This window comes from Nelusetta ayraudi, unplaced genomic scaffold, assembly GCF_046127955.1.
Source record: "Nelusetta ayraudi isolate G7.1 ecotype Tasmania unplaced genomic scaffold, CSIRO-AGI_Nayr_v1 ptg000039l, whole genome shotgun sequence".
Taxonomy (NCBI): Eukaryota; Metazoa; Chordata; class Actinopteri; order Tetraodontiformes; family Monacanthidae; genus Nelusetta; species Nelusetta ayraudi.
In genome coordinates, this window is record NW_027466089.1 from 1120172 (window position 1) to 1189927 (window position 69756).

Genomic DNA, 69756 nt, shown 5'->3' on the forward strand with positions numbered 1-69756 from the left:
CCCCTCGTGTGTGTTTGTTTGTGCTCCTCTGCGCTCACCGGCTTGGCGCGGTGGGAAACAAATGGGTACTGCTCGGCTGCCGCGGAGGTCTGGCCCGGCAAGGTCGAGCGGGTGTCGCTCACACGCGCTCGCTGGGGTTCAAACCTCGTGCAAGCGGCAGCGGCGTGACCCCGGGCACCGACTGTCTGCGGGGGAATTGTGGAAATTGTTTTTAAAAAACAAGAAGATGATTATTGTTTATATAATAAGAATAATAATAAGAAGAAGAAGAATAAATATCAACATTCAGAAATGTTTTCTGACATTAATGTGTCTCCAGCCTGTCAGTGAAACCCACCAAAAAAATCAGGAAACCTAAAAACACTTTTACGTTTTGCTTGGTTTTAGAAAGCGTGTGCCAAAAGTTCCGGCTGTGTTGCCTCAAAGGGCATCAACAGGCCTCCTCCCGCGTCCCCCCCACCACCTCCATCTCAGACCCTCCGACCCGTCTTGTCCTCTTGATCGCACCGCTTTGTCCCCTTCCGAAACACGCGGAAGGTGCTGCAAACACACCTCTTCCAGCAGGAAGAAGTAACCAAAGCAAGCGCTGCAAACAGACTAGAACAACTGTGTCGCGCTGCACCGCTGGAGATGAAAGAGAGAAATCTGAGGACGGGTTAAAATAAGGCCATTGTTGGACATATTTGTAAGCTGTAGTTGTTGTGTTGATACTAAAATCTCTACGGGGGTAATTTGCATTCTTTTGTTCAGCAAAGATGAAGGTTCCGGTGAAGCTATTTTTTTTAATTTTTTTTTTATAACCACTACCAGTGAGTGGAGCGCTATACAGTCATGGAAGCAAGAAGAAATGAACGACTAAATAGCAGTTCTGTCGCTTTAGAGGAGGCAAACTGTCTCATCTCAACTGTTGCTGTGAAACGCTTCCAGAGATTCAGTCTGAGCCGAGTCGTACACTCGCACTTTGTGCCAAGTTTATCCGAAATCTTTCAGTAGGTAGTCGTCAAGTTCTCTCCCTCTCTCTCTCTCTCTCTCTCCCTCTGTCAAATGTTTAGATCCATAGCATATCAAAAGTGGGCTGCTGTTTCTCGGCTGTATTTAAAGACCGCTCGCAGCGTGAGGAAGAAATGGGAACCTCAGCGTGGCCCCTCATTAAACCTCCCCCTGTGAACACCACTCAGCAGCTTGTCTGCACACACGCGCACACACACACACACACACACACACACACACACACACACACACACACACACACACACACACACACACACCAGATCCCCCTAACCATGGCCAATCTGCCCGACCACCCACCGCCGCCAACAACCAAAAAAGAAAAAGAAGGAGAAAAAAAAATAGGAAATCTGTGTCAGTTATGTAAAATGCAGGGTGAGGAGTATGGGAAAGGTCCCCGGAGAGCGACGTTGTCATCATACATTAAACAGCACCCCAGGTCTGACTAAACACCCACTTATTAATAAAAAATGAGGCGAGCGGTTAAATATAGAGCCCACCGCCGGCCCCTCCCTCCCCCCCCCCACCCCCTCCCCTGGACTCCCCCCTCTGGCAGGAATCTCTCCATTAGGAGGCCTCCCCCGATCTGCGCCACCACGCAGCATTCCTTCATGTCGGGTTCAGCACCATGGAGAGCAGCACGGTGACAGCTGCTCGCCGTGCGTCTGCGTGTGTGTGTGTGTGTGTGTGTGTGTGTGTGTGTGTGTGTGTGTGCGCAGCACGCCAGGTGTGCTCGCAGTATGACTTCCTCCATAAACAGGAGCTGAGCGGTAAACACGAGCCCCGCTGGTGGTAGCCGACGCCTCACCTTGTTTCCCCTCTCCGTGCTCCCTGGCCGCTCCCTCCGTCCACCCTCCTCCTCCACTAGTTTAAGCTCCCCCACCCCTCATTTTTTTTTTTCCTCCACACTCTGCCCTCTGCTCCGACCGCCTCCGTCTCCCTCCCCTGACCTCTCTTTCACCGCACTTTTGACTTTCAGCCGTCTCCTCCGTCAGAGCCCGAACGGAACGTCAACAGTTTACTCTTTTTTTCCTCTCCCGCGCCAGAGAGAGATTCATCACGGGGCTCCCTCACCTCGGCGCTCCGTCGGGCACTTTGGTTTCCTCTGCCCACCCTTTTCATGTTTCCTCAAGACCCCTATCCATTTTTCTGTCTGATTTAGGCTGCAGGAATACTTTTTACTCTTTCCTGCTAAAGGGCAGATGGATTTCTTTTCATGAGCCAGGGGAGTAAGAAGGATGAGCAGAATGTGAAAACCCCAAGGAGTGATAAAGGAGATCACAGGGGGGGGAGGAAAAAAAAGAACTGGGAGATGTGTAGAAAGTGGCGGGGAAACTTGGGCGCTGGCCAGGAAGGAGAGACATGGTAGGGGAGTCGCACAGGCCGAGAAAAGGAAGCTTTGACAGGATTAAATCACTGTCAACCGGTGCCAAAGGAGAGATACTAAGTCGCTCCAACCAGTGGATACATGACTCAGTTGTTCAAACTGTCCTGAACTCACCTGAGAGGCTCTGCATCTAATTAAACCACAGACACGACAGAGTCCAGAATGATGTATTACTAAAGACTCAAGCTCACATAATAAAAAACACATGCCAAATATTATATTGTGATATTCTATCATCAACATACAAACACTAAAATCTATATCAGGTAATTAATACTGACAGTGTGAAGACCTGAGCGAGTCAAAATCTTAAAAATGCACGCTCTAAAGATTAAAAAAAAAAAAAACAAACACATTACATTAACACCACATGCAAAATGTGATGCAAATACCCAAACTTTAATTTCACTCTTTGGCTCATTAGATCTGTTTTTGATGTTTCGCTCCTTGCTCAGTGTTCCATTTCTCCACGTTTCAAAAATAAAGATTTCCTTCCGCATTGCGGCAAACTTAAGTGCACATCCCTGAAAGTGTTGATGACAAAGAACATTGCGTACTTGCTAACTTTAACTCACTTGCTGGCAGCGTTTTGACAAGTTGCGACGGCAGCGTCCACAACTGTCACCTTTTCCGACGCTGTGATCTTGACAGAGGAAAGTTGCTCGTGGAATCGCCCAATATATATTCATTCATTCTCTACTGGTTCTGGCTTCATTTTCAACCCACAGCTGAGGGGAATATAAGCTGCTGCAGCCGCGCCACCAAATTCTCCTGCATCGGTCAGTTTAAAGACCCAATTTAACATTTTCAGAACTTCTTCACATTCTCTTTTTTTTTTTCAAAAAGCACAGCAACAATTTTAAAACTAATGATTTTTAAAGGGCAGTTATAAATAACTAAAGAAGGACTAAAACACACGTACTATTAACATGAAGCCAGTTTGGGAGAAGTTACATTTTTCATGTTTAACAGTACAAACACTTTGTAGTTGTTTATTACTGCCACCAACAAAAAACCTGTGTGTCCGCAGAAACATTCCCAGGCACGCTAATGAAATGCTGCTGTGGACTCCTGGTGGCGGTGAAGGTCATAAGCTCCACCTCTGCCTTGGCAGCCAGCTGTCCATCTGCTCAATGAATGGGTGGGTGGCGGCCACTTTTTAGGGATCAGCCAGCCAAAAAGGTGATAATGCTCCCATCCCAAAACAACAACAACAACAATATTGAGAGAGAGGGAAGCTGCATAAGGATGGCAGAGGCGGCCGCCCCCCCCAGTGGGATTAGTATGAGACTGCGAGGGGGGGGGGGGGGGGGGGGGGGGCAGGAAAGACAGGAAAAAGTGAAAAGGGCAAAAGAGAGGAGGGAACGAGGAGGGGAGGACGGCCCGGGCGAGACTCACAGGTGAAGGTGGAGACGCCAAGTTGTCAGCGGCGGCGCAGCCGAGGGAGGGATGGCGGATGATGCGGGAAGGTGAGCCAATCGTCCCGCTCACTTGACCCGTCCAATTACCACAGCGACGGTTAATTAGCGCCGAGGTAAGCTCCGGTAATTACCACATTGTGCCTCGGACAAGAGGCTGGGCGCGCGGACCAACGCACGCACACACGCACACAAATGTGAACTCTGGCAAACATGTTGCTATGGATACGTGCGATCCTTTTCCACAACTGCGCTGGGGGGGGAAGAGGTGGAGGGAGAAAAAACACGCACAGAAAAGAAGGATGGAAATAGATGAAAGAGATGAGAGGGAAATAACAAGAGTAGATACAAGAAGCCGAGAGAAAAAGCAAACAAGGGCTTTACAAGGCGGCGGAAGTAGAAGTAGTGTTTAGTTCAGAGGGGTTGATGTGTGTGTGTGTGTGTGTGAGTGTGTGTGTGTGTGTGTGTGTGAGAGAGAGAGAGAGGGAGAGAGAGAGAGCGAGCGCGACGGCCACAGTCTCTCGCTATAACAATAAACTCTGTCGAGGAATGACAGTTGAAAAGAACTGCTGCAAATTGTTGGATTAGCATTGAAGCCGCGTCTGAAGTACAGAATGTTGGGGGGTTTTTTTAACGGTCTAAATTGAGCGCAAGAAAACACAGTGCATGGCTCGTGGTAGCGGCACGCAAAGTGTTGTTGTAGCCGTCAGGCAGCCTGCAAGACGAGTCGGTCGCCTCTGGAGCTGCAACACTCTGAGCTCACAGGTTGTAACAGCAACCCCCCACTTTTTGTAGGTTGTGACATACTGACCCCAGCTACACCTAAACACACACACACACACACACACACACACACACACACACACACACACACACACACGTGCACTGTCACAGCGCTGCCCTTACAGTACATCTGTGAACGCGTTTCACACATGCGTCCGTCCACCTGCACCGGCGTCGTCGTGTGGACCAATAACACACATAGGACATGCACGACAGATAGGTCCTGACACCGTCACCCTGCCAGCACCTCGCAGACCTCTGAAAAACACTGATATTGTGAGTCCTCAAACACACACACACACACACACACAGACGCACACACGAGCGCACACACACGTCTCTCCAGTTTAGCTGAAGTCTTACGTAAGCTGTCCAAAGCTGTGCTTCTCAGAGGTACAGTGTGGAGGGGAGTTGGAGAGGAGGGGGGAGGGGAGGGGAGGGAGGTCGGGGGAGGGGGGACAGTCGCCTCCTTACACCTCAAGTCTTGATGTGACCAGGCTGCCTCTGACAGGCCAGTTTACGGGGCCACCGCTGGGTTAAGAAACGTGGCCTCAACCCTCACACCCCTGTGGGGAGGAAGGGGGCCAAAAACATGTGATTTTTTTGGGAACAATAAACTCCGAAACCTACTTGATGTGGAAATGAATTCATCTGCATCTGTTACAATGTGAAAACCATCCTCGTGCGTTTCCCGACCAACCTGTTCTCTTCCCTCACACTTTTTTTTTTTTTTTCTTCTTCAGCTGTGGAGAGGTGTGATGCGTCGAGAGGAGCCGCAGAGTGACACTGCCACCTTCAGCTGAGAGCAGTCTCTCAATTTTTACGCCAACGTGAGCGTGTGACAAGTTATCGCCTCGGCCCGCTGTCTTCGCCGGTTCATTGGCTCCACCAAGTGTTTCATTCTAGTACTACAGCCAGGGCCGTTTCTAGCTTCGTGGGGGCCTTAGGCAAGTCAAACTGATTGAAAAACACTATAATACAAGGAAAAGAATCCTCTATATGTCAATAGATAGAACAGATTGAGTATTTTTTTTTAAATGTTTACTTTAAATAAGAAAATTCAAAAAAACAACAAGTGCAACAATAAAAACAAACCAACACTTAAAATAATGTTTAATTACCTTACACTTATCAGCACAATACCTAATAATAACACACATCATTCGCCTGGACAGAAGGCGGTTCTGAGGAACGTGTTGGTCCTGGAGCTTCCTGGTCAGGATGTTCGGGAGATCCCTCTGGCTGGAGCTCCAAAACATTTTAGAATTGCTCCTGCAAAGACAAAAGCTCATTAGATCATCAAGCAAAATAGATCATGAGTGCATATTCCTATTTTATTATTACAGTGATGTTGCAGTGGGCGACACGATGGCGCAGTGGTTAGCGCTGTTTGGTTAGGTCGTGGGTTCGATTCCAGGCACTGGGACCTTTCTGTGTGGAGTTTGCATGTTCTCCCTGTGTCTGCATGGGTTCTCTCCAGGTTCTCCTGCTTCCTCCCACACTCCAAAAACATGCATGTGAGGTCAATTGAACACTCTAAATTGTCCGTAGGTGTGAATGGTTGTTTTTTTTTTTGTCTTTTTGCCCGGTTTTCTTCATCAGTTTTCTTTTTCTTCCATTTTTCATTTGGGATAACTCCTTTTTGATGCCATTTTGGTGTTTGGTTTTTTTGTTTAACTCTCTTGCTGACGGGAACATGGTAGCTGTCAATCATTCCCATCATACCTGTCGGCGTCGCCGGCCCGCTACGTCACTAATTGTTAGACAGTGCTGTCCAACGACCTAATAATGCCAAAAAATTTAAAATTTAAAATAAAAAAAATAAAATAAAAAATAAAAAAATAAAAAATAAAAAATAAAAAATACCAGCCAGTTTATTATTGCAGTTTATTTTATTTATAGCCAACGTTTAAAAAAAAAAAACATAACATGCAGCTCAACATGCAGCTTTGCGGCTTGGGGGTCCTAGGCATTCGTCTAGTTCGCCTAAGCAAGAAACGGCTCTGGTGGTGGTGGTGGCTGGTCAGTTGTTCAATTCCACGCCTGGAGTCTTTCTGTGTGGCGTTTGCATGTTCTCTTCATGTATCTGCTGTAGTGTGGCTAGATAGCAGGTAGGGACAGTGGGAATCTCGTTCATCCATCCAAGTGCGTCACTAATTTGATGACTAATTGGATGTTCTTTCTCTCATAGTCCAAAAACATGCATGTGAGGCGATTGAGCGGAGGTGTGAGTGTGAATGGGTGTATCTGGTTGTTTGCCTTTCTATGTGGCCCTGCGATGATCTGGTGACTTGTCCACGGTGTACCCTGGCTGTGCCCCATGGCTCCAGGTGACACGATGAAGATAGATGGATGAATTCTTCAACAATTGGTTGAATAATGATGCACAGATGTGTTGTGTATTTTCTCTTAAAGTGCTATGGAGATATTCTTGTTTCCATATTGGCAAGCAAAATAAAAATGTATTTTTGTTTGTATTTTGTTAAAATAATGAAACACATTTGGAATTTGTCCCCTCTCTAAAACATCTTAACATTCATCTTATTGCTTAATGTTAACATTCTTCTTGTTTATTTGAAAATATAAAACAAGTCAACAACAATTATGGTGTCATTCTTCTTTTTATTAAGGAACCTCAAAAGTGTGTTACAGTATCTTGGTCACTCTGGGTTGCTTTGCCCTGCACTAGGCTTTATCTCCAGGACGGTGTTACTCCTCCTGCACGATGGTGATCACCTTGGTCCTGGTGGTTTTGGTGGTGGTGGATGTTCTGAAAAATCCAAGAAGGGAGAGGGAGAGAAGTTACTTTTACCCTTTTTACGTGTGGATTCTTTTCTTTTGGTTGAAGCTGTTTTTATAAACAGCAAAGTTGATATATAGATAGATAGACATTGGAAGGATTGTGTTCAGCCACTCACAAGCTATATTCATCATCCAGCAGCCTTCTGTACTCGGCGATCTCCAACTCCAGCATGGTCTTGATGTCCAGGAGTTCAGAGTACGACGTCCTCTGATTCTCCAGGTCACCCCTCAGCTGGGACAGCTGTTCCTCCAGGACGGACACCTGGTTTTGGTAGCCGGCCAGCATGTTGGCGTAGCGGCTGTTGGTCTCAGCCAGACTTCCATGCAGCGCTTCTTTCTGTTCAGGGGGAAATCAAAATGGCCAGTGTGAGTCTGCTGCCAAACAATGTGATGGCCTTTTCAATCGAATAATCATTGTCTGACAATCATTTTGTTACCTTGCTCAGCTGAGCCTGCAGTTTGATCTCCAGGGTCTGAAGAGTCCTCCTGATTTCTCCGATCTCCGACTTGGATGTAACCAGAGTCTCAGAGTGGAGTGCCACCTCCTTGTTCAACTCAGCTGACTGTGGATTACAAGGTTCATTACAGCATTGGCACAACTGTTCAGTTTTATAAGGTAAAACAGGTAAAACTTTGAAGAAGAAAAAAAAAATCAAAGACAAAAAAAGACACTCATTTACTGTGTGAGTTCATTTCAGACTGTAGGGGGCAGTATTTGTCACATTCAGAGCAGAAAACAGGTCTCACCTTATTGAGGTACCAGGTGTCGAGGTCTTTGCGGTTCTTCTCTGCGACGGTTTCGTAGTGCTGTCTGATGTCGCTCATGACAGTGCTCAGGTCCTGCTGAGGAGCAGCGTCCACCTCTACGTTCACCTGACCACCGATCTGGGACCGCATGGCCAGCATGTCCTGCAAACACACACACGACAGAGTCAGACCTTCATCTTTCTGTTATAAAGCTTGTTTTCTGCTGCCCCGGCTTTGCTGGTCTTACCTCCTCATGGTTTCTCTTGAGGAGCATCAACTCCTCCTTCAGGCTTTCCAGCCGCATCTCCAGGTCCCTGCGCTGCATAGTCAGATCGTCCACGACCCTCTTCAGCCCGGAGATGTCGGCCTCCACAGATAAACGCATGGCCAGTTCGTTCTCGTATCTGTAGGGGAAGGAGTAAGCAGACAATGTTTGTCTTTGCACAATTCGATATGGAGAGGAAAAACAATCTCACACTTACTTGACTTTGAAGTCATCGGCGGCCAGTTTGGCGTTATCGATGGCCAGGATGAGAGCGGCGTTTCCACGGGAGGCACTGCCAATCTGAGGGAGCAGAGCGGACAATGTTAAAGGTTTAGCAGCGCATTTTCTTGGTTAGATGCCAAAAAAAAAAAAATCTGCTGCGAGTCGACATCCTCTCACCTGAGCATGCATGTCCTGGATGCGGACGTTGAAGGCTGCGTAGTCCCGAACCAGTGGTCCAGTCCTGCTCTCCAGGAACTGTTTGATCTTGAGCTCCAGGTCGGCATTGGCCTTCTCCAGGCTGCGCACCTTGCTCAGGTAGGTGGCCAGACGGTCGTTCAGGTTCTGCATGGTGAACTTCTCGTTGGCGGAGATGTCCACGGCATCGCTCAGGTTGAAACCGCCAGCTCCAGCTGCAGAGGAGAGCGCGGAGGAGGCCTGGGAGACACGAACCCCGGAGCCTCCGGCTCCTCCGTACACGCTGCCCACTCCCCGCCCACTGCTGTAGGAGCGGGAGGAGAAGGAGGCCGTGGCGGGGCCGGACATGTAGTTGCTGCGGCTGGAGAAGCTAGTCATGGCTAAGGTGAGCTCAGGGCTGGTGATCTGCGCTAAGTGCAGGGTGACGCTGCTGGGACGCACTCCTCCTTTTTATGCAGCAGACTGAGGCTGAGGGAGGGGGAGTGGGAGTGGCTCTGACTGGCAGACCAGGTTGGGATACCACAAATGCCGCAACAGGTGTGATGTGACCTGGAGGGCCCCGGGGGGACACTTTCAATTCTCGGGACCCAGTCCAGCAAACAAAGCCAGTCCAGCAGACTTGCTGGACTGGCTTTTGACAATGACAGGTGCAACTTCCTCTGCCCCATGTCTTGACAGACAGCGGCCCGGGGCAATACCCCAGGGTGCCTGCACACGTTTGAGGGGCCTCCCACAACCTGATGGCCAAGTCCTGTCAGTCGTAATGCCTCTCTTGACGAGTAGGCAATTCATCATGTTGACAACGGATAGTTAAAATTTTAATTACAAGTAAGACTTTATGTAACCAGTTTAACTGAAATTACATGTGATTTTCTGTCAACAGAACAGTTAGTTGGGTAGTTAGACAGCAAGTCTTATGAGATACATCTTTTTCAATGGATACACAGAAATTCATTATTACTGTTCATCCATCTAATTTCTAAATTAACTACAGTTAAATCGCAGATTTTTTGTGACAGCTCTCAGATGGGACTTTCTCTCTGAGCTCCTCGCTGTCAACACCCCGTCACATTCCAACCGTCTATAACACACAATCCTCCCAACTAACAAACAGCACTTTGGCCATTGCTTGAATACTTTCACTGGTCTTTTGAGTGTGATTGTCTTGATAAGAATAAAGCATAGTATCTCTGTTAAAAATCAAGATTCCAAAGATTATACAGACCATAATTCAGGTTATGCAAGCTTTCTTACCTTTCCTTACCTGTGACTTTGTAAGAATGAATACACATTTAACTTTTGAAACTCTGAATCCCTACTAAAGGCAGTACAGTGGTCATGTAATTTGCCATAACTGAAGTTTAATTTTTCCATTTGTTCCAAATTTCACATTAAAACATTTGCATACTTCTATTACAGCACATCAGTTTTTTTACTATCATTACATTTCCCTATCAATTAATAATGAGATCAATTTGGGACAGTCACAGGAGCATTTGAACTGCAGGGTTTCCTATCTTACATGCGGTGCTCTTAAGTCTCTTAGAGATATTTATTGGTGGATTGAACATCTTAGAAAATTAGGTTGTTTTGGTTTTAATTGAGCATAGTGGTGCAAGATAGCCAGCTTTTTTCTGATTTGATCGTTTGTGTATGTATGAACTTTTTGTACCAGTTTGGTCTGCAATAAAGTTTAACTGAGTAAAGCGGACATCATTTAAGTTTCAAACATAATTACTAAAAGCACTTTCTTTCTTTTCATAAGTCTAGCATAAATACAGCTGCAAGATTCATTCATTCCAGCTAAAAGCCACTTCACTGGGTTGCAGAATAAAGTGGCCATAAAGAGTTAATTTCAAGCTTTTAAATGTACAGTGCATAGGTACATGTACAGCAACACACACTACATTTGCTTTATTAGTCATTTTATTTCAGCTTAACAACCTTGTTTAATACCACTGCCCCAGCAGACACACACACTGCAATCCGTTGAACTCGGAGAATTGGCACAAACCGTATACAGACCAACACCCCGGTGTAAAATACTGATTTTAAACAAGGATTATGGATAAATACTGAAAAAAAATGGGATGAACATACGATAGAGCTGCAGGTTCTATCCTGATAAGACAAATGACTGTGTTCATGTGCATCTCCCACCATCTTTGCAGTCAGAGCAAACTTAAAATCAAGTAAAACAGAAAAATAATCCTCTCTTCTTTTTTTTTTCCTTTTAAATTCAGGCCCTAAATGCCACCCGACCAGTTTGAGCACATAGCAGGTTTTGAGTGAAAAGCACCTGTTTGGACTCAGCCTGAAGCCTTTCTCTCTGTGTGATGGAAGAGATACAATGTCTCAATGACACAGGGAAAGGAAAAGTAAACATGTTGAAAGAAAACACACACTTATTCACTTTTAAAACCAGAAGTCCGCAGTGGGGAAGCTGGAAGGTCTTTCTGATCTTCTCACGTCGCTTGTCAAGTATTAAAACAAAGAAATCCGAAAAAGAAACAAAATCAGAAAAAAACTCCAACAGTTGGATGCATTTAAGCCCATAACAGTGAATAAGGCAAGCAAGCTCATTCTGTATATACAGTCAAGGTTACTATTTACACCGTTTATACACATTAGTAGGTTTACCAATAGCTGAGGTGGGGTTTGTCTCCCCCTACTGGTTAACACCAGCGCTGCAGACGTATAGCAGTAATGAACGCAGGAGTCTCATGCTTTAATCTCCTCATGACAGGAGAAACCAGGACCGAAGCCCCTCACAGCCCGACCTGCCCGCTCCCCCAATACCGAGTAGACACCACCTCCCACAGAGTCTCTGGGCGTTGAATTCACTTGCAGGCTGCCCAACAGTACGAGTGAGAGCGAGGCAGGGCGACTGCCACTTCCAGGTGGAGCAGCAAGCAGACGCAACTAACGCAGCGACGGCAAGATGCGTTACCTGCCCAAGACAGTGGCAACACTCGTTCGATCACCTTATCAATGAGGCCGGCGGAAGACCCGGGGATGCCCGGCTGAGCCGAGTCGTGACTGACACAACTGGCCAAAGGGAACAGATGCTGAGTGATAAATAGTCCTGCGTGAGAAGCGGTCGGCGTTAGCGAAGGGTAACCAAGCTGACCTACGGGAAGCACACCAATCAGCGGTTCTCGAGTCTTAAGAGATCAAAACGTTAACGATGAAAAGGTGAGACCACGACGACTGAGGTGTCGTGAGTGGACGCCTTGAGCTCCGCCACAGAACATGACACTGGAATACACCAAAACATTTTTATTTATGTAAACTTTTGAGATAAAAACAAAGCAAATTTGATGACAGTGAAACAAAGCGGCGTCCTCGGAGGGACGCGGTGACGGCAGACGAGAATAGCTAGAATAGCTAGGACAGCTCCGCCATCTTCTTACTGTCTAGAGGAAAAAGACCGCACGGGGACTCGGTGCGAAGCCTGGCACCAATCCAGCGTGGGAGGCTTTAAAATGTATCACGGAAGTTACAGATAGGATGACACGTTCCTACAGGAAGAAACTAAACTAAAAACATCCACAACCGAGACTGACTAATTGTCAGCAGTAGAACAAAGCGAGGCCGGCGAACGGCTGAAAAGCTGCACGTGACCAGGTTCAATTCTCCACCTTTTGAGGGGCTGGGTGTCTGGGGCGTTTTTAAATAAATAAGAAATTATCATAAGATTTTAAGACAATGGAAATGCTGGACAAACATCCCAGACTGTCCAATCAGGGATGAGTTGAATCTTAAGACACAGGCTGTGTGAAAAATTAAGAAGTGTCGGCGACCTAATGGAGGCCGCGCACTGATAAAAAATAAATCTTCACTTTTCTCTAAAAGCCGGCAGAGGTGACACACTTTCGGTGCTCGATATATACAATGTGTGTTTCCTTGTGCAAGGGTGTGTGTACGTGTGGGTGTGTTGAGAGGAGGAATGGCCTGCAGGCTGCGGGAGGAGCCGGGAGGGGGAGGAGGGAGTGTGAACAGCAGGCCTTCATGGTGGCGTCTCAGCATTGTTGGCCGCCGTCGTCGTCGTCGTCGTCGTCGTCTTCTTCTTCGCCGGCTTCTTCACCGTCTTGGTTTGAGTCTTGCAGAGAGGAAGAGTGGAGAGGAGGAGGTGAAGGAGCAGTTGGCAGTCAGAGGACCACGCTGATAGAGAGACACCAGTAAGGGCTGATTTTGGGGTACTGGCCAAAACGGAGACGGGCAATGAACGAGGCTAACATTCATTTTATGCGGTAGTTTGGCTGTCAGTCATTTTCACTCACTTCATTAAAGATAAAATAGGTGAGATGTAAAAGCACAACATGACGGGGATAAAAAGGAGCAGAGAGCTTAGCTGAGTGCATAGTGCAAATAAATTATGAATAAAGGACTTGATTTAATGTAGTTCACACTTCATGACCTGATTGACGTGCACATCCACTGGTCGTGTTTAAGGCCAAGTGGTTGAAATAACAACTGCTAGAACTGTGCATAGTTTCAGTGCTTACAGCAACTAATTGTTCATTCCCAGACCACTCAAACATTCAGATGGTCGGTGACTCTCTGATGGACCTTTTTTGTTATTATGTTGTTATTAAAGATAAAGAATATTCCAGTATGGTTTCATAGCATCTTTGTTCAACTTTTTCATAAACTGTTTAAAAGTGCTTTGAATATGTTCAATCAAATGAAAGTCTTTCACACTGGTTACCATCCGCACCTCTGTCTTGGCCGCAACGGTTTTTTTGGTCGTCTTCACACTGGCGCTTCGCTTGGGGGCTTTGTCTCCCATGTCATCGTCAGAATGTTCAGTCCTTGTGTCTGATTGGTCAGAGCTGTGTTGAGATGATGTGTCGTCAGCGAGGGACGCGGCCGCTAGTGAGCGGGCTGCAAGGGGAAAAAACAGAGACGGCGGTCACTCATTCATTCATTCATTCAGTCAGTCAGTCAGTCAGTCAGTCAGTCAGTCACAGCAAAGGTCAGTGTTTCCATGAAACTCATTGAAAAATGAAAAGACAGGAATGATGGAGAGGACGGCTGATGGACTGAGACAACAGGGGCCGAACCAGCAGCCGCTGAGCCACCGACACTAGAAAATGAGTGGACTGGACTCCTTTTCCAACTGTTCTCTCTACTACCCCCTAGTGGTCACATCTCATGACAGGGTTGGTGGCTGCAAGTTTTGGAGTTCAGCAAAGACAACACAACAAAGGAAGCTTCCAGTTCAAATGTTCAGTTTGTTGCAGACAGAGAAGCATTTTGTCATTAAAAGCATTTCCACAAACAGTTTCACAAGTGAACCATCGAGGATCATCAAAATTAGACGCACAGAAAAAAAGCTTCTTCCGTCTCACAAAAGCTCTCTCTCTCTCTCTCTCTCTCTCTCTCTCTCTCTCTCTCTCTCTCTCTCTCTCTCTCTCTCTCTCTCTCTCTCTCTCTCTCTCTCTCTCTCTCTCTCTCTCTCTCTCTCTCTCTCTCTCTCTCTCTCTCTCTCTCTCTCTCTCTCTCTCTCTCTCCCCTTCACAGATCGCCCCCCTCTCTCAGCCAGCTGGCAGAGGACGAGGACACAAAGAGTTCTCCTTACGCTCCTCTCCTCCCACTGCAATCACATGCCTTCGCCGCCAACTCAACACTTCTTCCCCTCCTCCCTCTCCTGCCATCCTGCGCGGCTTTAAATCACATGGCTCCACTCGCTCGCTCGCCCAACCCCCCCCCCCCAGCCAGCCTGGTTTCGACCCGTGAATAAAAGGGAGCTCGACGGGGCAGCGCTCCAGTCCGACTGCCCACAGTGGACATGCATGAGTGCGAAGCGGCAGCGTGGGGCTAGCGTGTGGCGTCCTGCCGCCTTACTCTGCCGTGCGGCCGAGCTCCTGGCCCTGGGCAGCGTGCTGGCCCCCGAGCTCATGTCGTCCATGGGCTCGCGTCGCGACCGGGGGTCCGAAGTGTGCAGGGCCAGGTCGTCGTCTGCGTTGATCAGAGTCAGGTCCTGCATGCTGAAGCTCCGCAGCTTGTCGGACAGCACGCCCTGCCCCTGGGCACAAACGGCAAAACGTCACACGTTTTATAGCTGGCATTTATAAAATGCTTTGTAGGGAAGTTGCATAGCAGGGTGGGAGTGGGTTATGAATAAAAGATTTTGAAATAAACTACTGCAATAAAAACTTCCTTAGAACGTTTAGAAATTATGGAGGCGCATCGTTGCCACACAAGGAAAAAACAGTGATTAGTATCATGTTACAACGTGAAAACTATCACGTTTTTACGTGATAATTTTCACGTTTTTAAGTGAGACTTTTCACGTTATTTTGTGAAAGTTTCACGTTGTTTTTGTGAAAGTTTCACGTTTTTAAGTGAGACTTTTCACGAAATAACGGAATAGTTTCAACTTGAAACTGTTGCATTATTTCCTGAAAGTTTCAAATTTTTCTGTGTGTTAATTTTCACATTATAATGTGAAATTGTCACGTAATTTCTTGATCATTTTGACATAACGTGAAACTATTGCGTTTTTTCGTGATAACATTCACATTAAAACGCGAAACTAATTAGAAATAACGTGATAATTTTCACGTTATATCTATAATTCTGTAAGAAATGTTTTTTTGATGCATTTCAATTTGATCACCAAGGCGACAACTAAGAGTCTGTATTTACGAAATGAGACAAGACTTCTTTGACCACACTGCAGGCCCTTCGGTGCATTTGAGCGTTTAGAATTTGATTTTCTGAGCAACTGACTTTTCAATCTGTTCCCCGCAGCAAAACTTCCATCCGACTGAAGAGAAACATTTTAATCTGCGGTAAAATGTGAGGAATCACATGCGAGCAGAAAGAAGAACGTGATCTCCGGGCTCCAGGCCAGGAGGGTCGCCAACATACAGTGCTTAAGTGTTACTGGACCTGATTTGAGTTTGGATCCTATACCTCAGGGTCTGAACGCAGAAGCAAGTTAAAACATTGAGAACACATGTTTATAAACGTGTAAACTCTAATATCGTCACCCAGACATTCATAGCCAGAGCACATTTTCATTCTGGTTCGCCAATCTTGCACGTTCCTTCAGGTGGTCACATGCAAAATGTGCCATGTTAATTTGAAGTGATGTCATCCGACTTTGCTCGCACTCAGTGCTCACCTTGGTGGCTGCAGTGACGGCAGCATTGGCAGCCAGATTGAGACTCCTCTTTCCAAACCTCATCATGGTCTCATAGCTCCTGTCTTTGGCCTGAGCAATGTACTCATCAATCTCCTGCAGCAGAGCAAAGGCAACGGTCAGACGATGGCAAACAGACAGTTTCGCATGAACGATGGAACGCAGAATGTCTTCAATGGGGCTCTCACTCTCTCTTTGTTGGACAGGGTCGGATGGACAAACTTGCGGTAGAGCACGCTGGAGCCCTTTGTGTACGGGGACAGGAGCCAGATCACGAAGGCGATCTTCAGCTCAAAGTAAAATGGAAACCTGAGTCATAAAGGAGAGAGTTGGATCATTTTCCAAAGACGGGAAGGAAATCGTGACCTCATGAGTCAGTAAGAGGAGAGGAACAATTAGAGGACGGCGTGGAGAGTGGCCAGACCGAAAAATAGATTCAACAATTTACATTTCAAGTCCGTTAGGTTATTACTATTGCTTTACCAGGTAGACGTTAGATTAAAAGTAGCTATATTACATCAATTTAAGACGCCATAATACTCTCGCCTTGTTTAAGCTTCCTGCTAAACCTGTTTGTTTGGGTTTTTTTTTTTTTGTTGGACTTTGAATGTGTTTGAAACGCCTCACGGAGGTGTGGTCACCAAACATGAGGCAGGTACATGTGCAATTGATGACATCAAAAAGGGATGGTTGTCATACTTCAAACTTTTAGATAAGTGGAGCAAGCAAAAAAGTAAATGGAAGGGGTTCACCGATTGGCTGGAGACATTAAAAAAAACAAACATGGGAAACATTGGAAAAGTACTTTTCGAATTAAAAATACAAACTTTTATATATATAATAGATATATAACACACACTTGGTATTGTTTTTAAAATATTCTTCCAAAAATAAGAATCAGAATATAATTTATCAGTTTACATTCTAAATATGGCTGCAAAACATGTAATCTATGTTGGAAAGGGGAAAACTGGGTTTAAAGATAGAAAATGTATGTGCCGATAATTGAACTAAAAATACCATCAGTAGATGCACACATGAACGCACCCCATATAAGTTATGTAAGTAGCTCATTAGTAGGTGAGAGTTCCAGCGAGGAGCAGCTCCTGACTCACCATGATAGGAACAAGTCCGTGGCCGTCTCCACCGTGGTGAACAAGGCAAACACTATCCAGTACATCATCCACTTCACCTGGACACACACACATACACACACACACACACACGGACACACACACGGACACACAGCGGAGCGGCAAGATCATAAAAATAGCAATGCAAACACCTCACAGCGTCCAGCTGGCACGTGCTGGGACACGTGGGGCTGCAGCAGGCAGACGTGTGACATATGTTGTGGTGCCGCCGCATCACGTCAGCGTGCATGACCGATCAGCTGGAGACAAAGGAAATGTAGGCCATCGTCTCTCAACTGAGGGAAATGCCCTCAAACAAAGTAGCCCAAGAACTGGGAGCAACAAAATGTTAGCGTACTGGATGGTTTGCCAGATGTTGGTGGCAGCCAGGTGATGATGAGTCACTGGGCTGATTAAAACGAAGGAACCGTAACCACAGCGCTCTCCCTCCACTGCTCTGTGTTGCTGTCTGGTTGAGCATCAGTGCGGAGGGGGTTGGTTTCCATAGCAACCATCCAGGGGGAGACTGTTCTCTGGTGTAAACGGGCCATTTCCTCGTGGAAGCGCTCTGCTTCTGAGCCCAGCGAGGAGGTCGCTGACAGATCAAAACCTCCCGACTGCCCAAACTGGCTGTTTATTCCAATTCAAACCATCCGCTCACACTTTACCGGTTGCGTTTGTTGTCTCAGATTTATTCTGCAACACCACTAGATGCCATATTGCTTAGTTTAAATACTTTTTAAAAAAAAAAGACAACACATGATTTGACCGAACAAAAATGCTATTTGAAATAATCAACTGCCGTGCCGGTAAACTGAAGATACCTGCAGAACACACCTCTGCAGGCTGCATGTCGATAGCACTGCTACAGATCAATGTCGGCGCACCACGCGTGAATTTTGGTGACTGCACAAGTATCTGTTGTGCAGCCTTCTCACAAAGTGTCTTAGCCGTTTTCAAAATATTAACAAGCAAAATCTGGGATGAAATCTCTGGTGGTTAACAGAGCAAGTCAGAGGACGCACGAAGGAGAAACGCAGTGAGGTGATGCAATCTTACACCTTCTCCTCTAATATTAGCACAAGCCATTGAATATCCATGAAGCACAAACAAGCCCGTGCGGATTTTCCTAAGATCAACACTAGACAAAGAAATAACCTGAGGAGAAACCCGGGGAGTGACAGGCGTCCCTCTTTCTTCTTGGCCATGAATAATTTTTGCGTCAAGGTACTGGGCCACTTTAATGGTGGGAGGGTACCGAGGAAAGCACAGTATTTTTAATGCTTTCCTCCCCAATTAGTTGTGACAACAGTCACGGGTCAGTGACTTTAACGACTTAACACGCTAATCTTAGGGTATTTGCATATGCATCTGTTTAAGCCGCAGCGTCATCATTGCCGTTGCACTAGATAGCCACTCCTTGATGGCCTACATAAACATTGCACTTGGTTTTTGTTGAGCGTCAGTATTAGCCTGAATAATATGGACTTTGCCTAACACCTATTTACTATAATGTTATTTGTTTTATATGACAATATTCTTAAAAAAAAAAACAACAACAACAACAACATGTGATTAAGAGCTTTTACTCACATATTCCTTCACGTTCTTCGTTTTAACAGCTTTGTAAGATGCGTACGCTGGGTAGAGCGTCCCAAAGGCGAGGCTGCAAGAAAGCAGAGGATCTTAGATGAGAAGAAGGCCACTGTACAATAAATATTTGGAGAAGAGGCCCTTTGGTCGTTGACTTCCACTAAATGCGACGTAAAAAAAAAAAAAAAAGTAGGTTAGCAGTATTTGCTCTGAGCTAATGCAAACATGAACCATTTCTCACAAATGGCCCCTGTATGAGCACAGGCGGTATATTTGCGAATAATGAGGCTCAACTGGAAAGTTAATGGGTGTCAAAACACACCGGCCAGATAGTGTGTGTGTGTGTGTGTGTGTGTGTGTGTGTGTGTGTGTGTGTGTGTGTGTGTGTGTGTGTGAGATGGCGGAGTGAGGAAAAAGTGACAGGAGACAATGTGGAAAAACAGAGAGAAGTCAGGGGGTGAATCATCATGTGTTGGTCGGGGCAGATGGGGACACTGTGCACACGGTGTCTGTGATGGTGGCATCCGGAGGGGATTTCTGCTGATGTGACAGAAGCTCAACGCCGAGGGAGGGGCCGGGGGGGGGGGGCAGTTCAGACCCACAAAATAACACAGTGATTTTTGCATTACTCGCATTAATAAAGTGAGGTCGCTTCACTGTGTTCCTTTTGGATTAATCTGAACCAAGACCCAAGCAGACGCCACAACTACAGTTCTTTTTATTAAAGATTACTCTGATCGCAGATTAAAAATGATGAGGCCTGTGCTGCCCGCTGTTTGCAGCCCGGGTATATATCATTACCCCCTCCCCCAAGCCTTTAAATTGCTCTTGTGTCCTGCGATGCTCCTGAAGTGCTCAGTCATGTGCACGGCGCCTCTCGGCGCTCCCCAGAACAATCCGAGACGACTCGCACCAGGCCTCCGGGCCAGCAGACTCCTTCAGCAGATGACCCGTGCCTCTCTTTGTCCCAATCTCTGCTTGGTTACCCTCTCAGACCCATCGCCCTGTATGGTCGGATTGCTTATTTCTTTGCTCATTTTTAACAGGGTGAAATGATCAGCGGGTGCCCTTGGCTGGGAGAGCACGATAGACATCAAGTCACATGGTTTCCTCTCTCTCATTCTTCAGCACATGACTACCTGAGGTGCAGCGAAGCAGCACAGCCGCTCTGGGAGCTGCTTAATCTAACAGCCAATGTGTTGATCAACTACTTATGTAATCCAGGCAAGAAGGAGATGTGGGTGAAATATCAAGTAACATCTCCACTTTACTGATTGTGGGATTTTATTTTTTATTTATTTATATATTTTAAAAAAATATATGTTTGCCAGGGTCAGACACCAGGGAAACACTAACAGGATGAAGATGTTGTGATCAGTCAAACAGCAGCGAGGTTAGGACAGATGCTGGCTTTGGTTGAGTCATCCATCCACCCATCCGTCCGTCCGTCCATCTGCACGGCCTGGATGGTTAGAATGCAGGTGGAAAACGCGGGCCCGCTTCAGGAAACACAGCTGATAACATTACACAGATTATCGACACTGGTTCCTGGACGGTGAGGGCCGTCGTGGTGTGTGACAGGTTGGGCTCGTCACGTTTTGCCACCTCATGACGGTACCATATGCTGCTGGGATGCCCAGTTTACACAGGGGCGTGTTTTTTTTTTTATTATCATTATTATTATTATCATTATTATTCTATGGTGGGAAAGGTCCCAGTTACAGCGTCAAGCAAAAAAAAAGAAGAAGAAAAAAAAAAAACCTGGACAAAACACAAGTCATCGTTGCCGCCGACACGCTCTCCGCCAGGTGCTTTCACTTTACCCTGATTAGCTCCTAGCCAGCGCTAGCAAGCGGCGGCTAGCGCCTGGGAATTTCAATACATCACTGTGTGGAATTAAAAGGGGAGAGAAGCTGGAGGCTCTCTCCTAGGCGACCGCCTCGGCCACCAGCTGAATGCCCGTTTACCCGGAGCACCTTGGCGTTGTCATGCCGTGCGTGTGGACGGATGTCGGGGAGCGGGGAGCCGTTCGATGGATGAATGAGGGCGCCGAGTGGCAAGCCAACGGTTTAAACACACGCACGCACGCACAAACAACAGACAACACACAGCGGGGCCCTACTCACACGACTATCCTCGAAATGATCCACGATACCATCTTGCCGCTGGACCCGCCGGCCTGCTCTCACTTGTGTTCGATGTGGTTCGGGAGCTGGCGGGCTAGGTGCCCCCCATTCCACTCCTGGCTGGATGCGGGGTTGTTGTGGTTGGAGAAGCGGGAGGTGTTACAGCTCAGTGGCGTCTGTCCGTCCTGCCGTGCTCCTTCAGGCGGGCTGATAGCATCCGAGGATGCGTTGCTGCTGCAGTGTAGGGCTCCGGGCTCCGCAGCACAGAGGCGAGAGCTCCGTCAGACTGCGGCTCTGCTGTCTGGCAGCACACACCAGCCGCTCTGGGATTCACCTTGCACGTTTATTAGCACCGTTGTGGTAATATAAAAACCCAGACACAACAGCATCCTGACTTGTAGGTTCGCCTCATTTATTTTTATTTTATTTTTATTTATTTATTTTTAAACAACTTGAATGGCACTATTATCGATTTTAATTCAAAGCAGAGCTAAGATGTCCATCGATCTGTTAAAGAGCCTTGTCTGGTGTGTTATTCACAAGGAACACAAAACGGAAATGGTTTCCAGTTTCCGTTTTTCAAAATAAGTATTTAAAGTCGCCATAAACTATTGCTATTTAATGTGCAAGTACTACAAATAATGTAATAATCTTTTTAAACAAAAACAAACAAACAAATATGAAAATTTCCCTTTTTAGGAGGAAGGCATTTAAATAGAAAACTACAGATACAAATTATCTTTAATCCAGGATTAAAGCATAATGCCCATGGTCAAAATTAATAATTGGATAATTCCATTCCACCTCCTACAAAATATGGAATATACTTCATAAACGCGTGTGGAGCAGTACTCTGACAACACGCCAGAGAAACCGAATCCACCAGTATTAGGAACTTGTAAGGGAACAGATGACGGAATGTTTTTTTATTCCCCCCTTCAAATTATTCGAAAATTCTGCGACATACATGCGGTTGGTAAATTCCTGCTATAATTCACCGTTTGTGGAAAACCATGTGGGCCGATGGTGGTTGCTCTCTCTCTCTATACAGAACCTCACTACGGAAATCAACAATAGTTGCCATTCAAATCGCCGCGTCTTAAAACAACTTTGTCATCTCCGTTAATTTACCGCAATGCCACGAATAAGCGTGCACTCGAGCGCGCAACCCACGGGCCGCTTAACCGCAGCAGTCCTTCACTGCTGGCCGCAAGATGTGCTGCAAAATTTGCTCAGACATTTTCGAGCCGTGGGCCTAATTTCACAGCTGCATCCGCTGAGGCGACTCATGAAAAGATTTTAACACAGCGTGTGCAAGTTTGTAATAAATGTTATATGTAAACATTGTTTTTTAAGAATTATAAATGTAAAAAGTCCTGCTGACACAGAAAAAAGCAGCTTCCACATTTCATCCCCGTCCTTGGTGCATCCACTCTTACTAGATGTCCCATTTTCTGTGATCTACTTATTAATTCAGTCAGGAGCTGAGAAAGCCAGGCTATGCGGAGAAGTAACAGTAAATCACACATTTATATTTGTCACATTGAGACAACTTAAAATACAATTCATGGAAAATATTACATGGAAATATTCTTGAAGTACCTTTTTCATGAAATAGATGAATGATATGGAAAACAGGAATTCGTGTCATAAATACCGTTTTATCACATTCAGCATCTCAGTTTCAATTGAAGCACACAGTGTTGTTTCCTCTTTTATGAATTAAGTTTAATAACAAAGAGAAAGAATTAACTGAAAAACTGCAGCTTGCATTTCATTGCCTTATAAGCATTCTGGTTGTACAAAGAGGTAGACAAACAAACCTTTGTATTTTTTTTTTTTTCTTCAACTTTATTGTGAATGGCCAGTAGTTGTGTCCAGCTGTAATTCGGATTCTGGAACGTTGCTGAAAGTCTGCAGTTCGTTATGTTCATTAGACAAAGATAAGAAATGAAAAAAAAAAATCAGCTCGCTCTGAAGTCCTTCTGATCATAACATAGTGATGTATAAAAAGAAAAGACTTTTTACTCTAAAAATGAAACAAAAATACAAAACTTTGGTCTGCTTCCACTCACTGGCTGTTCAGCAAATTCATAATTAGCCCAAGAAGTCAGAAGCGATCAGCTGTTAAAAAACTGCAACAACAACGGAACCTACAAAAAACAGGTTAACTTTGCTATTGAAGAAAAATAAAATCATCAAAATAGGAACGTTAGCCTAGTCCTCACATTGTTTTACTGTCTTTTATGCGGTAGCTGAACCTCTGCTCCGAAGGCACCTCAGCTTTTTCCTCCCTCACTCACATTTTACAAATACAATGAAAACAACAGAACACACTGACCTTAAATACAGAGTTAATCAAAAGAAAAAAAAGAGATAGAACACAACTAGACAAGTCTTGAGCGTACTGAGCGACAGCAACGAGGGGGAGTCCTTCATCCAAGCGCCAACTAGCTCCTCCCCGTCTAATCCCTCCCTTAATTCAAATTCATAAGTTCGTTTTCTCTCAAAATATGAATCACATTCCTCGAAAAAAGAATCCCTACACTCTATCGTTGTACTCTGCGGTCCGCAGCTTGTACTCGTGTATGTAGGTGTGTAATGCATACGGTGTGTGTGTGTGTGCGTAGTGGAGTGGTAAGTCGGAGGCAGGTCGTCTCGAAAAACGGCGTCGCGCGAGGAGGAACTACGGGCGTGCCAGTTTAGGTTCGTGTGCCTTCAGTGTCCCGACGGCGTCCTTCACTGCGTGATAGATGATGTTCTTCACCTGCAGGTGAAAACAGGCAGGTTAACTTGAATGGATTTGGAGAATTTTCAGAGAGGATAAACGACTCTGGGCGGTGGTCACGCTGCACTTTGTCAGCTGGCTGCCTCGAAAACCTCAAGGTGAAAGAAGGAGCGGGAATGAAACCAACCTGTAGCTTGTCTTCGTGGTTTGTGTGGGTGGTTGACAGATGCCTGAACTCCTGGGTCAGTCTGAAACAGTGTCTCACGTGTTCGGGAGACACAAAGTCCTCGGCCACCTTGATGCAGCTGTAGAGGTTGTGCACCTGGTCGGGGGTCAGACGTTCATCAAAAAGAGCCACAAATACGGACGATGAATCAAACGGTGTCAAGAGAAACGAAACGCTGCTAAACGGACGACGCTGCCGACCTGGTGCGGCGCCCCGGCGGGGATAAACACAGCGTCTCCCAGGAACTGCACGATGGCCCAACCCTGGACGCCGTACTCTTCGTAGAGCCTGCGGCGCAGCACCTGGTCCAGGTACCAGCTCTGGTCGTGGATGGGGTCGTGGTCTAGAGGATTCTCCTGTCCTTGCTCCTCTCCAACCTGTCACAGAAACAATGGCAACATGTATGTATTGCAACTCGGATTTCAGATGCCAGAGAAGTCTTCAACCAGGGGTCGGCAACCTTGCCCCATCTGCCATCAAATAACATTCACCTGGAGCCGGAGGGCGTTACACTGCCTCTTTAAGAGGGTGACCGAGACCCGAAGCTGTGGGGGTTTTTGGAACCGCCTCTTTCTTGGCGTGAGTTCGGGGAGAAAGCCAATGCACATCTTATTTGACGGCAATAAAAACAAAGTATTCCGTTGGAAATGAAACGTCCGGTGATTGACGTTTGCACCAACGTTACAATATCTGACGAGCTGGCTCGCAAAATGCGGCAGGGTTACTGGTGCGCAATTTGCTCTTCCGACTCATCGGGTGCGGCATTTCTGGGCGTTTTTTTGCACCGGCATATCATTAGCGCAAAAAGCCTTTGTGGATACGACGCAAGTAAGTAAGTAAGTGACTCGACGCAGAAGTTCAACTTTGTCGTCTATGTTGACGTTAGCGAGCTGCTATTTCTGTAAATACACCGAACTCCAGGTCTTCTTGTTCTTCCGCCTTCAGGGAGTGAAACCACAGCGCCACATAAGGGCTGGCGTAAATACTTCCCAGCGTTTCCGTGGACATGCGACGGCTTCTGTAATCTTTTTTCTCTCAAATGCTTCTCTTAAAACACTCGGTTTAAAAAAAATGTCTTCTCCATGTAAACAGGGCCATAAAAATGGCTAACATGTATTTCCATGTTATGAGGTTGTTGTTGTTGTTTTTCAACAATAAAAGGAGCCACTGCAGAGGCGCAGAAGAGCCGCAGGTTGCTGACCGCCGTCTTAAAACCATGCTGCACTGTCTGCAGAGTGCACTGTAAAATGCCAGTCCTTGGTTCATTTCAGTCAACAGTCTCTTCTCCGAAGCCTGCTCCCATATTGTATCTTAGGACCTTTCACAGCGTTTTAGAAAGAACTCTTCTAGCGTCTCACCTTTCGGAGCAGCTCTCTGATCTTCTCGGCGTCCTTGGCGGCGTAGATGTGCCAGAGAGCTCCCGGCTTCTCCTTGGCGTCGTACACTCTCCTTTTTGTCATTTCATCCACATCGCCTTCTTCTATGGTGGTCATGACCTCTGCAGGGCCAAAGATGGAAAAAAAAAAGAAAAAAAAAAGGGGCACACACACATACAGAACGCCAACGGGTCATCATCAGCAGTGCATCCAAGACAAAAAGGTTCAGATCTAGAGAGATTAACTCTGAGTCTGTCAATCAACACAATCTTTGTTGGGAAGGTGAGTAGGTTTCAATGTAGTTCTCAACTGGAGCCAGTGGCTGTGTTCAGGTCCATTAGTGTAAAGCAGGCTTGTTGTGCTATATCATAAATGTATCCAGAATGAGAGAACAGCAGACCTGTGAGGTCATGGTAAATTCTCACAGACATGCAGAAATTTGCGAGCAGAAATACCCAATAAGACTAAAAGAAAAACGCATAGCATAGTGTAGTAGTGCAGACTAAAGAGCACAATGGCTCAAACTGTTACTGTCTTGAGAATCTGGAGAAACGACCAGTTGAAAACCACTGGGATAAAGAACCGATCGCGTTACAGACCACACAATGACAGAAACAATGTCACATACACACTCCTAGAAAGCTGCACAGAGGGACTGAAAATACACCTTGAAAATATCAGAGAACATCTTTTAAAGGTCATTGAAAAGAAAAATATCACTTGTATTACTCTTCTGTTTCTGCTCTTTCATCCATAAGCATACAGACAAATTTAGGAGTGGACAGTGTGCATTTATTGTTATGCCCACTTCAAACTGCCCGTAGTGACAAACACAAGGTCAACACGTCTGAGCTCATACTGCCGTCTGTCTGTCAGAGTCACTGGAGAGAGTGACGAGTCTTCGGTGTGCAATCAAGGAAGTGCTCTTGATCACAGCTCGCCAAAGCCTGGAGGAACTCGCAGACCTCACCCCATTATCCTATTAAGTGCCTGGTACTTTCTAGAGCTACATGTAGCTATATGCTGCATGGACACTGCTATTAACTGGCTCCCTGCACTTCCTCAGCAGCCACTCTGCTCCAGCAAGCGCTGAACCTCGTGATGGAAAACAATCACTTTGAGGAGGGCTATGGGGTTGCAATTAGAGGTTCCTTTATTCGCAATTGTGACCTCAAAATTCCTTTGTGCACTCATGCGACTTCACATTCTTGGACAACTGTTGGGGGATTAGCCAGTGATGCAATTTCTGTAATTCTCAATCCGTGGCCTGCGGCAAACCTTTGACCCTGTGCGTCTTCCTCATCTTATCTACTTGCATCCTGCACGCATGTGTCCGTGTTAAGAGAGCAGGATGAGGGGTCGGGGGGGTCCACCCGGTAACCATAAACGTGCTGCAGACCAGAGAGAGGCAGACCTCGGCCAAACAGACACATAATGGATACAACTCCACCATCACCACCCTGTCGGTAATATCAAGGGAATGACGCAAAAAAAACTAACGGATCCTTGCAAGCAAGAGGACATCGCGCTGGGTATTCCTGAATCCATGACAGTTTGTTTGTATAAGAAATTTGCTGATGCTATCGCCAGGGTGAAGGAGTGAAAGGGGCAAAGGATTCTAAGCCAGGGAGGAAGAGGAGAGTCACATGCATTTACGTGACTGCGTGGCCAAGCCCAACCACTAGGGCTGTGAATTTAAATTGAAATCAAATTTATTAGTGAAGACTATGTTAAAAAAAAAAGAAAAGGAAAATCTTAAAATCAATTTTCCTCTCGCATGCTTCCAGGCTGTGAAGTTTTGCACTTTATTCATTCATCGTTGTTCAAGATGATAGAAACATCCTTTTATTTTTAACGTCATGTTTGGTGAAAGTCAGTTCAGGTTGTCGCGTTATCCACAGGGGCATTCATTTGTGTTTGGTCCTTAAGTTTTCACTTTATTCCCAAACAAGGGAACTTCATCATTGTTTGTGAAGAACCTGTTCATTTTCAAGTGAAGTTTGGTGAAAGTGAGGTTCTCGCTTCATCTTTGTTTGGTCAAGAAGACTGTAAATGTTGTCACTTTACTGAACCCAAGGAGGATTTACAATATCTTTTATTTGCACTTCATTCCCAATAGGGACATATGTTTGCTATTTTTCTTTAAAAATAAAGATAAAATATTTGAAATAATTTATTCCATTGTCTTTTGTAGTTTTACCCAAAAAATTGAAATGGAAAATCAGGGCATGTGATGTCACTTCCTGCTCTAGATGTCATTAACAACCTCACTCCACCTTCTTCCAATAGGCAGAATATCACAGACGGCTTCCTTTAAGCGAGCAAAAGGAGGAAGGTCCACAGAGATGTGAAGAAGCATGCTACCACTAACGCTAACAACACGTGGCTCAGTGCTGCGGCCACTGGCGGTAGCACACAGGGAATGGCGATGGCCGGGGGGGAGGGGAGTGAAGAAGGGGAGTTAGTCAAGAGGAAGGGCATGCTACTGAGGTGATACAATTGAAAAATCTACAGACCTTGTCGTCCAGACATATCTCCTTCTGTGAATGAGAGATTTTGCCACATTGTAAACATGCAAGACCCACTGGAGGGCATTTTCATGGTGCAATCCAAGTAGCCAATCAGCCTCACGATGCTCGATGTTCAGAGAACATCAAAGAAGTTGTTCTCACAGATTAGGGGGGGTTGGATGAGTGCTACGTTTTTAAATCTGCAGAGTTTTTTTTTTTTTTAAAAAGTCCTAATCTGGCCATGTGGCCAAGATCAATCTTGTTCCACTTTTAAGAACCAATTACTGTTACTTAAAGTCCCATGTTATTCTAAATTTCCGTTACATTTCCATGATGTCAACAAACTCCTCCGTTTTGACAAAGGACGGTCCTTGACTTTTTTTGCTCGGCTCCCTTAACAGCAAAAGAAATCGGGCCCTTGTGGCACCATTAGGGGCACTGGTGGTACAGCACTGACAGCTCCCCTGTTTGGTAACCAGACACCCAACCAAGTGTCGATTCTGCCCCCTGAGAGTCTGTCGTTTGGTCCCCGTCCAGATTATGAGTAGGGCAAACATAGTTTTATTAGAGAGCTAAAACAGCAGTTTAATGGGAGGAAAGACCAGAAAAGGCTTTTTTGGAAATCACTAGAGGGCATTTCATACGTTTGTTTGTTTGATGTAATAATACATGAATAGAAAATACAATGTAATGAATGAAACACACGAAGGGGAACGTGGTTAAAATTTGAACAGGACTGCGTTTCAAGTCCACTGACCTTGCTCCTGGTCTCCCTCTCCTTGTGGGATGCCAACGTAGACCATGACGTTGACGGCGTCGGAGACGTCCAAGTGGAGGTTAGTGGTTCCCACCTTCCTGTCTTCAGATGAAGTAAGTCCTGAGAGACGGAAACACCAGTTAGGCAGGTGTGACAGACCGAATGAGGAGAGGAAAAGAAACTTTGCGACGCTTCTCACCGTAGGCGTTGTACATCTTGGGGCCGAGGTCAGGACGCACGAAAAAGTTGGGCAGGCGGGCAGCGAGATTTAGACGACCGTCTCTTTTAGTGTACTCGGGCAGGGGGAGGTTGTCCATCAGATCATCGAACCTGGGGAAGAGGAATGACGCAGGAGAGATCAGCCAACGGTTTTGAACGAAACACTTCAGGAAATTAATACCAAAGGTCAACTGTAGTATCTTCGGTAAGATTCTAATCTTCACGAATAAGTGATATTTCTTTGGTTTGTTATGTTATTTGGCTGTTATATGTTATCTTTCTTCAACATTTTTTAGTATAGGCATGGATGTCATCAACCAAGCAATCTGATCTGGTTAAAGTAGAGAACCTAGTTCACTAGTTTATGTACTTCTAGTCCCACGAAATACACTATTTTACACCAGGTATTGCAGACACGTAAATACAATAAGAAACTGCTGGTAAACAGTGGATGCAACGTATTTCTGGCTTCCTCACCGTGTGGGCATCATGTCTCTGAAGTCTTCACCCGGCGGCCAGTCCTTCAGCTTTAACACCATCGGATTCCCGTCCGCATCCTGAAGCCGCTCTGCAGTCAAGGAGCAGCACAACATCATCAGCCATTTTTTAAAAATGTATGACGAGTGAAAATGGCAAACGACTCGGTTATTTCTGCTACTGAAAAGAGAGTTGGGGCTACTCACTGGAAATGACCTGGAAGCCGTCCCAGAAGTCTCGCACCTTCACATCTGAGATGATTGCACAGTTTCTGCAGTTGACCAGATCTACATCCTGGTCACCAAACTCTTTACTGAAGGCATCGGGCTGCCACAAGTGACCCTTGAGGTGTTTGTCTATTCTGGACACCAACACAGGCTGAACACAGAGCAAAAGAGAAGACGGAGACGTCAGTGGCGAGACTGCGGCTCAAATCACAACCATCAGTGAGTAATGTCGCGCGGATCTTACCTGTCCCTGTTTCCAGCATTCTCTGAAGATCTTCCAGTTGTTGCTGTTGCCCGGATCCTGCAGGCAGAGGAGTCGTCCGTCGCACAGCCAGGAGTGTGACGTGTGCGGCTCCAGAACACTAAGGCCCATGACTCCGTCCTTGCGGCCGCCTAACATTCCGAGCTCGCTGCCCTCGGAGGCCCCGGTCCGACGGCCTTCCGCCTTCTTGGTCTCCACCACCGAGGCGATGATGTGATCCAGGAAGTTCGGCAGGCTGCTCTTCATTTTGTCACCCTGACCAGCGGAAAGGTAAAGGTGGTCAGACCGTGAAGATTTGTTGGCGTTATCGAATGTAAAAATGGACACAATATTTTCTCACATTAAAGCTTACTCCTGGAAAGTAAAAGTTAAGTAAATGATCATCAACTTTGTATCACAGAGTGAATAATTAACCACAAAAAGTATCTTTGGAAAGCCAACCAAACATTTGCAAAATAAATACAAAATTTCTTTCAGGTCTTCATAGAAATCATAATAAAAGCTGCTTACGCTTGCAGAGGTGAAGACAGAGGGGAACGGAACTCCACTCTCTCCAGGGCCCTGAGGAAGCCTGCCGGGCCCAGAGTTTAGGAGGTCCCGCAGACTGGACCCCTCAGGTTTGGATTGGCCCATGCTGGAGCCCAGTAGCAGGCTGTTGAAGAGCTTGGGGCTGGAGGCCGAGGGCTTGGACAGGGCACTGAGTGAGTCCAGGCCGAAGGGAGGCCGAGTGTCCCGACTCATCATTGAGCGAAGCGACCCGGACTCTGTGGAAAGACGGCGACAAGCTGTGAGATGGCTTCAGATTTTCTGCCGATTCGGACTGGTTGATGCTTTCTAGGGCTTCTTGTTACCCTTGTTGTCGTCCTTGGCTTTCTGTGTGGCCAGGTCGGCCAGCCAGTGCAGTGCAGAGCTGTTGCCCTCTCCCGCTGACCGCGGCTCCTTGGCAGAGGACTGACCGAGGTTGCTGGGGGAAGCCGTGCCGCTGGTGCTGCCTACAGTTTCTCCCCCGCCGCTGTCTGACGGCGCGGCCGCTTGTGTGGTTTCAGTTTTGATCGGCGTGGTGTCTCCCTCCGACTTTGGAGCCGAGCTGATGCCAGATGCGGCGGCGGTGGCCAGGACACCTCCGCCAGCGGCGGCGGGCTGTGGGCACAGGCAAGACCGCAACGTTACAACTTGTAGCCTACAAGTTGTAACACTTTTCAAATAGTATAAAAGGTTGAATTAGGAAGGGAAAAAAAAGATGGGTCAGGCACAAGGGATGACCTGTGAAATCCCATTGGGGGCAATATGGCGCACAAGCGGCTTTGTGTGTCGACTGGCACAGGGACAGTTGGCTTTGATTCCCCACTTTCCTCTCGCTGAGTGCACCATGTCTCCTATGTTGTACAGAGCTACACAAGAAAAAGGCAAAAAAACAAAAACAAAAAAGACATACATTTTTAAATACGAAGATCCTCTGAAGAGTCCATTGAAAAACTTTTTTTCCAAGTGTTTACCTGTGCCAGGTATAATCTGTGTAGGCATGAGGTTCTGTGGCTCGTGAGGTTGGCCCTTGGCACACTTCAACCAAGAGAAAACATCGTCCTCTGGACCTTCCACTATATCTGAGAGGGGGCAAACAAAAATGAAAAAAATGTATTATTTGACTGCAAGAAAAACTAGGCTCCAAAATAAAAGTGGTGGCACAGGTGTTCAGAATGACCTCACCTTCCCTCAGCCTGTTCTTGCGCAGCCGGTAGCAGTCTAGGCAAACGCCGAAGCCGCACTTGCGACACACCCAGTGGATGTTGAACAAGGTGGTCTCGCACACGTCGCACATTTCCCGCACGCCTCGCACAGCACGTTTCCACGCCACTTTTTCTGCAAAACAAATCCAAAACAGAAAAACAAAAATCACGTCTACCGCCGCCTCCGAGACAAATGCAAACAACGCGACTGAAGATGAGACTTTGCACTCACGGTGAGGCTCCACCATCATCATGGCTTCTTTCTCAGACATGACCAGCTGACAGAACTGGTCTCCCACATTTGCCAGGATGTACTTGGACGTGTCGAGGTCGAGGCCCTCTTGGACCGCCGGGGCAGGCAGCCACAGACCCATGGCCATGGCGTCGCTCTGCTGAGGACTTAAGAACCCTTCCACGCGCAGAACTCCCTTGCGAGTAAAAGCCAATCTGCTCAGAGGGAGAAAAGAAATTAAATAAAGTGTCGGCAACGAGTGCTTCTCCTGCTACGCGACGTGAGAAAGACGCCTGCGCTCACCTTCTGAAGTGGAAGAAGCGACAGGCCACGTTGGGGTCGTCCTCGTCGTCGCTGTCGTCTTCCGTGGTTCGATATTTACGGTAGCGCTCCAGGCGGCACTCCCGGCACTTGTGCAGGTGAGGGGCCACGTTGATGCAGGAGCCGTCCTGCAGGAAGGATTCGCCCGACTGCTTCAGGCGACGCACCTTGCTCTGGTCTTTCAGGACCGACTGGCCAACTGGTGGAGGCAACACGGTGTTAAAACGACGAGACGAATCGCCACAAACAATTCAGAAGCATCTTAAAGACAACGAGTTACCTTTGAAAGGTTTGTTGCGGGGCCGGCCCTTGGCGGCCCCCGGGACTTTGGATTTCTGCGCCATGATCCCGTCCTTGGAGTTCTGCGGCCCTCCCGGCCCCTGGCTCTTCTCCGGGCCCTCCTCGTTCTCGCTCAAGTCCGACAGGTCGCTGTTGCTGCTGGAGTCGGAGTCCCGTTTGGAAGACTGCCCCCTCTCCTCCAGGCTGAACTTCTGGGACTGGCTCTGGTCAAAGGAGGCGGGAACCTCCTCCATTCCGTCGGCGCCGGCGTCTCCGAACATAGGGGAGCCGGAGGTGGACGACGGCATCTCGCCGGCCTCGCACTCCTCCTTGGGCACGGCACCTTCGCCCTGCGACGAGGTCGGCGCAGGAGAGGAGGAAGAGCTCGGCGAGGTGGACGCCGAGAGCGCAGGGACAGGGGTCGGCAGAATCCCTTTGGGCGGCTCTGCCATCGTGAAGAGGTTCGGCTTCCGGTCAGGGGCAGACGTGTGGGCCTGGGGCTCAGACCCGGAGAGGCCAGCGAAGGAGGTGTGGGTGGTTTTCTCCCCGTATGCCAAAAACGGATTGGCAGGCTCTTTAGAGGCCTGCAGGAAAAGGTTCTGGTGGCTGTTTGAGGTGTTAAAACCTGACTGCAGACCCAGGCCCCCTACACAGGTCCCATTGTTTCCTGCCTTCATGGGGGTATTTTGAGATACAGGGGCTGCAGCCAGGCCACCAATAGCAGTGGTGCCACGGCCAGCTGCAGAGCCGCCCATGCCCTGGAAGGCCGGTGGAGATTTATTAAGCACCCCATTTCCTGTCGGATGGGTCTCAGGCACTTTGGGCTGCTCGGGTTTTTTCAGCCCCTCCAAAGGAGTTAAAGGTTTAAAAAGGCTAGGGATCTCTTTACCGAGGCTCTCAGACACTGCGGTAAAGTAATTGGTGTCCTTGGACTGGGTCGGACCGGCAGTCAGGCTCGGGCTGGAGCCAGAATTCTGGTTCATGCACTGAAAAAACAAGTTCTGGTCCTGCCGGGGTTGATTCTCGGCTTTTGTCCCGCCGAAGCCGAAGCCAAACTGCCTCGGAGCGTCCGTGGAGGTCGTCACCGCGCTGCCGTTGGTTGTGCTGACGTCTCCAAAGACCGGCGGAGCGGGCGTGGCCTGGGGCAAACCAAAACCAGGGGCCGCTTTGGATCCCTGAAAAAGAAAAAAACAAATGTTAGCAATTTTACACTTCTTGCAAAAAAAAACCCAAAGTGTAACAACTGAGAGGGCAATGTCAGATCCGTGCGTGGGTCAGAGTTTTACCTCAGTCTGTCTTCCCCAGGTGGGGGCTTTAGGACTAAAACCCGCAGAGAGTGCCACGCTAGGACCGCTGTCATGGGACCAAGATATTGTGACAGGACCAGGGGAAACAAGAGCTGCTGTTTTGGAATAAGTGGACTGGGAGGCCTCTTCTCGGTCGGGCTGGGGCGACGGGGAGGCCTTGGGGGCCGGAGCCCCGGGCACGAGGCTCGGCATCTGGCCCAGCGAGGGAAAGGACGTGGTGGAGAAGAGAGAGGGTGCTGGTTTGAGAGGGGGTGGGGTCGGGGTGTGAGCCACGGAGGTGGTCGAATCCGGCGCCCCTTGCGCCGAGAGCACCCGGCCGTTCTCCTTGACGTGGCCGGTGTAGCGAGGCGGAGTGCCGGACTGGTCCGTCTGGAGTGAGGCGGTGCTGAGGGACGACACCCGGCCCGGCGGAATCACTCCGTCGGACGTGCTTCCGTTCCGCGTGGTCGTGCTGCTCACGCGTTCACCTGAGTCTCCGCCCCAGATGCCCATGACTTCGGCTGGTGATTTGTTGGAGTCGCCGCAGTTTTTCCCGTCCACCTCGGAACTTCCGGCTCCCTTAAAGCGCTTTAGGTTGAGGTCATCTTCGCTCTCAGACGCAGTCCTTCGCCTGCGACCGCTGTCCCCCTTCATTATTTCACCATCTTTCCTTTGCCGCCCGTTCTTGCCCAGCTGGAACAGACGGAGCAACAACGTAAAGCTACTGAGGTGACATGAGTAACGTTATTTTTCAGTATTTCAAGCAGTTTATCCAAATAAAGTATGTATAGTGAAGCAGCGCTACCTCCTCCTCCGCCAGCATGACATGAATGACGCGAGGATCTACCAACTGGTTTTCATCTCCCTGTAATACAAAAGGTGTTTTTACATTGACACTGAGACAAAGGGTAGGAAAGCAAATGTACTATGAAATATCTATCTATAATAATATATCTATAATAATAATAATACATTATATTATTTACCTTATCCATGGCAATTTCCATGATGTGTGACCTGGGGTCGTGCTGTGAGACCAGTCCTAAAGCCCAGCAGTCCTCGAACTCTGGCTGGTACACACGAACCCGGCGCCCCTGAATAGTGTATGATCCTGTGCAAAAGAAATGAAGGAAGCTCGACTTACATTACGCTAATATGTTGATCTAGTTAATAATAGACTCTGGATGCAGATTGAATACCATAAATACGCAGATGGGAGATTTAAAAACGTCAGGAGAAGCAAATCAAGGTCAGTAAGAGCCTCCATGCATATTTCAAATGTGATTTAAAGCCCGTATCAATACATTTTAAAGCTACAACATGTTATAATAAAGCAGAGGGGGAAATTGCTGAAGCCAAAACATGACCTGTCCCAGCTCATTATTTCTTTCAATATCCCAAACTTTCACACGGCAAACAAATACAACAACCCAAAGTGACGTCACATCCGTTACCAACATCAACGACACAAGCTGATGGGTGAACTCTCTGCACCAACCACTGATTGACCACCAAGACACAAATTAAACAGTTCCTGAAGCATTTGACGGTGCCCAATTCACCATGTCTGCAAATATGTCCAGAAATGACAATAAAATATCTCAGCTCTTTCATGAGCTGGTGAATCTCCCTGTCATTATAAATCAAGATTTTTAATTTTAGCGTCATTCATTTGTTCCACATACACAGAGTTTAAAAAAAAAAACACTAAGGCATCACTTACCCTTCCTAAAGATCTCCTGTAGCTCAAAGTCAGTGTGCCAGCTGGTGATGGCAGCATGCAGGGAGGGCTGTTCCAACAGCAGAGAGTGCCTTATGTCTTTATCAAGCTGCATAAGGACAGAAACACGTAGTAAATGTAATCAATGTACAACAGCATTTCTTAGAAACATTGCTTCAATTTACATAGAGAGCAGTTATGCAAATAACCGTTGTTGTTATTACTGTTTACCAGTTAGCTGTCAAATAAATGGAAAGATAAACAGAGCAAAATCCAATTACTGATTTTTAAAAGTGTAAATTGTACACATTATGGAAACTAAAATAGCATTACAGTTTAATATAAATAACCCATGATAACTACTCCATTAGAAGGCTCATAATTTTACAACACTGTTATGAACTGTTTTAGCAAGTTTAGCAGGATGAATTAACGCTATTAACACTAATGGACTTACTTCAAACCTCCGAATTGTCTTATTATCCGACAGGAAGTCCAAGTTCTTGTTTCCAAAATACTCCACAGGAACCACTGATCCTAAACCCACTCTGTCCACCAGGGGTTGGAACACCTGAGGAGACGCAATAGAGAAAAAAAATGGTGAAATGATGCGATTGTGCTGAAACTTTTCAGTCACCATAGTTTGGTTGAAGGACCACAGGCGATCATTGAGAATGTATGGGAGACCCGTCTCTTTGGTTACAGAGCAGACTTGGTTATGTTTAGCAAGAGGCTATTAAAAAAAAAACACAACCACAAAAGTCATGAGGTTCTAGTGAATATGTCAAGTTCCGGTACGTGAACTAACTAATTAACTGAGTTTAATCAATGAATGTGTTATAACCTCCTCAAGTCACTGAAGAAAAACCCAAGAAGTCATAAATTGCATGAACGTCAGAGACGACAGCCTCAGGCCTGCTTTGAATACATGACAGTCATGATTCTCCCACTTTTCAACCGAGCACTCACCAGAGCAGGCCAGGATGAGGCTGAGGAACCAGTAGTGGCAGTACTATCGCTCCGACTGGCCCACACAATGGAATCCTCCACTAACACGGCTTTGACACCTTCGCCATAGACCTCCACCCAAGAGTACTTTTGCGATGCGTTTTCCAACTCCACAAACACCTGCAATTAGAAAAGAGAAAACCAAAACATGAGCCAAAGGAAGGGCGACAAACCTGTATTAACGAATGAGACTGGAAACCTGAAGATCAAGTGCATGAAAAAACAAACAGTTCACATACATTATAGGGGTTACTTTAGATATTAAAAATGAGCTTCGAGAAAATGTTTGAAATTCACATCAGTGGACGTCTCCAACTTGCTGCTTTCCATAAGCATGGGTGCGAAATTAGAATCAATAACACAGAGTCTACTGCGCAGTGTAGGGGGATGAAAACAAGAGGAACTGATTACCACAGTAGTCGATTAATGCTATATAATAGTCACCAGAACACAGAAAAGAAACCCCAGACTGACAACACCAAGGATAAAGGTACAAGTACAGCCACACCCCTTGATTTGTCAAGAGAAGACATTGATTTTAAGTGTTACCATCATAGGTTCCTTCGCCATACATACTAGTGAGTATTAATGTACTCGTCCATTGTGACGGATACTTTTACAATGTTCTTCAACTTTTGATAACTACCTTTGTACGTTTGCTTGCAAAGAAAGATACCAAAAATACACGAAACCTGAGGAAACCAATGTAGAAATGTAGCACTTGCTTGACAGGTGCCGCTGTAAAAGTTTAGTTTCGCATTCGCCACAAAAAATAACTTGTTACATTATAATCTAGGGAACTTTTCTGTTGCTTTAATGTAGGTCACTCACCGCCACCCCAATATCTCCGGATGTTACTTGTGTAAATATCGGCGATTTGGTAGCCTTGAGCAAAGTGGATTACACAAAGCCCCCCAAAAAACCAACAAACCTGCGTTTAAGAATGTAGTCGACGAGTGCTCAATAGTTGTTTATATTAGTCTTGATCACTGAACGGTTAAATCGAAAGAATTCCTCGGTTCACCCCTCTGTGAACTTGCGAGGCCTCAAGTTATCTTGCCTCCCTTTGGTCAGCGAAGAGAACTGACAGTTTTCTTTTCGCCTTTGAATTGCCGACCAACAGCTTCAATCGAAAAAGCCTAACATGTCAAGTTGATCGAAAGCGTCCACTTTGCAACGAATGATTTCTGGTTTGTCGGTTCTTACTGCTGGGGGGGAACTGCAAATTGTTTTTATAAACGCTTTTGAAGCGAACAAAGCAAAGGCCGGAAAATCCCCGGCCTCGAGTTTGGCTCTGCCAACACGGGCTGCGGTTAAAGAGCTCGCTAATAAACGGGTAAATGAGCTCAGTTCAACTGCCATTAGCTGCAACCTTCAAGGCGGTTAAAACACGCCGAGGCTTAATAGGGAGCAAAATGAACGCAATGCTAGAAAAAACAAGTCAAAAGTGGCTAAACGGCAGCGCTGTACTTGAATGTAAACACTGACCGTGAGCCCTCCGGCACTGGATGTTGATGTAGCATCTCCGCCGCTAACCTCCGGGGCTGACAGGCCGATGACGCTAACCGCCTGCACCGTCCCCCGGAGCCAGTCCCTCGCCCAGACAGCTTTCTCCGGTTCGGAGTCATTCGCGGACCTGCCGTCGTCGATAAGCAAAAGCATACGCTTCCCTACCAATTCGAGAGGGTCCCCCATGGTTGGCTCGCAAGCTAGCTCCGTTCACCGAGCCACCATGAAGAGTATTAACTTCTCCGTTTGGGATGGGAACTCGAGAAGACTAGCGGGGGAAAATAGCTGCCGAGGCTTTAAATTCCAGGGTCAGTGCGCAGGAGAGCCGGTTTCAACAGTTGCGCCCGGACGTGGGCCAGGAACTCACTTAGTCCAAGTGTTATTGTCCTCGGTGCTAGAGCGACTGTGCAGCTCTGTCCGCCATTGGGTCCTGCAACAATCGAACGCACTCCTCGTACACGAACGGCACTGCGGAGACAGCGAGCGAGTCTGGGGAAACAGCGACACCAGGCGGTGGCTTTACGTAGTACACCATGTTCGTTCGATTCTTTTTTTTCTTTTTTTTTTTTACCCCCGCAGTGACAAAGCGAGCCTTGTTTACCTCAACCCCAAATAAAGACATCGTTAATACATGTTGATGTATTTTCTATTTTTGATTAATATCGACTTCAAATTTTATTACACTTTATTCGTTTGTCCACAGTCCTTCCTCGTCTTCACGAGTATCGTTTTTGTCAACGTGACCACAAGAGGGCGATGTGTTGCCACAAACTTTTCATTGCAGTGCAGCCTGAGGCAGAATTGATCCATCTATATAAAAAGCGTTTATATTGCCAATTATGTTTTTTCTTTTGAATTTCACAAAGAGGGCATCCAGAATTCAAAGCAATCAAAAAAGAAAAAAGTGTGATGTTTGTGAGTGTAGTTAGACAGAATATAATCAATATAATGTACAGTCATAGCCACAAAATTCATTGCTTTGCAGTTGAAAATCGAATAAAAGCTACTTTTTTAACGACGTGGCCAAAAAGTAAAGACGTAATGAGGTTTTTGATTTGGTTTTGTTTTGTTAAACCTCGGAAGGGCCAACACATTCAGGGCTGAAATTGCCTCTTGTCAATATGACTCTAATTATCATTTGGAATAAACAAATGAATCGACTGCAGTTTGTTACTAGAAGGTACAAATCGTGAAATTGTCTTGCTCCCAAACATTTTTGGGGGGAGATGAACAATGAAATTGACAACACATTCACAAATTAACACTTTGTTGAGAGGAAATTCATGCAGAGGCACGCAGACATTTTCTTTTTGAAAAACTCACCTCTATGTTTATTTGTTACTTGTACAAGAAGAGATATATCATACAGTATATACAAAAAAAATAAAAATATCAAAAAGATTATGATACAAATATATTTTCTTTCTCCTTAGAAAAAAAAACAGCATCTTCTTATAAGGTAGGCCATCGACGTATGAATATCCTCATGTCAGCTATCACGTGTTCCTTACAGGTGGCTATATCAGGGTGTGAGGTTATTTTGAAAGATCTGCATGTGCCAAGCATTAAGGTTGCCTAAGTAAGGGGACGCTCCCCTTGCCTAGAAGTTACACATTAAAGTCACAACATTAAAACAACACACAGCTGAAGCAAAATGAAGCATCTTGCCAAAGCGACGTGTCCAATGGGAGAACACTGCACTGTGTCATTCATAGCTTCATTTCACCTAGAATAGTTTGACCTAGATATGTTTGCTCTGGATGTCCATTCCCTGTTCTTGTCACAAACAACACTTGGTTTTAATTGATCATATGGCAAACTAGGATCTACAAGCTGTTCTCATTCAGTTCATCAGTTGTCTCAACTACTATGGCTGTTCAGTGCATGCAGTATGTTTCACGATCTTTCTGTGCACATTCAGTATTTAGTGATATTTTACTGTAACAGGTTTTGGTTTGCTGCTACCAAAACAGAGTAAACGGTTAATTTACAACATTGACAGGAAGCACGTCTGGTGTGCCTCTTCCTTGTTCTAAACACTCATCCAGGATGTTATTTCACACATTAACGATTGCACAATGCTTCTTTCTCGAATTCCCTTATAATGCATCCAGAGGGAGTATCTACTTCAGAACTCGTGGCCTGCGGAGGACTTGCAGCAAGAGTGAAATTCAACCTGCGTGACTGCAACGTAGACACAAATCGTTTGCATAATCAACAAAAGATGCGCTGACATTTCTTTCTTTCTTTTTTTTCTTTTTTGAAGTCCAGCAGTAATAACATCAAAGTCCCAGTGTTAAATACTGGCAGTATATGTGCTTGTGCCCTTCGTGTGTTACTGCAGTTTCATACAGCTGTGGGGCACACATTCAGTCTGTTCCTCCAGCTCAGGGCATGGGGTGCCAGAGTTGGCTGGCCGCAAGAGGATGTAACGGGTGCGATGGCGAACGCCACCCCTGGAGCAGGGACCCAGGCACAAACCCCAGGACGACCAGAGGGACACTTCGCAGTCTAGCGGCGTGGCTGGATGGAGAAGACAGACACATGTGAGAGAATAGTACACATCAATCAATCAATCAACATGCGATTAAACACTACGTTGAAATGCGTGAATCCTCAGTGAGCACCTGTTATTAATGTAGGAGAACTGGAACCATACTGCAAACTCAAAACCGCAGGTAGCTAAAAACAAAACAAAACTCCAAGCTTATAACTATAAATGGTGCGGACGATTCTGACCTGCCAAGCTCTTTTAATTCTTTCATTTCTGTCCTGATTTCTCAGGTAATATTTCCATGTTGAGAAAATCTCTTAAGCCTAAATTCAACATTGTGATTTCTCAGGAACAGATTACTCGGTTTAAGAGAGTGAATATCCGCTGACCCAGATGCTCTCTATGGCAGCTCAACTTTTTTTAGCCTTATCAGTTTTTGGTTTATTTGTATTAAGTATTTTTTCTTGGAAGTACTTTTTAACATGACCCTTGAAAGATTGCTTTCATCGGTTGTCAGTGACAGTCTTGGCATTGCCAAGGTCTGCCCCAACATTATAGCAGTCCATTTAGTTGTAAGTTCCCTTCAAAAGAAACATGTAGCTCACAGAGCACCGTATGCTTGTATTGTATTGGCCAGGCTTGGTCATATTCTGTCAGGTGAATTCACTGTGATGACCTCAGAGTGGCGCTATGTTGCACCTTTGATGAAGACCAACACCAGCTCCAACTCGTACACAATTGCATGGTGGAATATTGCTGCTGTATGCTGTGATGTATGTCTGGTTATTCATTGAATGTATTGTTTTATGCAATAGGTCTAAGAACAGTCAAAAAAAAGTCGCCTCGTCCTCTTTTGCAAAACGTTTGGCCAGTTTCTTTTCTCACCTGAGAAACGCTGATTGATCGTGTTGGGCATAATGTGGTTGGACATCACGGTCTGACGGTCTGCGGATCTGCTCTGTCGAGTGATCTTTATGCTGGCGATGGGTGGAAGCTCCTTCAGCCGCGGATAGTAGAAGGAGTTGGCCGGATGGTTTGGCATCTGAGATGTGATCTGCAGAGAGCAGTCATAAGTTATCAGAAGAGACAGCAGACTTGCAATAAAACTTCGAAAGAACAATACGCTACTTCGAAACACATGCCGGCGAAGTATTCAAGGTCTATTATGTAACGTAGGGATTTTTTTTTATTTTTATGCATCTAATACCAGTTGTTTCTGTAAAGATTCATTGATAACCTTATCTTTGTTGGAGATGAAGACAACACATTATTTATTGTTCCTCATAATAACAAACAACTGACTGACTTAGTAACTGTCCACATGATAGGTTTGGAGAACAATGGAGGGTCCAACCTTTGTGACTGTCTCCTGGGGGCTGGTGGGGAAGTTTGGTGAGGAGAAAGTAAAGCCGCTATCTGTCCCTGCGTCATAAGGATGGAGGTCAAGGGTCACTTCCTGTTTCCACTGGCCACCCTCACAAAGGTTCAGCCTATCAATGCCCACAAACCAGTCTGGGCTTGGAATCATTTTCACCATCACGGACAGCTATTGAAAAGAGAGAGGAAGAGACAGAGTGCAGTGTTAGCAGCAATGTTACCATATGGACATTAGCATTTAACCCAAAGCACAGCTGTGGCAATTACAGCTGAACTGAGCTACTAACAGACAGAATTGTACTGTTGGTTCGTGCTTGTCGCTCTTTTGTTTGGGACGAACTGTGAACATAAACAGTAGTACAAAAATAGAAGCATCTAGAGACTAGACTTGGCAAGACCTAAGACCTACCTAGCCTTGGAATTTTATCGGAGCACAGCTGTTTATTTATCGCTCTACTCAAAAGCCTGTCTGGTTCACGTACTACAAAAATTCCTCTATGGAAAGTTAAATTGCACTTTTAAAAAAAGGGCTAATAGTCAGTATTCTGATCTGGGGGCTGGGAACGACCTGAGTGCACTCGCATGCACCCTAACAGTTTCCTGTGCATGGCCGGACCATTTCTCCTGTGTGATGGATGCTTCCTGAGATGAAGTGACCTCATACAGGAAGTGGATTTGGGGTCAGTTCACACTGAGGTGGCAGGCAACCAAAAAATAAATAAATAAAGCACACACACATTTTGAATCTAGCCTGCGGGTCTAGTTCTCAAGGCCGTGGAGTGAGTGTGTCCTCTGACGGTGAGTAACGGGAAGAGATGGCTTGTATCTGATAGCGTGCTGCTGGTGAATGGTGGGTTTGCTGGAACACACATCAAACCAAGTGCACTTGGGACAGGAGGCACGTATCGACAGCGTGGGGTCTGTTTTTGAGCCAGTGACGCACAGCAAGACACACAGAGGCCAAACCAGAAGCAGCTAGGTTGCTTTTCAGAACCCTCCAATGGTCTGCTCCTTTTTTCATCCACAGTTTCCACCATTCTGTGAAAACTATCCATCAGTCCTCTCATGCCTTTTAAATTCTCAAATAGCAGCATTTCCTAAAAGGCCCTGTCCCGCTCGCTGCATCTGGTCACTCAGCCAAGACGCGGGGTTAACCAAGTGTGATTAGGCTGCGGTGGTATGCAAAAAAGGCAGGTTTAATGTGTCTTTTGAGTACAGACAACCCTGATTCCTTCCACTTTTTCCTCCTTCAAAGCAAATACTTTGCAGAGCCCTGGAGAGAGAGAGTAGCCCCAGAAAGCATGCGACCCTGGTCCAGTAACACTAGCACCTTAATACTCCGTTGTTATTCATCTGTTCTTGCGGTGCCACTGATCTTAGAAAATACTGAATCTATAAAACGCCATGCCAGTTGGACCCCAAATGGTTCTCACTTGGACTCATCCGTCTGATTTGAATTACACCTTTAACAGCAAAAGCAGAAGGTCTCATGAATAAAGGGGATGGAAATCACGAGTAAGAGATTTTCTTTTTCTTTTTTTGTGGGCACGGCACAAATGAGTGCTTCGGTTCGTTGGGAGGAGAGTAAGGTATGGGATTTATACGTGAGTGGGCAAGATATTAGGCTGTCAGAAGGTTCTGATCACTCAATCTGTTCAGGTCATAGTACAATGGCTGCACTGTGCGTCGTCTTGATGGATTTGGTCTTTCCTGATGAACAGATGGGGGCATTTAAAAAGTCACCGCAGACCACATCATGTACGTGGACCACAGGCTGTTAAGCTACACTCCATGACAAGGACTTATGAAAGATGCCCTCCGACAGGCTTGTTTATGATTTGTAAGGGCCCTCGGGTTCATGCTGTGGAATAACCAATAAACAAATGTAGGTCACCAGACTGTTAGACAGGCGCACACTTATTTTCTAAAACCCCAGTAAATGTCCGCCCTTCCTGTTCACCTCCTTTTCTCATTCATCAGCTGGACCTGTATATATGCCCTACACATGAAGGAATATTTCAAACTGTGTAAATACGATGACACATTTTCCAAAGTGCTGTACTTCTCTCCAGCCTGAAATCCTCCTACCTTTGTTGAATACCTCTGTCCCAAATTTAGCCCAAAAGTTCAGAACAAAGCACATGGCTAGACTCGACTGCCATGCAAAAATCTCAGCCCGCAGTCCAACAGAGGTCCATATTCATCTTCTTAATTTCAACCTTAAGGGTACACTAAGCAGGCTTTGTCAGCTGTTGTTTGAGAAAGGAGAAATTCTGGGTGGGGGGGAGAGCTGATTATTGGTCAAATAGCACAGATACAAAAGAAGCTGGCCATAAGACTCGCCGAGCAGTCTTCATTTGAACCTGAAAAGTCTAGAGCCCAGCAAAATAATAAGTATAACGATTCATATTCAGCTAATTTTATAAAACTGTAAAACACTTTTTCCACATTTATAGGTCACAGGACGTATAGCAATCAAACAGAAATGTCTTACTTGGAAATGTCTGCAGAGCGGTTAAAAGTTCAGTGACAGCACATGCAGCTGCAAATAAACATGCCAAAAATTTAGAACATCTACAGCCATGTGTCTCATAATAACTCAACGAAAGAGGGGGGGAAAAATGTGGGTACACATTATTATTTCACAATTGTATTTTTTCAACATCTCTGATGCTTCCCAGAGTTTTGTGCAAATCTGTCATGATCAGCCGCCTTCCTCCCCCCCCCCCCAGAGTGGGATGTGAGGAGCAGTCGAGATGATTTATCTCCATGGGCCGAGTTCTTCGCATTTTGAAAACTGACACGAAGAGGCGTTTAGATTTTTTCTAATCAACAGCGGTAGTTTAAGAATGAATCATCTGCAAAGAAACATACTCTGAAGGGCATGAGTTGTCAAACATACCCATATCTTTTAATAGCATGCGCAGATTAGAAGCTGCTGAAATTATTGATGACCCTTAAGGTATTTCTATGTGTGATTGAGTCCAAAATAGTGCTATAAGGTACATTGTGCTTGTTGGCTGAACGCGCACATCACCACCAAATTTAGCTGTTCTGGGAGACACGACTGCAGAGCATGTGAGGGCTTAAAAAGACTAAAAATGACAGAGAAGATATGTAGCTGGCACACAGAAAGACTCTGGGTCTTGGTCAGGATATGCATTCACATTGTTTGGTATATGAAGCACGTCTGAGGTGTATTTCTAGTGTGTGTATGCATGTGTGCATGCGCATGTGTTCAGTGCCAAACTTGAGGAACCTGTCCATTTGGGCAAAGGTGTTGATTAAGATAAATTAAAAGATACTTTTTTTTAAACTCCTTTGACCTTCATAAAGGCTTTGCGAGTTGAATTCTTATGTGTCCAAAATACAGACAGTTTCTGTCAAGAGGAAAAAAAGCCATTGAGCGGCAGCCTCAGCTGGTGTTCTAGACCTTCATTGCACTAGCAACACCCATCCTGTGTAACAGTAAAGTGACTCCAGGCATGATGAAGGAGTCTACAGTAGGACATCTGACCTATCTAGTTGGAAACTGGATTTGTTGGACATACATGTTACACTTAAATTGAGACACAGAAGGACCGTAAATCATTATAGTTGACGCTAGAATGAACCTGTCCTATCCCAAGATCCAACAAAACCTTGAGATAATTGACAAGGATACAGCTTTGATTGTTGTCCTTCCCAACCAAATCAACCACCAATCCAGAGTGATCAATCCACAGTTTTCCAGCAGAGATCTACGGCCTAAAAAGTAATGGTCCAAATCTTCAATCCAGCCATTTCAACCACGGCTGCAAACCTCCAGATTACACGCTGAAGGTTATTGGCTTAAGAGGTTGGCAGACAAACCTTGTCTGCACACACAGGGATGTAATTCTGACTTTGGCTGTACCTGCTCCTTGGGATCCTTTCCTTGTTGTCTGAAAATAGTGCCAGAAACAAAGGGCAGCCTTGTTGGAGAGCAGCACCCACTCAAAAGGTTCTTGACTTGTTGCTGTGATTGCACACAATCCTGGTTTTGGTCGACAATGACCCTGATACCTCATGGTGTTCCTCATAACTCATGTAGACGGGATGAGCAACTGGATGCCACCAACAGGCCCAAGACGTTGATTGCCATTCCGAGGCTACGATGGAAATCATAATGAATCTGAGATTTAAAGCTTCCTTTCTTAGCAGATGAGACGAGATTAATCGAAGACCTATTCCAGGAAACAGCCCCAACAGCATAGTGTCTTGTTTACTGTTTATTTTGGCGTCTCTTTGTACATATTAAAATGTGATCAAATGTAATCACGACGTGTTAAGGGGTTTTGGAGGGCAGAAATCTTTGACTGGCCATCCTTACACGATGCTCTGCTAAATTACGCTCTGGTTTTAGCAAACATTAACTGGGCATATATGAGGTGGTTTAAACATCTTTCAAGTTAACGTTGGCAAAAAGGGGGGAAAAAATAGACATCCGCTCAAGCAATTCGGAGTTCAGTGGGACAAGGGGTGGACAGAGTTGTTGTATATCTGTGCTTGTGGCCGCAGGGCTTTGACCAGCTGCTCTAATCATAGTCCTGCTTGAATAGTGGAAAGAAGTGGTGAAATGTTCAGTCAGACTGGATGGACGGCGTCGTGCGGAAGCCCCTGGTCAGCCGATGACTGACTGGTTTATATGACTTAGTATGTCTGAGCATGTGTGTGTGTGTGCTTTTAGTGCGGCGAGCATTGCTTCTCGCTGGGGTTTCACTTGCACCTACCAGCGAGTTCCGGGGTTGCATGAGCAACTCGGTGGAACTGTGCCCGATGCCGTTAGGGATGCCTGCCGTTCGGTACATGGCGCCGACGCCGCGTCTCTTTCTGGCATCTTTGGCAGCCTTCATCAGCTCCACCGTCAGTCCCAGTTCAGCGAAGGTCTGGACCCCCGCGCTGGCTGGTGTGCCCTCCTCCCACAGCTGAAAATGGCGATTATGGCTCACCGCTAAACGGGGTAAGGGGGGGGAGAGAGAGAGGAGTGAGATGCTTATTCGATGGAATGCATATCAGTGTCGTTGAGACACCACAGAACCTTGTCCAGACGGTGAGATCATTTCCACTATGGAGCCTGTGTGTACGTCTACGGCTGCCGCCTATTTCCTGCAATTAAAAAAAAGATGATTCCCTAGAAATTGCCGCAGGGATTTCTTTGGCTTTCTCGCAGACAGTCACGGTTACATCTTCTCTCCCCGTTTTTGCTGATTTTACCGCAGCATGGGCTGCATCTGTGGCAAGACAGGTCGGGTGTTTCGGGGCTCAGCCAGTCAGACGGAGACGGCAAGACAAACCTCAAAAAGCTGGAGCTGGACTTCTTCTCTAACAACAAAACCATTTTATTTGCATTCCATTAAGTCGTTGGGGCTGTCTAGAAACTCTGTGAAGAATCCAAATGCTAAACTGTTTGCACCGCAGGTCCTGAACTATGTATTGAAACCCACAGAGCCACCGGGCCTGGGCCAGTGGTTACCGGGTGCAGATTAAGGTTAGCCAGAAACAGGCTGACAAATACTCTGATGGTTTTGCCTTACCTCACTCCACAGGCACACACACACACCACCATGCATTCATACTTAAACACTCCTGACACATGTATTAACATACCGCACTGACTCACACACACAGCCGGCCCCTGCACACTTAACACACTATCTTGTTTCCCCCCAAACTGTCATTACTTATTCTCTTAATTGCATTTCCATACCAGCAAACTCCCCCCGAGCATCGGGACCTTGAAGGTTGACAAAGCGTCGAGTTGAAACACAAATAAGATGATAAAGGCCAATTTTCGCCTTCCCCTAAATTGCTCTAGTTATCTTCTTTTGCCAAAGCAAATTTCCTCACTTCATCCGTGCACTTTGGTGTCCTTGGCATTTTACCTTCAGGTCTCCATTAAAACAAAGCAAAAAAAAAAAAAAATTTTTTACAGGCCCCCAAACTCAAACCCTGGACAGATTGTCCCTTTCTTTGCGCTGCGACAAAGTTTGGATGCCCACCAACCTGACGTCCCCGTGTTTTTCCATTCCTATTGCTAAACCTTTTCCCCAAAGCCGCCAACAATAAAACCAAATATGGGCGCCTCAAAATTTCCGATTCGTGTCTCTGTATGGAGTAAGCAAGACATCACCGTCTGGCCTCTCAACAGCACGAGAGATGGAAAACTGACAAACCCACAGACAGTGATGCACCAGGACAGACACACAGACACACAGACACACACACAAGCGCCCATGTACCAACATCTGCCATCCGTTCAAAGCTAAATTCAGTTTTTAGAGGAAGTGGAAGCTGGAAAGAAGGTCCTATATTGCCTCATTTTCTCTGGGCTATGAATTAGCAGTCTTACCACAGCACAGTCAAGTTATCATCAAACGACCTGCAGTAGCCCTGGAACACCTCCTTCAGAGTTTACTGTCCACACTGTGGTAAACCAGCAGCCATACAGGAAAGGATGCACAACTGAATTATACAAACATAAAACACAGTGTTTGGACGAAAAGACAGAATGGTTTTCTTTCTTCAGCTTCCTGTGACATCTGTGTCTATGTGCATGTTTGCATGTTACACACCATTAAGACTGGTGTAGCAGTAAAGCCAAACCTGATGTGTGTGTTTTCACCTCATTTTCCCTAGCAGATGGACACAGCCAGCTGAACTGCCGACCCCACACTCTTTGCTGATATTAGCCACAAGGGGCAACATTTTCCAGACCGCTCATTCCATTATTTTTAAATGAACCAGCTTATTTTCCCCTTTGCATAATTTCTCACCTATGAGCTTGGACCACTGTGCAGGCGGCCGGAACAAGGGATACTGCTTTGGGAAGGCCTGCGGGCTCCAGTGACCTGTAAAGACCAGAATGTAGGAAGCAGGGCCCTTGGCTGTGCACTCGGTCCCGTTAAGTGGTTGCAGAGGCCCGGCTGAAGCGAGGCAAAGACTCAGTAGTACAACAAGGAGCTGCAACAGCCAGCCGCCAGTCAGGTGCTCTGATGACATCATCTGGAAGAAATGGAGAAATGATAGATGGTTGTCTGAGTGTTCTTCCCACATGGCAGAACTTCATTATTTTTCAGTTTTTCCTTCAAGTGGAATGAGACTCAAATTATCACCAATAAAGTTGCTGCTCCTATTGCAAAAAAAAATTCTGTGCATGTCGTTAAATGTGTGGCACATTCTGAGAAAGTAGCACCGTTTGTTTTACCTACTAATGAGAGGATACTCTAGCTGAAATTTAGAAACGCAAAGCCAGACAGCTCTGGAAAAATCCCTGTGAAGTTGAAGGTTACACTTTTGTGCCCCAATATCACAAACAAAAGCTCACTGAACCCATTGACCCCATAGCTCCAGCTTGTCCAATAACCCCTCCAGTCCCCACCTAAAAGTGCAAAAAATATCCCCGCCATTCTTCTGGCAGAGCGACTCAGTGTTGGTCTTCGGCCAACCTGCGGCCGCAAGGAATGACAGTTAACGTTTGTCAATGTCATGGTAATGTCTGCTGCAGGAGCGGCACTAAAATAAAACAACACAGCTGACAGACTGATGGCCGATGAGAAGTCTGTCTGTTCTACTGACCTCACTGACTGACCATCCCTGACCGCCGGTTGCTGAGTCAGACAAACACCATGGCAAGATCACTCAGATTTACTCTGAAATCTCTCTCATCCATCTTGACAGCCTCCACTAGACAGTGTTTTCAGTTGCCCTGAAAGTCTCACTAGGTTTCCAGAAGGAAACAGATGAAGATGTTTGCGGTTTGGAGGTCAGTGACTGTGTCGAGCTGCTCTGAAAAACCGCAAAAGAAGAAGAAGAAGCCACCAATACATGTAAACAAAGCCTGCTGGTAATCAGATTACCACTGGCCTTTTGCCACAGCTGGAAGCATTTACACATTTAGATATGAACATAAACAGCACCGTTGATTTTTTTTCAGAAGACTACATCATTTCACCCTGGAGGAGAAATGCAATCAAGTTAAATCGAATGGGCTCTTAAGCAAATGGATGGATGGATGGATGGAAACACACAGCTCACCTTCCTGTTACACTTTAGAAGACAAATCAGCGCAACACCAAATGCCTTCACACTCAACCTCTTTTCTTTCCTTTCTACACAGTTTGCCCTCAAAGTTTTTGACTCGTTTGAGACAAAAGCCATGGCCTCGCACTCGGAGATGCTGATTGTTTAGGCCTGCTTGCAGACCACCACGTGCTGAAGGTCACAGACTGACGAAGCCAACCAAAATTACAATTACATCATCTGCAAAAAGCAAGAGAGAGTTGCGCCGTGAGATCCTGTCAAAAACTTGCAGTCAACACTAATTACATCCAGCTTCAGCAGGACATGTTTTCTTCTGACTCAGAGGCCTGTCTTCCTTCCAAAACACAGCTTTCAAAACCAGTTTACAACCAGTCAAGAGATTGACCACTTGAAGAGTGTCAAGCACGACAGCCTAATTTTGTCTGAAGCCTTTAGCGTCACTCCTATTGTCTCAAAACAACAGGTTGTTTGTTTTTTTTACAGAAAAGCTTCTCAGCAGTACCCTACGGCCCTCAGTTCTGGAAGTCAGCTCTTTATGATGTCACTCAGGGCACTAATATCTTAGTGAGACATCTTCCTGGTCAGTGAAAACGCACTCCTTGCCAGGTGTTTATTACATTCTCTGAAAACAGCTGGTGGCTGCCTTGTTGTTGTCTTCTTACAGACATGTAGAGGCTACAACATAGCATTAGCTTTAATAGGACGTTGAAACCAAGAGTTTAGCCAGAGGCCATAAACAGAGGGCTAAATATCCCTTCCTCTTGAGCTCTACAAAGGTGTGTTTTTTTAATGACTAATTTTATGAAGAAATTAAAAGGAAATGTCTGAGCCTGGGTTTAAATATAGGACTTCAGAGCAAACGTTACCTGAGGTTGTTGGAGTCGGCCTGCTCTCAAGGTTCTAGAGCTGCTCAGGGAAGGGCAACACTCCAACTGTAAACAGACTTGGCCAGAGCCCAGTTCATCCCTGAGCCATGGGACAGTGTGCCGTGGCCCCCCTGAACTCCTTTCACACTTTGGGTTTTTATACTTAGAGCTCCAGCCAAAGCTGCAAACCTTGCAGACCTTCAAGCAAGCAGTGCATTGCCTGAGCAGATCCCTGAGACGAGTCAGAAAAATATTGTACATAAACCTCCGTTTTCAGTCTTTTTCAGTGGGCCATCCCTTAATCACTCCTAATTCACAGTCCATCCAAACGCCAAGTGGCAATTTGCTTTCCTCTCATGGGATCGCCGGCAGATGTCCTTCGCCAAGAGTTTATTTCTCGACGAAGGATGAAAGTATCTGTTTATGTGTGGCGCAAAATAAAGAACACTGTGGTTTGGCACCTCTCGAGGGGTATCTATAGTTTACCGTACCGTACCGAAAACTCCAAGCGGTCGCAGAATGCGACGGTTAAATTTAGGCGAGTCAATCAACATGCACACGCGCACGCAAAGGCGCACATCGATTCACGTAACGCCCCCATGTCCTCTTACCCATTGTCCCTGAGGTCTATTTCCAGCGGCCAGATAGTATTACTCAGCCAAAATAGCTGCCAAACTCCAACACTAACGCTTTTCTGACCGCAGCCTTATATGTCCCTGCGCATTCCATCAATTCGCCAGCCTCCATTAAATGCATATTAACCAGTTTAAAAGCCAGAAGTAAAAATGCCTCGATCGTGGTGACGCGCGGAGCCCCGGCTTTGATCTCACTGTTGAGTCATCTGAACATCTGACTGCACTGCTGCCCTGCAGGAGGCTGGCAGAGGTCCAGGGTCAAGCCTCTCATGTCTGGAAACCAGTTCCAAAAGCGTCTTTTTTGGGGGGGGGAAAAATTACAAAGCAAATGTACATGAGAAGAACAAGAATTTATTGGAGTCTCCCAGGTCCAGCCGGGCCATTTTCACACTGGTATGCGATCTCAGCCGTAAACCGCGTCTCCATCCTCTGTTTTGTAGAGAAAAAAGGAGGTCAGTGCTGTCACATGCTGTTGCAAACACAGACATGTTTCGCGGTCAGCGTCTCGTTTGCACACTCGTGCGCGCATTCCTCGCGAGAAGAGTCAACGTCCTGCCGTCTTCTCGCACTAATGATGTGGTGCATAAAGTCCATCATTTGCAAAGCGTGAGGGGAAAACATGCCACGGGCTCTCGTGTGACCTGCTTCACCACAACGACGACGGCAACAACATCAACAACAAAGCTTTAATCGGGTGACCTTCTTCTCCAACCAGACTTGAGCTCCACCAGACCCCATGACCTTCCCTATGAACTTGTCACGCTGACACTGTAACATGCAAAAGAGACATTTCTTAGATTCCCACACTGACACACTGAACTTTATCGGTCAAGGCACACAGACATGTGACCAGCTGACGTCCGCAGCTGCTCCTGAAACCGCTTAAACCACATAGAGTAAAAAAAAAAAAAAAACCTGCACAGGTTTAATAGTTGCAAGCGGAGACTTGTGCTTATTTTCTCAATGGACTTAATGATTATCAACACGCACGCTCCTATTAGTCAACATAAACAGACAACACAGCAGTTTTTTTTTTCTGTCAGGCAAAAAAAAGCCACAATAAAACGAGGGGATGTGGCACGGAGCCAAACATGGAACCTGCAACCCCCGTGGGCACCTTCAGCGTGTAATTACACCAGGCTCACGCAGAGATAATATACAGAGCCAGCTCAGCTCATATACACAGGTATGCAGGCAAGCCCGCTTGAGCGCAGATTTGCGCACACAGCGGGCAGCACGTTGGTTTTTAACAAGGGGATGATGGCAGGGAGGTAATTTGCAGTTTTCCCTGAGAGTTTTCTCCTCACTGGGGGCGGAATTGCAGCCAGGAGTCGGCGCTGAGACCACAGGCACATTGTCTTGTCCTTACTTAGACTTCTTGCTTTTATCTTTATGTGAAGAAAAAAAAAACACATGGATTGAGTCACGGGTCACAACGGGAGGTTTCAAAATGAACCTTTGCTCATCTTGACACTGCAGGTTGGCGTGAGCGAGGGTTTTGCATCGTGATTGCTGCTCTGTCTAATGTGAAGTTTTAAACCAAACTGCGATTTCAGCTGCAAAACAGCCACAGGTGCACTGTCTGGGGTCTTCACCTTCCAGAACACAAAGCTGTTAATATACATACACACATGCAACTCCAAAGGTAGCATGTGAATTTTTTTTTTTTGGGGGGGGGGGGGCATAATTAAGAAAAAACATCTATCAAAGCATTTTTGGAATCCAGTTTGTGTGCAAAGCTTTGACTTTTGTGGCTGCTTAACACTTCATCCTCACGCCATGTCTAAAGAAAATAACATGCATGCATATACATTTTTGTCATTGAATAAAATTGAACATATTTTTATGCATAATCATTTTGAATATATGATTGAAGGAAATATTATGCAAAAATGACCAAAAATGAGCAGTAAATGTCCTTGCACGACCCCTCTTAACAAATCCTCAAGACGCACGCAGATTCACTACACTATGAATGTCTCCCTGCATTATCTCAAACAACTGGACGTTTTATTCGATTTAAGTTCTGCCACCACAATGCATCGCCTCGCGCAAAAACAACAACAACAACAAAAAAAAAACACCTCTCTGGAAACAGCTGCTGTCTCTCATCTGGTTGAAATAAAGACAGAAAAGGTTGCGCCCGTGCTCTTGGCTGCGGGGAGAATGAATGAAATCCCAGCCGGCTCTTCCTGCTGCTGCTTCGCGTTAGTCCTACCTGTGCCGGGTCAGTCAGGCGGTGATCAGAGAAGCGGGTTGAAGCGGTCGGGACAGTCAGGCGCGTCGACTCGGTCCTCACTGCTCCGTCCTCTGCAGCCTTATCAGCCTTTATCCCCCTGTCTTTATCTCTCCTTCCAAATTTCTCTCCTCCTCCCTGGTGTCTCTCATAGTATCTCCTCGTATTACCCCTTCCTCCTGTCTCTCCTCCCTCCTCCTCCTCCTCCTCTTTCCTCCCCCTGCCCTCTCCTTGTATGGAAAGGCAGTTAACAGTCCTCTCCTCGCTCCCTCTATCCCCTCTTCCCTCTCTCTCACTCTCTCGACGCTCTTTTATTAGTGGCTGCGTAAACTCACCGACCACTCTGCTGACAAGGTAATCAACACCACATTGGCCTCTCTCGGCATCCACCTCTCAGCATTGTGTGTTTTCCAGCCCCTGTTCTTCATTGAGAGGTTTGGGTCGCTGAGTAACGGTTGCAATGATAGGATCGGAGAAAAGAGCCACAAGGGCTGAATCACAGCAACCTGGGAACAGACGTTTGGACCGAGACTTTTGCTCCTGCTCTTAATTTCACTGATTAGACAGTGCAGGAAATCAAAGGTCTTTCAAGGGTATTTTATTCCCCTTCCTTTCAAATATCTTTTTTCCTTTTTTCTCCGTCCTGTGCCTGATCCTGTTGTGATCTCAGCCAAGCTTTCCCCCCTCAGGTCAAAGAGTGTGCGTGTGCCTGTGTGCGTGTGTGTGTGTGTGTGTGTGTGTGTGTGTGTGTGTGTGTGTGTGTGAGAGAGAGAGAGATGTGTGGTCACCAGTTGCCACAGCTGCTACACACATGGACCGCAGAAAGGTTTCTCCTACTAGCCACTGCTCACTTATCAACATGTCAAAGCCCACCTTAAATGAGCCAGTGAGAGAGAGTGTGTGTGTGTGTGTGTGTGTGTGTGTGTGTGTGTGTGTGTGTGTGTGTGTGTGTGTGGGTGTGTGTGTGTAAAGAAAGAAAAGCTGTGTGGAAGAACCTCTAGGAATTTATATTACTTTTCTTTAAATTATTGTCCACAGGCTACATTTTATGGAAGTCTCACTAAACACACACACACACACACACACACACAGACACACACACACACCCGCGATCACGTGTTTTGTGGTAGTCGTGTTGTTTTGAGATGTCTTGTCTGCGGGACCTGGTTGCTATTAGGCAGACGCTAAAGTTGATTCCGCGTTTGATTTGATGAGGCTAACTCAGCCAACCGTCCTTGAACGAGGAGCCAAGACAGGAAGAGGAACCAGAGTCAGCAGCAGAAGATCAGGTCACAATTTAGACTTGGACGTTTTCTCTTCTCACAGGCATAAACAAGAGAGTAAATCTGACACCACCTCTAATTAATCTATCCATCTATCTATCTATCTATCTATCTATCTAGCTAGCTAGCTACCTATCTATATATATATCTAGCTAGCTAGCTAGCTATCAGTGGTTAAAAGTAGGTTACAGGAAAATCCCAGACTTGCCTGCTTGATTAATGAGCCCGACTTGCTCAGATGCTAGACTGACTTATGCTAATGTGAATCACCGAGACGCGGTCATGGACTCACTCACCCATGGGGAAAGTTCTGATTATTTTGATTACTTGAACACAACGTCTGTAGTTCTAGTTTGTAGGGGTTTTTTTCCCCCCAGCATCTACTAGGGCACGAGCACACGAGCGTGCAAACACCAGGACACAGGGGAACAACAAACACCCGGAGGTCAGCGTCAGGACACTGGATACCGCGGCAGCAGAAGGGATGCCTGCAGGTCGCCTGAGTGACGCAAACTTCCATGATAGCTGAAAGTTTTCGTCTCGTCAATCACCTGCACATGTCAACGTCGAGCCAAGAAAATTAGGCAAGCAGAGGAAAAGCATGAGCTAAACACGGAGCCGGGGGCCACACTACCTCATCCGTCTCGTGAAAAGCTTCCAGAACCAAAAGACACAGAAGCACAAGGAAAAGAGCCGCTGTAAAAATAAATTGACTGTGCGCGGCGCAAAAAAATATGGAGCGAGTGATAAATGAAAGAAACACACGCTGTCTGTTTAATGAATGATAACACGGTGGCTTTTAAGGTGAAAACTGACTCATGTCTGCGTGGACGTCTGGGCTCCCGTAGAGGCAGAGTGGATACGCACGACATTGCAAGAGGCCACAGGGGCATTAAAACCCCGAGCAGGGTTTTCTAAGACGAAAGGAAAGACACTATCCAGCTGTGTGGCTTGGTAAAGGTCCAATATTGTCTGTTGTTCCAAATTCAGTTGATGACTGTTAAATGATGGGAAAAGTTATTTTTATTCTAAAATGTATTGTAATTCTTTTTTTTTTTTTTACTCATTCTGTAAATAATTAATACGTCAGTGGTAGCTCTCATTAAAGCATCCGTTTTAGCAGGATTTAAATTTAAATTGTGGTAAACAACATAAATAAGGGAGTACATTAATTCAGAGGAAAAAACACACAGCAATCAGCTGTTAAACATCTCAGTACTTTTAACAATACTCTAAGAGGTTCTCATTCCCCAGAATGGCTAGTGATGGAATTCAGACACCAGATCAATCTCTGCTGCTCAGACACACCGGAGCATTGTAGAAAAGTAGGTTGGCCAAATCTTGTTCCATCCTATGAATGATAATGATGGCCCTTAAAATGAAAAAAAAAAAAAAAATGTTCAAAATCCACCAACAATTGTTGAAATGTGGAGCTCAAGCCTACCGGGGGGAAACTCGCCACTGTTGTAGACGTGAACTGTGGGCCAACGGTGAGGAAGTTTTCCACTACTTCTGGAGCAGCCTGCGAACTGCACTTGGTGCGCACTTTCAAAATGTCGCTGTTAGCAGACACGTTACATTAAATGTGAAAAGGAACCGGCGGCTCTCCGGGCCGGGCCAATGTCTGTTTCCGGACGCTAACGCAGCTTTCACAATTATTTAATTTAGGGGACGCCGAGGTAGCGAAGCGTGCGCAGCCTCGCGCAACATCTGCGTCATGTGGTGGCTGGAATAATTCAGTCAACACAACTGGGGACAAACATTTATGTGTTTTCCACTGTGGTTTGTTTGTCGGATCCATTCTAACAGGGTTGTTCATCTGTTTTGGAGGCTAAATCGGTTACACACACACACACACACACACACTCAGAAAGTTCAGATGAATGGGAGACCAAACTCCGGTATGCACCTTATTTTTCTGTCCTTCTCCCTGAACCTTGGTACATCACGCCTGACCTTCGACCCATCTGCGCTGTTTTCTCATATGTTGTCACCCCGACTGAGGAAAAACAGGAGGCAGGAATGCCTGAGTGGGAACGGCCAACCTCACCGAGCAGCTTGCAGAGGGTGCTAAACCCGACAGGCGACGGCAACAATCATCCCGACTCGCGGCGCCGCGTGTTCCCAGGAGTACGTCGAGTTCCTCAAAACCTCTCCGAGCTCGCCCTCCCTCCTCCCGAAACAAACAAATAAAAGCCACTCGCCGCACGGCGGGGGGGCCGAGGGGGCTCCAGCTCGTCCTGGCTTGGATGATGCTCCTCTGCTCAGGACCCCGCTGGATGCTCGCATCTGCATCTGTTTAAGTGCCGCTTGTATCCTAGGCTTCCTTCGACACACGCTGGTATACACATTCTGTTACGTAATGCGGATGTCCTGCACTCAGACTGACACTTGGGCACTGCAAAATGAATTAGATTACCATGAGATAAAAAAAATTTTTTTTAAAAAGCCACCAGCAGTCGGACTATTTATTACAGAGTGAAGGATCCTCGGCGCACGTCAGCGAGTACTTTGTACAAACAAGCAGCGTCTCCAGACGATGAGTCCCCCGTTTTCTCTTTCGGCTCCGCCGCGAGGTTGACGTCTGCGATTTTTCGAGGAAATGTCTTGTCTCATCTCGTCCCCCGCCGCCGCCGCCGCACTCCCCCACTGGTTGGCGGTCACGTTTCACCTAATGGTTGGAGTCTGAGCGGCCGCACGTCTTCATGATGCAAAGATTGTTTTTGCGCAAGAGGAAAATACCCTCGCACAGCACGACGGAGAGGGTCGTGTTTACGCTGCTTTGCGCTGACAGATGTCCACGAGGGAGCCATTTGCTGTTACATATACCCGAATTTACCTTCACCTATAATCACTTTAAGACACAAATTACTCATGTTTTGTTATTTAACACTGGCGTTTTTCTTTGGAGTTTTTTTGTAGGTTTTATTGCCAATTGTTGTGAATTCCCTGCTGAGGCCAGGGGCCTGTAGCGCAAAACTGGGGAAAGGGATTAAGCCGGGATATCTCGGTTAGCCTGGCTCAAGTTATCCATGATCTGGTTGCACAAAAGCGGCACAAGTTACCATGGAGATTTATTATGTGGTCTGAGCCTGCTCCTGAAAAAGGCTAAGTTCCAGGATCTGTTTAATCTCATCCCTTAACACAGTCAGCAGTCACCGCAAATGGAAACCAATATTCATTCCACAGCCCAACACACATTATCGCTTCAGTTAGACTTATTGTCATTATTTAAACATTTGTGGTCATCAATTTCAATCATCACAGATACAGAAAGCTTCCGTGAGGATTTCCGCCTCGGACGGGGAAAATGATGAATCGGTGAATCTGAGCTCGATAACGCGGTCGACTAGGAAGCAGTGTCACCTGACTTGATGGATCCGTGTCTGATCATCCTGGCTTGGTCTCTGTGCGACCGATTAAGCCCGGACACTAGTGTTTTGGCTTGGTTGAACTCAGCTTTGTTATTCATTCTGAATGTTGGAACCCTCCTGTCATGCAACGGGCCCCCAGGCTGGCGTTGCAGGGTTAATTTGTGTGAGCAAGTCAGTGGAATGAGGTGGTGATAGGTGAAAAAATGGTCTAAACGTTGTTAAAATCACAATGATTCTGTGGTAAGTTGTGTTTAAAGGCCCCGTGTGTAAGATTTACTAGCATCTAATGACATGAAAGCATATTTCAAACCATGTTAATGTTGTACTTGACCATTAAGTTCAAGGCAGCTGCACTGGTTTTGGAATCTTGAAGACTGTTCGCTTCTTCAGTTCTGGACGCACGCGTTTAAATTGAGAAACGGTGGGATGAGCCACATTCAGGGTTATTAATACCATAGCTGCATGTGGTCGGACAATTTGGCCGCCTCCTCTCAAGTGGACCTGCTCTTTATGTGAATCTAAAGGCTCGTTATGAACAAACTGAAAGATTTACTGTTTGTCAAATGCCAATTTATGCCCTTTAAACGCTACACACTGGCCCTTTAATAGAACACAAGCTTTCTGTGTTTACGGGCTATAGCACGGGGAACATTGCCTGCATCAGCACGGCGTTCACACTAAGCCGCATTCAGCGCAGTGAAACCCTCGCAAACATGCCGTTAAACAGAAAAAAAAAAGCAGTTTGGTGAATTCCCTTTAGCCATGACATCATGGAGAATCTAAAACAACCCTCGCAGGTTTGGCACCAGATCGGTTTACTGCGGGCGCAGTGGCCTGGCTCTATTAGACGCTTTAAAATTTTACGGCTAATGGAAGTCAGAGAAGTGGGCCGGTGTGGGGAAATAATTTGCACATCTGTTTTACGCACTGTTAACGGATCACGATGTAAAGAGGTTCCTTCCTTGGCCTATAGACACCCGTCACACCAGACAGGCTCCACGCGAAGACCCACACGGTGCTGACGGTAACAAATGTGAGGCCGTGGCAGGGAAACTGTCGGGAATAACTGGAGTGACGTTTGGACCGGCAAACATGGACGCTTGGAAGCCCAGTGGGGAACAACGGCACACAACACCTGGAGAATCTGGAAGAGCCTTTGTGTCTGTTGCAGCAGACGTGAAAAGAAAAAAAAAAAAAAAACAGCTTGCGGAACAAAACGGTTCAGGTTTTAAGATGAAGCTGGCACTTTGTTGGAGTCAAAAAATAAAAATAAATGAACATTAAATTATCATTTTTTTTAAAAAACAGTCTGCCACACATTCACAGTGTGCTGTCTCTGCTTTCTGAGTCCAATAAGGACTTTTTTGTCTTCCACAAAGGCTCACAGACGCACAGTTATTTCTCCGTAGGTGGCCTGCTGAGAATGCCCTTGTGTTTTTTTCCTCCCCTGGCCCAACACTGTACGCTGTCCTCGTGCACCGAAAATATGTTAATTACACTATTTGCCTTTTTCAATCTTTAAACCTTGACACTCGAAAACAAAACAAAACAATTTGTCCTTGTTTGCAGTTCAAACACTTTAAGTCATCTGTTTAACATTTGAAAAAATTACGGCGAATGAAAACCAGAGCCACAAACTGCCTGCGAGGTTGTTGTCAAGGTCCTGGCTGTCACGACCTCACCAGCAACAAACAAGATGAAAGCGGCTTTGAAATTCACTTTCACTTTCACACCCGCTGTGGTTTAAGAGTTTCAGTCAGAAATGCTTCACAAAAAAGAATCTAAATTTTAATAAAGAAACTTAATAATGCCAAGTTGCGGTAAAAAAAAAGAAGTATATATTAAAGGTCTATTTCCTTTTTTTTTTTTAGCAATGCTTTGCAGCAAATCGTTTGAGCAGAATTGTGCCGCTAATGATGCCGCAGCGATACTTCTGTATCTTTTGGACCGTTAACACTTTTTGGTGATTTAAAACCCGATTTTGCGGGTAAAAAAAAACAGGCTTCAGCGCTACAATTCTGGGATGGAGTCACATGGGTGCCAGCCAGCTCGCAGCGCCTCGGCTCCATTTTGAGAGCAGGACTTCCTGGTTACGTGCATGTGGTAGCAATTTCGGGGACGTTAATCCATCCCCACCCCTTTTCTTTTTTTTCTGCCCCCGTGGGCGTTCACAGAAGCCCCCTTCTTCCCGTCCGTACGCCCCACCTTGCCAGCCCACTTGTAAAATTGCGCCAGCTCTGGCGCTCCGCGGCCCTTCGCCGCCCCATAAAAGAGTTGACAAACTGTGGCAGTAAAGAATTATCCCAGTAATCACCACTCGGCGGCCTCAACCTGCTTTAGGTAATCATTGGACAACTGGTATGTGGTTGAACAAACTCGCTGGTTATGAAGGCGTTCACGGCGGGAGAGACTATTCTTGTTTTTAAAGTCTGGCTGGGGAGGGAGGCGAAGAGAAGCTTTTTTTAATTTTTTAAAATTTTATTAAAATACGATGTGGAGTTTACCATTGGAAGTTACCATCACAAACATGATTGTTTCTAATAAAAAAGTAAACAAAACAAAAATAAAGCTTAAGAGCCTAGTTACAGGATTTTTTTTGTCGTTTTTTTTTACGTTTGTTTTTGCAGTCGGGTGAAAGGAAGAGAGAAAAAAAAACAATCAATTCACAATGAGAGTGAGTGGAAAAAGGAAAAAAAAAATAACACGTTCACATGTTGTAAAAATACATTTCCCAATTTTAACATTACACACAGACACTTTCAAAACATTCACTCATTCCTTGTTAGATGGTTAGATGTCAGTGCCAAAAACGAAACAGGGAAACAAAAGTCCAGGGGGAGGGGGGGGGCAAAAAAAAAAAAAAAGTCTGTTCTAGATTTCAAGGGTTGAAAACTGGGTGGGGCGGGGCAGGTGGGAGGGGGAGGGGGAGGGGGGGCATGAGACAGTGGGCGACTGCTGGAGGATATGTGTGCATTTGAACCCTGAGAGAGAAAAAGTGACCAATTCTAGTTTTTCGCCATTTTTCTTCGTTTTTTTTTTTTTTGTCTTTCCTTTCCATGACAGACCACGCCAGTGTCCGCCACGACCCCCCCCGCCCCCCACCCCCATCCCGCTGGTGGTGCTCTGGCAGCTGTGTGAAAGACGCTACAGAGACCCAGAGTGGTGGCAGCGCAGGGCAGGGCAGGGCAGGGCAGGGCAGGGAGGAGCAGGAGGAGGAGCAGGAGGAGGAGGAGATGGCTGCATTCTCACACCCGAGAGTGAAATATCAGCTGTGGCTTTGTGAGCATACACACTGTGCTTTATCTGTTATCCTATGCACATGCACACGGGGCCAGGCAGCTTTTTTTTTTTTTAAGATTGCGGAGGAAAAAAAGAGAGAGAGAAAAAAAAGGAAAGCGTTTTGCACGGTGATGCGTGTGATTTACGAGGATCCGAACTAAATCTGCGGACGCATGCACGCACGCACACAAGCACACACACACACACAGAAAAAAAAAAGACGACGACGACAAAACTGTCACCAAATAAGACGAGTGAGGCCTGATGGCTTTGGAGGAAGGGGGGTGGCGGGGACAGGCGGCGGGCGGGCGGGGTGGGGTGGGTGCGAGGAGCTTCCTGCTGAGCGGCGTTTGTTTGTGGCCCGTTCTTTTACGACTGGGTGCGTCTCCCCCAACTTGACTTTCTGTGGTCAACTGTATTAAGGCAGTGAGTGGTTCCATGGCGATTCTCTATAACAGCTACTTTTACAGGGAAAGAAGAAGAAGAAGAAGAAGAAGAACTAAGTAAGGCCCAGAGGATTTCAGCCGGACGGGGGAGGAGGGGGGGGGCAGAGCAGAGGGAGAGGGTGGGGGAGGGGTTTGACTCCGAAATGTTTCAGTACAACATGTAGAACACAGAAAGAATATCCATAGAAATGAAATCCTACAGTAATGGTTCTCATAACAGTGCACTGCTGAACTGAAAAAAAAATACATATAATCATCATCATCATCATCATCAAAAGCAAAAAAAAAAAAATGTAAGAGTACTATTAGGCTCATAATCAGAACTATGGGGGTTTGAGGGGGGGGGGTTATTTTTAAAAATATATACTCATCACATGACAGAGGAGCCTAGCATCTCAGGACACAGACATGCTCCATGTCAATCATAGACTCTGAGGGGAAAACTGTACATCACTGGGAACTGACCACGACAATAATGGCAATTTGGGATTGAAAAACACTCCAAAGAGATTGGAGGGGTGGGGGTGGGGGGCAGGGGGGGAGAGAAAAGGCCAGGTAGCAGAGAGGAGGGGTTGGGGTGGGGGAGAAACAGCAATGACATAAATTCTTAAAGCCAATAGTATTTTCCCTAAAAACATTTCCTCACATGCACTATAGATAGAGCAGCCTGACAATGGAGTTGGGCAGAAACAAAACAGCATCTAAAACTACATCCTTCCTAGCAAAAAGAAAACTAGCAGACCACAGTGACCAACTGACTTTTTTTTTTGTCCATTTTTTTTCCCCATTAGCCAGTAAGAAGGAGCTTATTACACATCTACTACAGCCTAAAGTCCAAGGATGGGGAAAACTGCTGAATGCCAAAATCTCCACGAGGAGGAAAATCAAAAGGTAAAAGGCAATGAGAAACTGGGTTGTTGGTTTTTATATTTGATTTTTTTTTCATCCAGGCCTGAGTTTTTAGGTGACCAGTGGCAAACCTATGAGGATTTCATTGAGTTATTATTCACTGGAGGTGATGCTGGGGGGGAGGGGGGTGGGCAAAGTCACTTTGAATATTTAAATTTTTTTTCCATTACTGCTACAGTTTCACAACCCTTCTGGTAAGGACTAGTAAAGACGTATCTAGAAAATCTGTACAAAAAATAAAAGGGTAAGCACGGTACATTCAATATCTGTTACTGAGGTACTAGAAAAAGGTGTGACCTTGACACCTGGGCAACAGCGTTAAAGAGTTACTCCTAGGGACTATTCCTTTGGAAAGACAATAGCTCGTTATAATAGGGTCGGTTGGTGGCGGGGGGAAGGTGGGGGGGCACATGCACACACGCACACACGCACACACGCACGCACACACACACGCACGCACGCAAACGCACCCATCATCATAAACGAAGCCAGCATGCAGGAACGCCGTCTTCCTTGCTCGTGCGGGGAATCTCGTCTCTACTGTTGCCCTCACGCAGACGGCAGCTGAGTGGATGCATACTGGAGGGAGGCGGGGGTGGGGGGGCGTGATGATGAGAGAGGGGGCGGGGTGGAGGTGTGGAAGGGTTGAGAGTAGTTGAGGGAAATGGTGAGATCTTTTTAAATCAAAAAAAAAAAAAAAAAAAAAAAAGGAATACAAGAGAAAAATAAGGCGCGACCCCTGGTCACCGATCCCGGGGGGTCTTAAAACTGTCCAGCTGCTTGAAACTCTCCAACTTTTGGGAACGGTGGGATGGTGCCCTCTGCTGGCAACTTCTCTCGCGTGCCATTTTTTTCCCCCTCCACGTGGAAAAAAATAAATAAATGTATTTGACCTGTGTTTATTTCTTTTTCAGCGCATCTGCCGTACTTACAAAGTGGACTGTTTGAACTGGACTCCAGTCCGCTGGCTTAAGATGAACCTTGTTGCCCCTGCGTGATCTCCGTTGCATACAACACTTCAAAGAAAGCCACTGGAGAAATACTACCTGGAGGACAAAGTGTGTGTTTTTATTAACGGATCCGTCTGCTCAACAAAATTATTGGCGGGTGTAACAAAACCGCGGTGGCCTGCTGGCGAGGAGAGGATGAAACGGTTCTGTGGAGCACAAGTTTCCCCCTTGTGACGAGAAAAGTTAAGAGAGCAAAAAAAAAAAAAGAAGAAGAAGAAGAAAAAACAAAGAAACAAAATAGAAAGAGCAGTAACATGAGTTGTTAATGTACAAAGGTGGGAGTGGGTAGGAGGGGGAGGGGTTAAACCCCTGAGTCTCTACGGGTCAGAGACAGGGGGTGGGTGGGGGGTGGGGGCGGGGCTGCGGGAGGGCGTTGAAACCTCATGTCAGAAATGCTTTCTTTGAACAAAAAACGACGACGACGACAAACAAACAAACATTAACACCTAGTTCAATAATAAGTTTTACGTTCCATTAAAACAACAGCCAACTAAAGGATATAAACCAATCAGATCGAGAAATCCTTGAGAACAGTTATTGCTGACGTTGTGGGGAATGGAGGGTTGGAGGGTTGGGGGGGGGGGGGGGGGGGGTGATGGGTCCAATGATGGCAGAGATGGAGGAGGCTGTGTGTTCGTAGGGTTTTGGGAAGGGGGGGGGGAGTGGGCTCGGCAGTGGACAAGTCACTCCTGGGCTGGTTGTGTGATCTGACGATCAGGACTGAAAACACACATCAGGTCAAACTGGCGCTGCTGATGTCCTGGAGGGAGGGAGGGGGAGGGGGAGGGGGCGGGGGCGGGGCTCTGTCCGATGGTGGGTGGGTGTCCAGAGGTGACGGAATGTGTTCCGGGGTCCGGGGACGTGGGCTATTGGTCGGAGGGGATGTCTCTGTCAGCGTCGGCCTTGGGGGAGGGGGCGTGGGGCGGGTGGGAGACAGGGGCGATGCCGTGCGCCAGGCTTCCCGCAACCAGGCTCTCCACGCCGCCACCGGCGCCGGGCAGGCCCCCGGCCGCCGCCACGTTGATCAGCCCCGGGGGAAATCTGGAGAGAAGGACAGGAGTGTTGCTGCTGCTGCTGCTGCTCGGACCACAAACAACCGGCTCAAGCGTTCAAGGCGCTCGTCCTCCACTTCAGACTCCTCACCTGTAGGTGGCTCCGTTGAGTTCTGGGTGGACAGTGGCCGCGTCCATGCTGGGCCACTGGGAAGCTGCCATCAGATACTCTTTATTCACGCAGTTCTTCAGACTGTCGGGGATGCGTCCTTGAACAGGGGATACAGACGTCAGGGTTTTTTTTTTCTCTCTTTTCGCTTCAGCCTCTTCTCCACTAAAACGAGGCTGCTGACGCTGCGTTTTTTTCATACGGGCATTTAGTCCCTTCTCCACTGACCAAGCCGCACCCACTCCGCTTTCACCGCTGCGCGTCTGCTGACGTCATCGCGCTGAGATGGTGTCAATAAAGTGCGACAGAATTCAGGAGTGCGGCGGTGGCCGGCGTTCTTTGTCGCTTTGTCACTTTTAGCCGCGCGCGCCTCCGCGGTCGTTTCGCCGTCTGGTCTATTTTGTGCGCGAGCGAAAAAAGCCAGAGGACAATGAAGAGTTTTTTCCAAGCGCTGATGGAACGTAATCGAACACCTCTGCATGGGAACGTGATCCACGCCCTGACAGGCGCGACACTACGACTCGGCGCACGCGACGCTCGTGCGGCAGGTAAAAGGCGCGTTGACGTGGCGGGCGCCCCAATTCCACCGCGGGCCCATCGGACCCGATCGCAACCCGGGCCCCCTGCCGGGCGGTCTGGCGCGTTTGGGCGCGGCTCGGTGAGCCTTCGCCACTGCCACCGCCACCGAATTCCGATTAACAGCGGGACTGCACTACGCTTTTTGGCCAGTGGAGCAGCGGCTTTAGACTGTTTTTGAAAAAATAAACACTTAAAGGTCCACTGTGGAAAACTGTGAAGGAAGCCCACCTGACAGCACCTGCTGTATACATGCATTCATACGGGGGTGTAGATATACATATACATACACATGTGTATATATACAGTGTACACACACACACACACACACACACACACACACACACACACACACACTAACAAAAAAAAAGGAAAATAGAATTGCTGTTATCGCACTGCAAAGATTTTAACAATAGAAAAACCGTAAATCAAGCCAGATTTTCCACACTGCAGCAGCCTCCTTACCTGTGATGGCCCGGCGGACCTCCCTCGCCGCCTCCTCACGAGCCTCCACGGAGGCCTGTTCACTGTACCACGATGTGTGCGGGGTGCAGATCAGGTTGGGGGCGTCCTTCAGAGGGCCGGTGGAAAAACTGTTTGGGAGGACACTTTGCTGTCAACGCAGCGACGACCAACGACAGAAAAAACCAATCACTCGGCATGCGGCGCCGCTGCTTCCTGTTCACCTGAAAGGTTCCGTCTCGTGGACGTCCATGGCCGCCCCTCGTATCCGTCCCTCTTTTAGGGCCTGGGCCAGAGCTTTCTCATCGACCAGGCCGCCTCTGGACGTGTTGACGAGGAAAGCTCCCTGACGCATCTGCGAGGCAGAGGAGGCAACGGCATGAATGAGCTGGAAGCGGGGACACTAGGGGGAGGGAAACTTGAGAATGGTACTTTATAAAGTACCTGTTTGATAGTGAAGTCGTTTATGAGGTGGTGGTTGTGCTCGTTGAGGCTGCAGTGCAGGGAGACGCAGTCGGAGTGGATGAGCAGGTCCTGCAGGGTGGCCATGCGCTGGAGGCCCAGCGAGCGCTCCACGCCGTCGGGCAGGTAGGGATCGTAGAAGAGCACCCCGAAACCAAAGGCCTTCGCTCGCAGAGCCACGGCTTGGCCAACGCGCCCTGAGCGTCGGGGAGGAAGGAGAGTCCGGTGAGCAACAGTTTAGGTGAGATGTGGGCATTTGACGTCTCACCGTCAAATGATTGAAGGAATTTAAGGGCAACAGCATCGAGGTTAATGAACCATTAAGGCTCCTTCACACTGAACGCGCCAAGCGCGGGGGGGGGGCGTCAGCGCAGCCATTCATTGTGTATGTGCGGCGTCGGCGCAAGAGAGAGCAGAGCGTCGCGCAAGGGTGGCGTTTGACGCCTTGACGCCTTGACGCCCGATTTAAAACATTTTTAAATCGAGCGTCAACGCGCTGTGACGACATCTAGGCGCGGCCAATAGGAGAGCAGCCGGCTCCGGGGGGAGAAAGTGCCCAGATGCACAGCACGGCACCAGTTGTTAAATATGTGTTAAAACTTCTCTACATCGAACTGCGCCTGACAATATATGAACATAAAGTGGTTGTTTTTCTCATATATATTCGGGTCGGGACATTATCGAGTTGATTCCCATTTTATTTTACACTCCAGAGTCTAGACGACACGGAACGTACTTTGCACGGGTTTTCGGCAAAACTGATAGCGAAGCACTGAGTAGCAAGCGGGAGGATGTTGTGTGCAAACGGTGGGACAACGAGATTTGGTTCCACTCAAGCCTCCGGTGCCGCCTGAATGCAAAACACGTAGCACCTGGTACGAGCACCGGAGGTAACGAGAACGTCAGTGCGCCGAAACCAAGCAGAGTCGCCAACCCGATACATATTTTTAAGCTAGTCTTGAGTCCCAGAACTCGGTGTCATATCAAATGTTACACTCGGGACACTGCGAGACAAGTTTTCCCTTCGTTTTCCCTCACTACTGCTCGATCGCGAACTGGCGTTCTGCTCTGCATCGGGCCACTTTTTTCAGAACCGGCAGCTCTCCTATTGGATGCGCCGAGGTGTCGTCACAGGGCGTTGACGCCAGGTCTGCGCCTGCTTGCGCCGTACCGCGCGTCAGACCGCATCAAAAACGCGTTCAGTGTGTAAGCACCTTTAATACAAAGGTACCGCTAACACTACAAATCCAAGAATGCTCTGCTTGGCACGTCATTCAGGACAGGACGATCATTGTGGGATATTAATATGACTTAACTGGTGTATTGTTGTTATTTTATTTTGAAATGTATTATTAATAAAAGTTACTGTTGAAATTTAAATCAGACGGTTGCAAATTAAAAAAGAGGCGATTTTTATTTACATTTTATTTATTTTGATGATTCTTTTTTTTTTTTTTAATGTAATACGATATTGCATGTGTGCAATCTGAAGTTATTTATTGCATAGCATTAAGCTTTGCTTTGTTCCATATTCAGGTTGAAGTAAAACTGATTTGGGTCCACATAAAAGGTTCGCTGTTCTGTCTGGAGGAAGATGTCAACGTTGGCTCGAGACTTTGTCCAGGTTAGAAATGTTCGCCCCCACTGTGTATGTGGGTTCGACACCCCGGCCTCAGCGTAACTAAATAACACCTTGTATCATGTACTCACCTAAACCAATGATGCCTAGCGTTTCGCCCCGGATACGAGCGGCGCCGCCGGCCACCTCCCTGATCTGTTCCACACTGGAGGCCCGGGTTCCCTCCCTCAGGGCCTGGTGCATCCATGTGACTCGCCGGTACAGGTTGAGGATGAGACAGAGCGAGGTGTCGGCCGTTTCCTCCACCGAGGCTGCCGGCACGTTGCACACAGCGATGCCTGAGGGTCGTTTAAAACAAAAAGGGACAACGATTGAAGACTTAAGTCCCCCTGAAAAGGCGATGTGGTCAGCGGCGCCCGACTCCTCACCCAGCTCGGCGGCAGCCTTCACGTCGACGTTGTCGAAGCCAGACCCAATCCGTACAATAACGCGGAGGCCTTTGAACTTCTCCAGGTCGTCCCTCGACAGAGTGATGGTGTGATAGAGGAGAGCCGCCACCGCCTCGTTCAACACCTGCAGAATGTCCGCAAGCGGACGCGGCAACGTTAGCCCGGAACCTCCGGACGAGCAAATATGAACTGGCACGGAATTTTCCGTGTCCCGGTGCGGCAACTTTACCTTCTCGTGAATCTCTTGTGTAGACTGGGCATCGCAGAACGCCACGGTGGCCACATCCTTCAGTATGGGCATTTCCACAGTGCAGTCACGCCCATCCAGCAGGGCCACCAGTGGCCGTGGGTGCATCGGCCCATTGAGGATCGGGGGTCGGATACCTGAGTCGACAAGGAGACGGAAAGATTTTCTTATTTTTCGGAAAATTTTATGAAAACCCACGTTGGCGTTTACCCACTAACAGTACTACGGCTATGTTGCATGCGCACATATGCAGATTTTCTCCATCAATGTGTGATCATGTCTTTTATTAGCGTCAAGAAGAAGGAAAGTAACGGCCTGCTGCGAGAGCAGAAGTTGAAAGCGGCTCTGTTTCTGGTCACTAAAGTGCACGTGGAGCTGCAAATCAAGTCCCAACGTACTGGAAAAACAAACTGCAATCCAGACACAAAGGCTCCTCCCTCTTTGTTTGATCAAGTTCCCAGTTCAACTCTTAAAGTTATTTCACGGCCTTCAAGTTTTTTCTCACACAAAAATGTCACAATGCAGATAAAATTAAGGAACGGCTTTCTCACTGGCATTAAGAACACTTCATTTTTACAGCAACTGCAGTCACGACCGCTAGTATCACCAGTATGTAATAAAGAAATGCAATTGTGCAATCTCACATTCACACCCTCCGCTTCATGTCTTTATCATGACCGAGGGAAGCTGCGCTTGCTTTCTTGGCAGTGTTTGAGCAAAAACATTGATTCTTGCTTGGCCGTTGCCACCTCGGTCCAATCACGTTGCTTCTGACGGCGTGAACATTTAACTTCTATGCACACGTCTGCGTGCCAAGGCAGGGTGAATTATTTGCCGTTCCTGTCCGGTGAACACGAGACGTGGATTTCGGGCCGTATTCTGCAGCCTGCGAGCTTCTACGCGGCCGTCGCGTCGACATTTTCAAAATGTGTTTGTTTTCCCATGGCTGTCGGCGGTGCAGCGCTCTCGGCCGTGCACGCACGGCAGCAGAGCGACTGGCTCAGACAAACATTCACTGGCACGAGGTTGTAATGCACAACTGAACCATGCAGCCCGTCAGAGAGGAATAGGAGCAAAATAAGGAAAATGTGACTTAGTGGTGGCAAGGTAGAGGAATAAGTCACCTTCATACCATACATCACCATGACAAGGTG

The 69756-nt window shown here is 46.7% G+C and overlaps 5 protein-coding genes across 8 annotated transcripts in view; all 5 read right to left on the reverse strand.

Moving 5' to 3' along the window:
* Positions 1-7198: 7198 nt before the first annotated feature.
* LOC142892690 (keratin, type I cytoskeletal 13-like) lies at positions 7199-9252 on the reverse strand. Its single transcript, XM_076032930.1, has 7 exons — positions 8810-9252; positions 8628-8710; positions 8393-8549; positions 8146-8307; positions 7836-7961; positions 7515-7735; positions 7199-7366 (listed from the first exon to the last, which is right to left on the reverse strand). The coding sequence occupies exons 1-7, from the start codon at positions 9203-9205 to the stop codon at positions 7306-7308; spliced, it is 1206 nt and encodes a 401-aa protein (XP_075889045.1). The 5' UTR covers positions 9206-9252; the 3' UTR covers positions 7199-7305.
* A 2839-nt stretch (positions 9253-12091) lies between these two features.
* reep2 (receptor accessory protein 2) lies at positions 12092-21457 on the reverse strand. Its single transcript, XM_076032931.1, has 8 exons — positions 20833-21457; positions 18707-18779; positions 17096-17172; positions 16169-16289; positions 15963-16076; positions 14678-14858; positions 13548-13714; positions 12092-12929 (listed from the first exon to the last, which is right to left on the reverse strand). Exons 1-8 carry the CDS (start codon positions 20862-20864, stop codon positions 12837-12839), a joined length of 858 nt encoding a protein of 285 aa, XP_075889046.1. The 5' UTR covers positions 20865-21457; the 3' UTR covers positions 12092-12836.
* Positions 21458-22343: 886 nt separating this feature from the next.
* kdm3b (lysine (K)-specific demethylase 3B) lies at positions 22344-38156 on the reverse strand. Of its 2 annotated transcripts, XM_076032927.1 has the most exons (25): positions 37676-38156; positions 36149-36307; positions 35637-35750; positions 35183-35288; positions 34446-34570; positions 34265-34324; positions 33460-34152; positions 32175-33348; positions 31877-32093; positions 31574-31788; positions 31322-31474; positions 31111-31218; positions 30878-31005; positions 30466-30754; positions 30125-30378; positions 29597-29869; positions 29332-29503; positions 29126-29216; positions 28629-28759; positions 28430-28549; positions 27679-27702; positions 25145-25284; positions 23987-24163; positions 23748-23882; positions 22344-23599 (listed from the first exon to the last, which is right to left on the reverse strand). In XM_076032927.1, the coding sequence occupies exons 1-25, from the start codon at positions 37880-37882 to the stop codon at positions 23519-23521; spliced, it is 5346 nt and encodes a 1781-aa protein (XP_075889042.1). In that variant the 5' UTR covers positions 37883-38156; the 3' UTR covers positions 22344-23518. The 2 variants fall into 2 exon arrangements, with proteins under 2 accessions (XP_075889042.1, XP_075889043.1); XM_076032928.1 differs by lacking the exon at positions 27679-27702.
* An 853-nt stretch (positions 38157-39009) lies between these two features.
* spon2a (spondin 2a, extracellular matrix protein) lies at positions 39010-53537 on the reverse strand. Its single transcript, XM_076032933.1, has 6 exons — positions 53348-53537; positions 48362-48590; positions 46319-46539; positions 41545-41736; positions 41076-41244; positions 39010-40219 (listed from the first exon to the last, which is right to left on the reverse strand). The coding sequence occupies exons 2-6, from the start codon at positions 48588-48590 to the stop codon at positions 40032-40034; spliced, it is 999 nt and encodes a 332-aa protein (XP_075889048.1). The 5' UTR covers positions 53348-53537; the 3' UTR covers positions 39010-40031.
* Positions 53538-64101: 10564 nt separating this feature from the next.
* Positions 64102-69756, reverse strand: part of ctbp1l (C-terminal binding protein 1-like) — a 10425-nt gene continuing 4770 nt past the window's right edge. For all 3 annotated transcript variants that reach the window (XM_076032936.1, XM_076032937.1, XM_076032938.1), the window contains 8 exons: positions 68585-68739; positions 68335-68479; positions 68038-68244; positions 66310-66524; positions 66090-66220; positions 65869-65996; positions 64810-64927; positions 64102-64707 (listed from right to left, as the gene is read on the reverse strand). In XM_076032936.1, the coding sequence (XP_075889051.1) occupies positions 64533-64707; positions 64810-64927; positions 65869-65996; positions 66090-66220; positions 66310-66524; positions 68038-68244; positions 68335-68479; positions 68585-68739 (1274 nt within the window). In that variant the 3' untranslated portion in view covers positions 64102-64532. The remainder of the gene's footprint in view (positions 64708-64809; positions 64928-65868; positions 65997-66089; positions 66221-66309; positions 66525-68037; positions 68245-68334; positions 68480-68584; positions 68740-69756) is intronic.

Bases quoted from the DNA above. Each gene is read 5' to 3' on its own strand.
- LOC142892690 (XM_076032930.1), bottom strand. From the start codon at position 9,205: ATGACTAGCTTCTCCAGCCGCAGCAACTACATGTCCGGCCCCGCCACG. The intron at 8,550-8,627 runs GTAAGTGTGAGA...CTTCCCCTACAG, and splicing joins GCCGATGACTTCAAAGTCAA to ATACGAGAACGAACTGGCCA. The intron at 7,736-7,835 runs GTAACAAAATGA...CCCCCTGAACAG, and splicing joins TGCAGGCTCAGCTGAGCAAG to AAAGAAGCGCTGCATGGAAG.
- reep2 (XM_076032931.1), bottom strand. From the start codon at position 20,864: ATGGTATCGTGGATCATTTCGAGGATAGTCGT. The intron at 18,780-20,832 runs GTGAGTAGGGCC...GCTTTCTTGCAG, and splicing joins ATCATTTCGAGGATAGTCGT to CCTCGCCTTTGGGACGCTCT. The intron at 13,715-14,677 runs GTAAGGCGGCAG...TTCCCCTTGCAG, and splicing joins GAGCTCGGCCGCACGGCAGA to CCCGCTCACTAGCGGCCGCG.
- kdm3b (XM_076032927.1), bottom strand. From the start codon at position 37,882: ATGGGGGACCCTCTCGAATTGGTAGGGAAGCGTATGCTTTTGCTTATC. The intron at 34,571-35,182 runs GTAAGTGATGCC...TCTTTTGCACAG, and splicing joins ACAGGAGATCTTTAGGAAGG to GATCATACACTATTCAGGGG. The intron at 27,703-28,429 runs GTCAGTGGACTT...TCTCATTCACAG, and splicing joins AGAGGGAGACCAGGAGCAAG to AAGGAGATATGTCTGGACGA.
- spon2a (XM_076032933.1), bottom strand. From the start codon at position 48,590: ATGATGTCATCAGAGCACCTGACTGGCGGCTGGCTGTTGCAGCTCCTT. The intron at 46,540-48,361 runs GTGAGAAATTAT...TACCCCGTTTAG, and splicing joins ACAGTGGTCCAAGCTCATAG to CGGTGAGCCATAATCGCCAT. The intron at 41,245-41,544 runs GTTGGACCCTCC...TGCTCTCTGCAG, and splicing joins CCCAGGAGACAGTCACAAAG to ATCACATCTCAGATGCCAAA.